Source organism: Adiantum capillus-veneris, chromosome 27 (genome assembly GCF_014529385.1).
Source record: "Adiantum capillus-veneris isolate H3 chromosome 27, ASM1452938v2, whole genome shotgun sequence".
Taxonomy (NCBI): domain Eukaryota; kingdom Viridiplantae; phylum Streptophyta; class Polypodiopsida; order Polypodiales; family Pteridaceae; genus Adiantum; species Adiantum capillus-veneris.
In genome coordinates this window covers 78042738-78114826 of record NC_140957.1, presented here as the reverse complement: position 1 = coordinate 78114826, position 72089 = coordinate 78042738, and the positions used below count along the sequence as shown (strand labels likewise).

Genomic DNA, 72089 nt, shown 5'->3' with positions numbered 1-72089 from the left:
TTCACTGTACATAGGCGTGTGTGAGTTAGGGGGCTTTTCCCATATCTTCTTAAAAACCCTCAGCTAGCTAGTCACTGGGTTAGTTGAGCCAAAAAAAATAAAAAAATAAAATTATATTATGGCCTCTTTGTGTGTAAATATTTCATTGTATATATGGCCTAAATATAGGGATTTTTTATAATTATTTTGGTATTTTATTTAAATATTTCTACTTAGGTGTGTGTTTCATTAAACCTATGTACACCTTCTTTCATCCTCTTACACCATAATTATATTTTTTGCCAATATGTACATACTCTAACCTCATATTTTTCCTTTATACAAATCACTCCCACATTTTCACCCTCACCCTAGTGCAAACAAAAAATTGATTTCTACTCATTGGTTACGTTTATTATATTATTTACTTGCATACCTTTTCCTCTTTCACCCAAAATAATTCAAGGAGGGACCATATCATATGATTCCAATATCTTTCCATATCCATAACCCTCCATATTATTATTATTATTTTTACTCATTATTCTAACAACATGTGCTCATTGAGCTAAAGTCCATGAATAGTCCATACACTAGTCCCACCATGTATATATTTCTTTATTCACCAATAATCCTCCTCCATGCATGGGTCAAGGACAACTTGGATGCTTTGTATTATAATATGACAAAGGAGGGGCTCACTCTTGGATGCATTGTACAAATTCAACAAAGGAGGGGGCCACTAAAAGACTTTTGTAGGCATAAAAACAGGCTTTTTGGTGAGAATTTTGGCACCTATTTTCACTCCGAATTTGGAGCGGTGGTCAAAAGAGAAAATGTAGCCCACGCTCTGAATAATCACCTCAAATTTTTTCATGGATTTTGGAGCTACCAGGGTAAGCTATGATTTTTTAGTGGACCCCAATCTGCCCACTTTTCTCACAAGTAGCCCTTAGTCTTCTCTCACCCTTCCACACACCTACTCACTCTTACACATCCCTCCCTCTCCTTCCCTCACTCAAACCTGCAATTTCCATGGCTTCTCCCACCCTCTTCACCATTACCCTTCTCTCTCATCCCTATAGTTCTTTTATGAACCTCTACATACATACACCCTCTCCATGTCTCTCTCTATTGCTTCTATGTTACAATTTCATTTACCTCTCCTAAAAATATCTAAAATTCAGCATCTTAACCATGATAACTTCTGAAAATTGAGGATTTTTCATCAACAAATCCTCTTTTCATCGTGGTGGTCAACCGTGGTGGCGGCGTAAAGAAGGGAAGAAGAAGAAGACCAACGGTCATTTTTTCCACAATCTACACAAGGGTGAGTTCAAGCTTCTTCAAAGCTTCACCATCTCAATGATTCTCTTTTAATTCACCCCTCTTCCTTCATCAAATCAACTCATCCTACCCATTGTAAATGTATCACTAACAATTCTAGTGATTATTACCACTAACAACTAACTTCTCTTGTAAAAATGCACCCACACTATCAACATATGGAGTAGGCAACCGCACAAGTAAACCAAATTCACTCACTCCCATGGAAGTTTCTCTCCTTTCACCACATCAATAATTCTCTTACTTGAGCCCACATCCATGTGACTCAAGAGAAAAGAGAGACCCCATTCTCATTTGAAATTCATAAAAATTCATAATCCTTGATCTTTCCTAATAAAATTGATTAGGCTTAATCCTAATCAAGTCTTCTAAAACCTATAAATAGAACCCATTACTCCTTGTAAAAGACATCACTATACCATTGCACACTAGATTGAGCGTAGCACACGCTAGTTCTATCTTGGTTGTAAAGAGAGAGTAAGCTTTCTATACACCATCACTTTGGTGCATAGAAAAGCTTGAGCTAGTTTGAGTGAGTGCGAGTAGAAGATATTCTTCCTACCATTGTTGTATCTACCCCAACATCAATGAATTGGTAGTTTTGGGTGCAATTCGTGTCCAAAGGCTCATGCTTCTCCTCCAATTTGGCTTGGCAAACTCATTCAACTTCATAAGGTGACTTGTTTCATTGAAGGTTGTTGTTTTGTTGCTTGTGATTCATTGGCTATTGTTTGGCTACCATTGTAAGAGGGTGGATGGTGAGAGGGCTCCCATAACCCTAAGACAATGTGCTAGTGATGCTATAACCAAATCTTGTCACTTGATTCCGCAAGCTCTAAGTTCCTTTTTGTGCAAAATATAAAGTTGAAGCTAAGTTGTACACCATCTCTCTCTCTCTCTCTCTCTCTCTCTCTCTCTCTCTCTCTCTCTCTCTCTCTCTCTCTCTCTCGTGTTTTAGTGTGTGAGAGTGTTCCATTGGTGTTAGGGTTAGTGTAAATTCCTTGCTTGTTTGTGGGTTGCTCTAACGATTCTCCTCTTTTTCGTCCTAGTTCGCTCTTAAACTAGGTGGTGCCCCTTATGTAGTTGGGATTTGGCTGTGGGTTTGTTGTTTTGGTTTGTGTTGTGTTTTGCCCCAGCCCCATTGAGAAGCACGGGAGCCTTGAAGGGTGTCTAGAGGTTGCTCTTCTTGTTGCCCGCCCCGGACCGCCTCAACAGCAAGAGAAGGCCGAGGCATCCACGAAGCCTTAGGATGACAAAACAGAAAAAGATCAGCCACAGCGACAAGGGCAATAGCAAACAACCACCATGACGCCGCCCAAGGACACACAAGAAGCTACAAAAACATCAAGTTAGGTGGCACAAAACGAATACTGGCAATCAAACGATGAGGACATCCTACAAGTGAATGAATATGCTAAGCAAGTGCAAGATATGAGTGAACAACTTTGCTTAGTAGCACTAAGTCGTAGCACAAGAGCCAAGGAATTAGAGATGGTGATTGACACACTCCAAGGGGAGCTAGATGACCGACTCAACGTCATCATCAATCTACAAATGCAAGTGCAGGAGTTAAAAGCAGAAGCTAAACAACATCAGCTCGCCAGGGATAAGCAGCAGAAAGAGATGGAGGAGCTTATGAGTTGCTTACAAAATTGTGAGGTGCATGCAAAGCTAAAGATGAGCAACTGACAGAAGTTACAAATGAACTTCTAACGACCCTCTTAGTTCAAAAAATTTAGGTACAGTTAGAAGCGGCAAATGCTTCCCTACAATACTCCGAACAAAGAATAAATGATCAGGCAATATTCTTGCGGCAAATACAAGAGAATCCAGCCATGGCCTTGATCAAAGGAGTAGATGAGGTCTACAAGGCTCTAGAGAATAAGAATAAAGACCTCGAGCTGGAGATAAAATTGGAGCAGTCTCAGTGCAGAGACCTAGCTTTAATGCGGGTCCAAAGAGAAGACGATCTGCTAAAGGAAATAGCTGAACTGAAAAGAGTCAACCAGCTATTGAGAGAGGGACAACTGGAAACACAAGAAGAGGCAGGCACTTCATAACAAACTCAGATAGAAATCCCCTCAGCTTCATTCACTGAGATGGAGACACAGCCAACTGAAGAGCTAAGTGGTGAGGAGGAGTTTCAAGTACACAATACAGAAGTAGACACAATGCCAATGGTCCAGCTCTCAAAGGTTGAGGAAGAGGCACTGAAGGAAAAAATTACACAAGAGGTGGATGAGAAGTGGAAGGCAGCAATGGATTGGGAGCTGAGAGTACGTCATTCCATCAATGTCACAAAGCTCACTCCCAATCAAATCAATGCGCAATGGCACCAACAATCCCTGCCCTATCCTCTGATTAAAGTGGAGTTGGTACAAGTAAAAGAAAGGCTTTACACTGACATGAAAGTTGAGGGCGCAGATCAAGACCACCCGAAGTGGAGGTTGAGCTGGTTGAACAAGAATCCAAGGTACTTGATTCTGTTCACAAGTGCACTTGCGGCCCTGCAAAAGGATCCAACTTTCTGTCCTGTACCAAGAGTAAGGACTTGGATAGCACATGAGGCACTACTAAAGAAGCGGCCAACTTGGCTAAATTACCCCAGATTGCCTGCTCTAGAAAAGGGACCAACGACGGAAGAGTACATGGTGAAAACCCTAAAGGGCGCCATGTCATTCTTTAAAAGTCTACCAGATTTGTCTTGTGCAATGTTATACAAAATCTGTCGAATGCTGCTCACTTGCATCGAAGTCTTCCATGATCCAAAGCAAGCAGGCACCCCGTAAATGTCATTCCTCGAGGGCAACAAAGGGTTGTGCTATGATCTCGGTGGGCAATCTTCCGAAGAAGTCCTCTATGACTTCTATGCTAGATGCATGTTTTACCGTCTCACAATATGCTGGCGTTTGAGGAAGCGTTCTACACAGGGTTCTTTACTTGGTGAATGAAAATATATTTGGGCTAGTGATCAGCAACCTGACATCAAGGTTTGTAGGCTACTCAGTAGTGGAGCTGAAAAACAAAGTCACCATGCAGTTCTTGCAAGTGCCAGATAAAGAAAGGAAAACTAGATACCAAAAGGCACTCAATGCGCTTAAAGACCGCCTCGCCATCCGTCAACCGAAAGACTACTTCAGCCCATAAAGCTGTGTCAAGGAACGACACGGGCAAGGAGGGAGGGAATGTTAGTAGCAAGCTAACACGGACACCATGGATAACATTTTTTGGAGCTCTCATTGTAAAAACACTTATTATTTTGATAAACCGAGAATATTGTAACGCCTATTTTTTGGATAAACCTTGTAATTGATGAGCCGGGGCTACAAGCTTCCAGATTGTATGAAGCTATCATTGCCTATCTTTAGTTAGTGCTCCCAGATCATTAGTTTTGACCACCAAAAACCTTGGCTAAGTTATAAAAGCCATTTTTTGTAAGTTATTGTGAAATTTTGGATAATGAAGTGAGCTAACGGCGCTCACTTCTCTCCTTCTCGCGCTTCCTACTCCCTCCCAGTTGTCACATTGCAATTGCGTTTGTTGCATTGCAACCACGGGTAAGAGCTCTACTCATTGACATAAACACATCACAATATTTTGTAGCCTTTGGCGTCGTCGTAATTTCATCATAAGTAGGATTTTACACTTCAAAAAAAAACTAAGCATAGGCGGGATATTGGGGTAGCATTGCTAAGCATTTAGGGGCATTCTGGGTCGAAAATGACTAGGTCAATGCTAACCCTCACAGCTCACGGACAACCTATCACCTACGACGGACGTTCTAACCTACGGCGGACATTGTATTATTTATTTGGTAGAGTCAGGTACCGGTCTTGTCGGTCCAATAGGAAAAGGGTATGAGTGATCGCCGATGAGAGGCGCACTCTAACTGGAACATTCAAGGGATTAGTTGGCTAAGCATGGGCGCCCAAGTGTGAATGGGGCGAGCTCATATAAAAGTCAACTAAACCTAAAATTCACTCATTCTCTCATTTGTGCAATAGAAGAGTGCTCTTGCTCCATCTCCATCTCCATCTTCTTCTTCTTCACCTCCTTGTGTGTGTGTGTGTATGTGTGTGTGTGTGTGTGAGAGAGAGAGAGAGAGTGTGTGTGGGCGATCGAGCATTACGAAGGCACGACGGCGGTGAAGCAATTGAGCGCGGCGAAGCGGAGGCTCCTTCTTCTTCATGGAGAGGAATCCTCCACGAAGCAAGCGTAGAGCGGTGAGTGACACACCATCGCCTTCTTTGAGCTTACTAGTTTAGGCTTGTTGTGTGCTTGGAGCCATTTGTGGCTCGCACACGGTGTATCGGCAAGTTCCTTGCATTGACATGTGCGACATACACGCACATTTTTGGCGCCGCTGCCGGGGAATGCCATACATGAAGCTCGAGTAACACTCTATGCTTCTCCGTGGTGCAATTTCTATTGTAGGAAAGGTAAGGAAGGAGTGTGTGTGTGTTGAGAAGAGGGATTTGGTGTTATACTGTGTGTTTTTTTTGTTAATGGAGTTTTCAAAGGTTCTGTGTTTATTTTCTGTGTATTAAGGAAGTTAGTTTTCTTTGTTAATGGAGATTTCAAAGGTTCTGTGTTTATTCTCTTTGTATTAAGGTAGTTAGTTTTCTGTGTACAGTAAGTAGGAAGTAGATTAGTGAGAGTTAATAGAGTGTGTTAGTGTGTAAGAGTAGGTGTATTAGTTAGAAGTAGGTAGATAGAGTGTGTGTGCTCTCGCGCAGGCCGCGGCGGCCTTATCCTTTTTTTTAAAAAAATTAATTAAAAAAAAATTTAAATAAAAAATTTTAAAGGTAGGACCGGGATCAGAAATAATTACCAGACCCAAGCCCAAGCTCACGCTCAGGCCTAGGCCTCAGTCGCCTTTTAAAAAAATGAATTTTAGCTTCACACGTAGCTAAAATCGATTTTTTGAGGACCAACGGAACGTTAGATGCCCGAAAATTGTGTTGTAAAGCACACAGCGACCCTCTAAGTGATACGCTTGTTTCGAGCTATCACACTTTTATCAAAAAAATCAAACATTAAATAACATTCAAAAAACATCAAAAACAAGAAAAAATCAAGTAGAAGACGGGGTGCAAAACACCCACAAAACAAAGCAAGTAACCTTTGAGGGTACTTGCCGACACTTGTAGGGCACCCAAAGCACATGTATCTACGCTCTGGTCGTGTGCTAGAGTCCGAACAACTATCTAGTGCTTCGATTTACGGGGGTACTCACTATCCTTCCACGCTAGGGTCTACGCCCTCGGCGGGGACCCAAGGTAGTGCAACCCAAGACCCAAATATAGCGGCTAGCGACTCTTCCTATGACTACGATATTATGGAAGAGCATCTTACATAAAGCCCCGGGGGAACAAATGAAACCGTACCTAGCTGGGCCCAACAACCTGGAACTAGTGTTTTTAGCCGTTTGATGGAAACTTTTAGTAGAGCTACGCGCTCTGAACCTACGGCTAGTGAAGTAAACGAAGGGGGTGGGGAAGTAGAATCACCATTCACATCTCCTGTAGACCCCACACTCCCTCAGAGTGTCCATGTGGACATTCCACCTACCTCATTTAATGAGGGCCCTACCGAGCTACCACTTTCCAAAGTCGCCTCTAAGGTAGCGGTGACTAAAAGTCAAAACACGGGAAGCAAGATTGCATCCACCTCACGGAAACCCTCTAGTACACCAAGTTTGGACGGGGTATTTCTCAATGAAATTGGGAATATGTCCTACACACGGAGACTTTGACCGGCCTATACATGGGCTACACATACCATGTGGGTTGGTTCGAAGTTGTACAATCCACATCTAGTGCCACTAGTCTAGAGGAACAACAACACATGATCTGCAATGTCATCCATAGGATTATCCAGTCCGAGAGGCAAAATTGAGGAATAAACATACCTTCGACGGGTCCTATGCAATTTTTAGACATGGGCAAAGGGAAACAACCCACTCTATCACAAATGGAGACTCCCCCAGTGAGTCCCATCGATCCCCCATATGTTGTTTCTCCAGGGGTCTCAATGCAATCTGAGCCCACAAGTGATAGCTTTAATTTTCCAAGTCTAGCTCATCTTTCCCTTGATGACACCACGGCTACCATGCCTATCCCAATGATGGGCATGCCGAGAAACACGCCATGGACCTCATTTGTTAGTAAAGCACCACTACATGGTAGCTCAATGCCTGCAACAGTACCTACAAGTGTGTGCCAATCGTATGCACCTATGGGTCATCACACTCATGTAGTCCCTACCCCTCCCATTGTTTCAACTACCTATGCTCCACAACCACAATACACAAGTTCTTATTTCCATGGGACTATACCGGCTAGCATTAGCATGTCACATCCGACGTCTGCTATGCCTAGGGCCACTCATATGAACTATGGACCACCACATGGCACAACATCTTACCCAACGTGGAACCCAAGGGTCTTCCTATATGCCAAGCCCAATGCCAATACCTACCCCACATGTAGTCTCTGGAGCGCCTTCACCCACGTTGCCTGCTCACTTAGGTGACTTGGCAACATTTTCTCAAGCTATTGGTCGATCTATTGCTGAGAATATGCGTAACACGCCTGATAGAGATCCTAGAAGTAAGGCAGTACAAATAGCCAAGCTCACACAAAAATTTAGTGGAGACGGGGATGTGAGAAAGCATATCGAAGTGTTTGAACAAATATGCGATTCTCCAGGAGAACACAATGACCTACATAAGAGCAATGTTTTAATCCTAACCTTAAGTGGAAAGGCTGGGGATTGGTATAGAACCCTAAGGGTGGAAGAAAAAAAGATTTACCCTACTCTTAGGAGACTGTTCTTAAAGGAATACATACGAGAGGGAGTGCTTTGGGTGTAGCCTCTCAGCTCCAGAAAGTCCAACGAGAGGAAGGAGAGTCGGTGAGAGACTTTATAAGTCGCTTGAAGCATTTGAATTCTCGTTGTAATCCAAATGAGCGCTTCAACAATAACCAATTGCTTGATAGATTCATTAGGGGATTACGGCATGAGGATATCTACAATGGCCTAGCCATTAGAGGTATCACCACTTGGGAAGCAGTCACCACCAATGCCATCCAATTGGAGGATAATTTAATGATTCAAGGAGAAAGAGTGTCTATTGAGCCTAAATCTATTAGCTCGCAAGCATCAAGGCATCATCCAATGACCCTAAAGCCTATTGCTAAGGAGCCAAAGATATCTGAGATGACTTTAGCAGATCTCACTAAGGCTATTCAAGAGAGTCTTAGAAAAAATTGTGCTCTGCAAAACAATCAAATGTATCCAAGAAGGGAGCAGCAATGGTGCTCAGTATGCTATGGACCGCATAGTACCAGTGAATGCCCTACTTTTAGAGTAAAATTCAATGGGAACTGCAATGCATGTGGGAGGTATGGTCATCAAGCTAAGGATTGCATAGTATTTAAGCATGCGATGGCCAATAGACCAACCTTAGCATGGACAGACACACCTCGAGTGCCTGCCTTGATGCCGGCCCCACCTCTTGAACAAACAGCACAACACATGGTCCCTAGGGCCCAAAATGTTGTTCAAAAAACACCCTTACCACCTCCAGTGCTAGGACCGCAACCACCACATCCGAGAATCACTTCTGTGAATCAAGTGGGTTGTGAGTCATCTATTTCTTGTTTGGAAGGCTATGAGGAAGATATAGATCCTAATATCGCCTATGGGATGGATGTGCTTGAAGAAAGTCCACAATACTACATGGAGGACTAGTGGGGACAAGTCAAACCTGTATATCAAGTAGATGTTCTTGCGGCAAGAGGCCAAAATATCAATTACACCGCTAAGAGACCACCTCTTCAATGCTATGAGTGTGGAGGTCCACATCGTGTAGCCGAGTGTCCTATTAGGCTACAAAAGAACGCCACACTAATGCAAACCAATCACGCGAGCACCTCTACAATGCCAATACTCATGTGTAATCGATGTGGCATAGATCATTTGATTGCCCAATGTCCAAATAATCCAAATGCACCGAAGATCACGCCATTAAACTTGAGTGAAGTTACCGAGGAGCCACCACCAAGTACACCCGTGGTACCAGTAAACGTACTCACATGATCGATGCTCCAAAAACAAAATTATATTCTTGAGGAAAGAGACATGGCATCAATTTCCCAATCTCAGAAAAAGAAGAAAACACGAAGAAAGAGATCGCAAAAAATAGCGAAGTCAGACCCCAGTTCAAAGACCAACATAGGGACTGGTGACGACCCCGTATATATGAACGACGCTGAAGAAGATTCTGATTCAGGTGAAACCATGGAGACCAAAACGACCACTAACATGGAAACCAACAAGGAAGATCTTCATGAGCCACAATGGCCAGGATCCAAAAAGAAGATAGGAACTTACCCAAACCCTACAGAGGAGATTGAGCGAGTCAAGCAATTAAGGAGTTTGGTAGAAGATACCCAAAGGGATTAGAACCAGCACCTAGGAAGATCCAGATTACAGAGACCGTGTTCCCTACGCAACAACAACCTCACCAAGTCCATAGACCCTTGGACATACCTAGTGTCATCCAAGAAGAAAGTGACTTAAAGTCATGGGAAAGTGGGCGTACTCACTTCTTGATGGAAAGAATGTTTACAGAGGGACTACCTGATCCTATCGAAGAAATGGAGATCCCATCTTCCCCATGTCAAGGGACTCAAGGCCAAAAGGTGCCGTTAAACATTGCCAAATTGATGGATTTCATGTCTTCAGAAGTTAGAACCACCATCATGTCCAAACTATATAAAGACCCCGAGCTAGTCTCAGCTCTTCGAGCCTTCCTCAATGGAGAACTGAAGTTTGGGCTACCACAATTTGCACAGATGGATGGAGCTGGGGATATGCCAATAGAGGAGGAATACATAGATCCACAACCCAACCTAGATGAGAACCTTGTTATAGAAATACTTGTTAACAAGTTGGGACAATACTTTGAGGGTGATGAATCCAATGCGACCATACCAATCACTACTAAGGGATTAACTGTGAAGGGAATCCTTGATGGTGGCGCTGGGGTTAGCATTGTGACTAAAAATTGCTGGGAAACTATGGGAAGACCTAACCTTGCGACCACAACCATAGTAGTGAAGATGGCCAATGGGTCTATTGTTAAACCTATTGGGATGCTAGAAGATCTCAAGATCAAGGTCTTTGGACATAAAATAAGGATTACCTTTATTGTTATGGATTTCTCCAAACACACTATGGCATCGGAGATGATCTTAGGACTTCCTTTCATGAGGGAAGCAAAAATGGTGCATGACTGGTCTAAAAACCATGTCTACTTGCAGTTCCAAGATTCTGTCATTCGAGTGGATATTGTGACGGGTCGAGCACATACTCTAGGAAACAGGTTTATAATTGATCATAGATCTTACACCACAGTTCACTCGGCCCCATTGTAGTATTGTTACACGTGTAAAGCGGACACTGATGTTGGGGAAGATTCTCCTTATATGGATGTACTACCTGGGATGACTGAGTCGGACAATGTGGATTGGGTCCACCTAGCAGCAACCATAGACACTTGGGGAAATAGGGGGACAAACTGGGTAACACCTAACGGGGATGAAATGCCCGTACCCTTAAATATGCTTCAAGCCATGCATATAGCTTCTGACAAGACTCATCCTCATATAACAAAGAAAACATACAAGTGGGTCCCTAAAGCTTCTTTAGCGACCATAGCTGGTGCTAAAAAACAAAAGCCTTGTAAGAAACGTCCCACTCGCTCCAAGAAAAGTAAGAAAATGTTGCGATGGATTCCTGAAAAACTATTGGAAGCCCAAGGCTACTATCGAGGAAATGATCAAATATGGGTACCAAAACGTAGATTGTGTTCTTACCTGTCACCTAACCTATGTGAGTCAAACCCTCTGACGACAAAGCCGATGAAAGATCATGGAAAAGGAAAAATCACAGAACACTATACACCAAATTCGGAGCTATTATGGGTTCCCAAGCGAGAAAGGCTTGTTTTGCTCAACTCAACCATAGAAAAAACGAATAAAACTTCTAGCTCCTCATGTAATGCATCCATAAAGGTAAAAGATTCTACACAGCCTCCACATCCAATAGTGGACCTCAATAAAGCTATAAAGGAATCCACACCTCCCAGTGTTCAAGAATCACCTGATGAACCACTTCAAGTTCGATCCTGGCAGAGTACCTTACCACCCTTGCAACTCGATGAGGCACCTAAGGTAATAGAAAACTACTGGCAAAAATCCTTACCTATTACCAACTGGGATGATTGGTTTCAAAGGATGAAGAGCTCATTTCAAACGGTATGATCTACCCAAGGAAGGGGGGAGTGTTTGCTGACAGTCATCATTCACTTGCTTCCCTCTCAACCTTCCTCCCTGACCTCTCAATCTCCTAATCTTAGGGAATGTATATATATAGCCTTACAGTCACAAAAATAAATAAAAATAAAGAGCAAGAGCAATTAGCAAACGAGTATGCACAATAAAAGTCAAAACATTGACTCAGACCTACACATTCGCATTCGGACACTGAAACAGAAACCTATGCCATAAAACACCTTTGATCCTCATCACTCGAGTGATGGAGGGTAGGTAGAATTAGTACGATAGGAGCGTTTCTGTTTTAGAGTTGAGTGATTAGCAAAGTTCCTTTTTCCCACTGATGTGCCTCCTAGAGGTACTCTGTGTGTTTCTTAGTGTGTACAGGAACGTGTTGCTGTTGTTAGGATTTGGACCTTCATGGGATCTTTCTCTCGTTCACACTTCAAATCAAGTGCGACCATCGACACAAACAGGTGTTTCTTGTCCATTAGCATTGCCCCTTATCTTTTTTGCATCTATGATTGTCTGCTTTGATTGTGATTGGTAGCATAATATCCAGCACATTTGCTTAATATCAAACATTAAATTCAATGTAATTTTTTGTCATAATCACTTGTCTAGGTTTAAAAATCAAGCAGTCCGACTAAGCTAGTTTGACCAAGTTAGGTGTTAGAGATCTTCTCTTAATACCATGGGGAATGCCTTCCTAATAATCAATGGTTACTTAGGTTCTTAATCTGATTTAGGCAGCATTGTCTGAAATGTACTACGGCTTTCTAGTGGGCTTGACCCTATTGACCTTTAGCTTAAGTATTATAAAGGGAGTTTACTAGTGTGATGAGCCTGCGGAGGTCTATCAGTGTTATATGACCCCCCAAAGTTACAAAATTAAAATGTTGAAAATGAACAAACAAAAAATCAAAGTGCCACAATGTAAAATCTTAAGCTGGAAGAGAAATCTCAGCTTGATTGGGTACTTCACTCACATGTATTGCCTATGGTACTAGAGCCCTAGAGGTTCCTAGTGTGGGCGCTTTTCCTTGAAAAGCAAAAAACCCAAGGCATACAAAATAAGCACACACATCAAAATTGAATCACTGTGAAAAGACTTTGGGGGGTCAAAGGAAAGGTAATCAGTCAGGCGATGATTTCATGAGAAATTCCTTTTATCGTAGCTTAACTACAAGGTCTTCTAGGTATAGCCTCCAGTCAGCCCTCGAACATGAAATACTTGGCTCTCGCGATTAAACAACTTAATTGACCAGAGAAAAATAAGAAGCTCACCCATGGTATTAATAGTCGATGTCTAGTGCCTTTCGACCATTAAATTAGCGATCCCAAACTTGTTTAATTTTTTACCTTTACATCTGTTTATGCATTTGATTATATTGCAATTTAATGTTTATTGCTGACAAATTGTTTAAAATTTTGTTACCAATCAATTTGTCTGCCTAAAACTGCATATGCTTTTTAATCGCTTATGAGAATGCAATTACTGTGCCAATGTTGTTTGATTTTGCAATGACTGAAGAAGGCTAAGGACATTCATCTCAAATGCTCTTCCACCTCGACGAACGAGCTTCAACTCAATAGCTTACGAGGACGGAATCTACATCAGGAAGGGGGGCATGTTAACCCTCATGGCTCACGGACACCCTATCACCTACAACGGACGCTCTAACCTACGGCGGACATTGTATTATTTATTTGGTAGAGTCAGGTATCGGGCTTGTCGGTCCAATAGGAAAAGGGTAAGAGTGATCGCCGATGAGAGACGCACTCTAAGTGGAACATTCAAGGGATTAGTTGGCTAAGCATGGGCGCCCAAGTGTGAATGGGGTGAGCTCATATAAAAGTCAACTAAACCTAAAATTCACTCATTCTCTCATTTGTGCAATAGAAGAGTGCTCTTGCTCCATCTCCATCTCCATCTTCTTCTTCTTCACCTCCTTGTGTGTTGTGTGATGTGTTGTGTGTGTGTGTGTGTGTGTGTGTGTGTGTGTGTGTGAGAGAGAGAGAGAGAGAGAGAGAGAGAGAGAGAGAGAGAGAGTGGGCGATCGAGCATTACGAAGGCACGACGGCGGTGAAGCGATTCAGCGCGGCGAAGCGGCGGCTCCTTCTTCTTCGCGGCGAGGAATCCTCCACGAAGCAAGCGTAGAGCGGTGAGTGACACACCATCGCCTTCTTTGAGCTTACTAGTTTAGGCTTGTTGTGTGCTTGGAGCCATTTGTGGCTCGCACACGGTGTATCGGCAAGTTCCTTGCATTGACACGTGCGACATACGCGCACAGTAAAAAATCCACTGCTGTTAATAATCGTAATTTTGGCACTTCACCTAATGTGGGGTTTGAGACCATAGGAATGTGTGCTTAGGTTTTATAAACTTGTCCTAGAAGTTTCGTTACATTTTGATATCATTTGATGCTGTAATGGATGTGATTTTTTTGCCGACGAGCGATTGGCTTTTGGTGATTTCAGTCACTTGAGTGTAGTTTGAGTTAGATGCAAGTTGTTTGTTGTTTTCCAAGAGATTGACAACCTCTTGTAGCCTCTATGCACTAGTCAAGTCAGCTTCATCCCATGGATTGACAATTTAATCGTAATTCTCGCTAAAACTGCAATAAGATAGGATAGTCAGGCTAGACACACGTCCCACACCAAGCTTGTGAGAAGTGAGACCCTACACGGACACTCTTGGCTATGGAATGCAAATCCAACCAAGATCCATGCTTCAATGCTTAAGCTTGTCATCTTCTCCATCTTGATTACTATGCTATTATGTACGCTAGCAAGAAGAGTGATGATAAGTGAGGAACTATTTCTTTCTCCTATGGAATGTTTCTTCTTCCTCTTCCCTACCCTCATTCCCTGCTAGCTCTCTCCACCTTCAAAGGTGTTTGAGGCCTTGGGACTGAGGCTTGGGATAGTTAATGCTTTCTACAAAGTTTATGTTATGCTTGTGATGCATGAAGCTTTCCATCTTCATTGCATCACCTAGGTCACAAGGAACACAAAGATTGTATTGTGCCAAATCTCTCTTGATGGGAGAAACTATAATACAAATGCCTATTGGAGGGGGACCGGCTCCATATGAATCCGGTCCTCAACTATTGTCATGTTCTTTAAACTCTCTCTCTTGCAAAAGTATTGTTGATTCCAACTTAACTAAGTACCATATTTATGTTGCTACCATCAATTAAGTTCACCCGCTATGCTCACAAAGTAATCTCACAAAAGTGCTTCACCTAATTTCCTCATTCCGCTACTCTCACAGTTCATAGGCCATTTCCATTACACTCCAAGCTTACAATGGTACCCCTCCCCATTGTGCATGCCCTCCACAAAACCCCAGTCCTCTTCTAAAAGCCTTCCTAATTCCTCATAATGCACATCTTTACATACAAGCATTGTGGTAGTCTCCACAAATCCAAACTCTTTAAAAATGTACACGAAACAATGAATAGGAAAAACACCAACTCAAGCCCACAAGCCTAGAGGCTTTAGAGTATTTCCAAGAATTTTGGACGTCCATTATCATCTTTTTCTTGAAAGATGCTACTGACCACAAATCTGGCAATGGCCACTCTATACTTAATAATGAAGATACTTTGATGGATTCAAGCTTTCCAAACTCTTGTGTAGAAGTAGGCACAATATAGGAGTGAGAATAGAAGAAAATCCTTATTTGAACCAGTTTTGTTGGGCAAAGATGTGCGAAATTTGTTGCTCCAATATCCACATGTATAGCATTGATTGCATCGGAGAGACTATGTAGTCACTACTCCTCCACCAATGTGAATGGAAATATGACTATAAATGTATGGCAAATCTTAAGTATGAATCCATAAAGACATTACACTGTGATTTCACACCTAGCTTTGTATTCTCAAAACATGTACTTACAATGTGTTGGAAATTGAGGTGGTTGTTGCAATTGCATTCTTCACATTAAGAAAACATGTTGCACAATGGCTATGGTCCCCTTGCCTTTGTGGTTCTTAAAGCCAAGGAGATTTCCTTTCCAATGATGATCCAAATTTGCACGATTTCGCACACGATGAGGGCCAATAATAGATGGCTACATGTATACCCAAGCACCTTAGGTGAACTCTTGTGGCACCCACTCATCATCTATACCTCTTGCGTTGTGGAATGCAAGCGTCGTGACCTCATCCTTTGGCCACCTTTGCGGAGTAGAGTTGGCCATGGTTGAACAAAGAAAATTAGGAGGAGGAGCAGAACCTTGCTTGTTGCTACATGTGGGTGCGAGAAAGTGAATGACTTCTCTTGGTGTGCCAATGCCATGTGGTAGTGACAGAGGGGGGGGGAAGAGTGTTGTGGCAATCGAGATAGGAGAAGGTGGATAACCCTTGCTTGGTGTGGCAATGGGAGGTGGTAGGGGAGGAGAGAGGAGTTTCCTTGCTACAACAATGGAGATGGTGTAGAGAGAGAGTATTGGAGTAGAGGGTGAGTGTGATGGTTGAAACCAAGGAGGGTTTGGAAAAGGGGTTCTATAGAGAGAAAATCAATTTTTTACCGGGGACTAGTTTTGGGAGGGCTTTGGATAGTAAAAAATGATGTTTCAATAGTTTTTAGAAAAAATTGAATTTTAGGGTTATTTGGTGCATGTTCTGACTTTTTGAGGTCAAAAAATGCTTTTTTGACCATAAAATAGGTTTAGGGGGGTTTTCAAAAGATATTTGAGTTTTGGAAATTTGAAAATTTTCAAAGTTTTGGATTTTTTCAAAACCGGATAAAAAAGGAGTGAAGTTGGAGGTTCCATATGGCCCACCACCCCTCCCCCCCTTACACCCCCCACCTTCTCACTAGATAAGAGGCCATTAGGAAGTATAAGACTACTTTGTCCCCCTACTTTTTTGAGGGCATAGAGTGTGTCCACCACCCTCTTCTCATTGGCTGGCCTCTAGTTATAGTTAACCTTAATCCCAAAAGGAGGGTTCATATATTTTTCTAATGAGGAGAGAGAGAGAGAGAGAGAAGAGAGAGAGAGAGAGAGAGAGGAGAGAATAGAAGGTAGAAGATGAAAGGGGGGAGAAGACAAATGAGAAACCAAATGACATAGTCAAACCATCAACCAAAATGTCCAAGACCGAACAAAAAAGCTGATACCAAAAGCTGAAACAAACATTGAAAGAGGTTTGATGACTGAGATGAAAAGTGAAGAGGATTTAAACACGAGAAATTTTGATGCACCCTCTCACTACAAGAAGTATATCATTTAGGACCGGTGTATTGTGATTGAGAAGCCAATGTGAGAACCTAAAGAACCGGGAACATCATATGATGAGCCTGATAACGGAAAGAGAATTGATTTTGTTGAATCTGGGAAAAAACCGAGAACGGCTTACATAAGAGCCATGGATCTTACCGAAGAGGAAGTGCACCTTTTGATAGCTACTCTCAAGCAATATAGAGATGTGTTTTCTTAGTCAAACAAGGATCTTAAGGGAGTAGACTTGAACATATGTCAACATACGATACCCCTTAAGAGCGATGCTAAACCACACAGATAATGTCCCTATACATATAACAAAACATTTGCGAAGAAAATCAAAGAGGAGATAGATAAGATTAAAGAAGCAGAGTTTATCTATGAGATATAGCATACAGAGTGGGTGTCACCTATTGTGGTAGTGCCCAAAAAGAATGATAAATTATGGGTGTACATAAATCTCAAGCAGGTGAATGCTTCTACTATTCGAGACAACTATCCATTACCTATCACAGAAGCTTACAACTTTCTTGATGGATTTTTAAGTTACAACTTGCTTGCCATAAAGCCAAAGGATCAACGAAGAACAAACTTTGCCACATAATGGGACATATTTTCTTATGGGATGATGACATTTGATTTAACCAATGCACTTGTTACATTCTAGAGGTTGATGAGTCATGCATTCAAGGAGTATCTAAGACAAGTCTTAGAGATTTATATGGATGACTTGGGTGTGCATTCTTCATGGAGAGATGAACATGTCAAACACTTAAAGAATATCTTTGAGAATTGCAAAACTTATTGCATTTGCTTAAATCCTAAAAAATGTGTCTCCATGGTAAGACAAGGTAAGATTTTGGGACATATTGTGTCCAAAATGGCATTTCTACAGATCTTGAGAAGATACAAGTGATTGTTTCTCTTCCAAGACCCACAAAAGTTAGAGAGGTACATGCCTTTATGGTTCATTGTGGCGATTATTGAAGTTTATTTACATGTATGCGTTGTTGCAAAACCTCTCTATGCTCTCATTACAAATTTTGAGTGGACTGAAGAATGTTAGAAAGTGTTTCAACAATTGAAGCATAGACTGATTTCGGCTCCAATTTTGAGAACTCCTGATTGGAATAAAATATTCCACGTTTATGTAGATGTATCGGCGTATGATGCATCTCAGCACAACCTGGAGAGAACAATATGGATTTTCCAATTTGTTACTCCAATCGACAGCTTAATAGTACAGAGAAAAATTATACAACCACCAAAGAGAAGTCTTGGGAATGATCTATGCTGTCAAAATTTTTAGGCATTACCTTCTCGCAAACAAGCTCATATTTTTGTGTCTCATCATGCACTATTGTACTTAGTAAACAAACCATGCAATACAAGCCGCATAGTTCAATGGCTCATTATATTAATAGAGTTCTGTTTCATGTTAGTAGTCAAGAAAGAGACTACTCATTAAAGGGAAGAACATTTTTCGTGATTGATACATGGGGAGCACCTCTTGGGGTTGATGATGATCTTTCGAATGCGTATCTCTTAAACATGAAATGGTACCGAGGCGGAGCGAATGTGTGATACCATTGCTCACCATAGGTTTTCTGTAGATTGAAAGGAAATTATCAATCATAGATCAATCACGCTCACTTGTGCTTATGTAAGATGTCTATTGATAGTAAATGTCTATATAGGCAAGCTCACAAACATACGACGCCAATGTCTTAATTAACATAGACGGGAAAGACTGCCCTCAACAATTTCACATCATGACAGATACAGACCTCAATCAAGAAATCATCTTAGGAGTTTCATGGATGCGCACTTACAAAGTAGTTCCAGATTGGTAGGATGACACACCAAAGTAAAATCTCAAGGGCACATTATATGTTACAACCTTCGCACAAATAGATCACATTTACAAACAATCACAACAATCTAAAACCATCCTTGGGAGAAAGGTTAAACAAGTCTTGTTAAAGAAGGAAATCATGGAAACAAAGCGGCAACGGATATGGATACCCAAAGCCATGCTTTCCAATCACTTTTCAAACTTTACCGAACACAGCTTCCAAGTAGCCACCACTCCTCAACATAATGCACGAAGGTGGAGAAAATCCAAAATGAAACTCAATGCTTCATCAAGCTCATCAAAGTATAAATGGATTCCCAAACACCAAACGGCAGAAATCCACAACTACCAAAGAATCAACATGGCAATGGAGACCAAAACCATCAAACAACAAACCAACTCCGAAATCTCCAAATTTAAATTCAAATTTTGAAAAATCAACTTGTTGCTGAAAAACCTGTTGACAGGGAGAAGGTGGAAGCCTTTATCAAGAAAATTATGGATCTCCAAGATCAATTAGCTATTGTTGGTGTGGCTATTTCTCTCAAAGATTTATCTCGGCATTGCATTCACAAACTTCCATCCTATTACGTCACTCAACACTCAGGTTCATCCAACCCTCTTATGTTTGAAGAATTGAGTGCAGTGTTGCTTGAAGAGGAGCTACGACTCAAGACTAGAGATGGCAGGGTCATGGTGATTTCATAGTTAGCACAAAAGGAAAGGGGACTACATGAAATACCTCTAAAAAGAACCCCAAGAACAAGAAATATTTAGGTAGCTATTTTCATTGTGATAAGAAAGTTCATGTTGTTAAAGACTGCAAAAAAAATGGCACCATGAAAGCTTCTTGGAAGGAAAGAGAATCCGCCAACAATGTTGAGGTAGGACTTGAACTATAGGCCGTCATAGAATAGGTATGCTCATTAGCACAAACTTGTTTGTTGATGGTTCTTGGATTGTAGATGGTGGTGCATCTCAACATATGACTAGTAAGAAAGACTAGTATAGTTACTAGAAGCCTTTATAGGAATCCATGAGTGTAATTGTTGTTGAGTCAAAGGGTCTAGGATAGTTTCCTTTTTAGCAACTACAAGTGAAACTAAGAAACTCTCTGATGTGTTGTACGTGCCTCAAATCAGAAATAATTTTCTCTTGATTGCTACAATCATTGATCATGGTCTTGAAGTTCATTTCAAGGAAAGTGGTGAGCAGCAATCTTGGATTTTGAAGGCAATACAATGGGAAAGGGCGTAAGACACAATGATCTTTATGAAATTTTTGCACTTATGGCAACTACAAAAAAAGGGTACATCTCAATTATGGCATGAGAGATTTGGTCACCTGTTGTGATAAAAGAGATACATAGATCCGGGATGGTGGCACACATGCCTCAAATCTCAGATATCAATGAAGCATGTGAAGCTTGCATAGTGGGCAAAAAAAAAGAAAGGCATTTCCACAAGAGAGTAGTAATCGAGTTCAGTCTCCTCTAGAGTTGGTACATGTAGATCTCTATGGTAAAATTGATACTTCTGCTTTGGGTGGATCTTTCTATTTTCTGTTGTTAGTCGACGACTTTAGTAGAAAGATGTGGGTGTATTTCAGTCATGAGAAGTTTGAAGATTTTGGAAAATTTAAAGTGTGGCACAAGCTTGTAGAAAAATAAAACAAGAAATAAAGTCAAAAAGCTTCGTACAAATAGAGAAGAAAATTCATCTCAAATGAATTCAACAACTACTACAATGCACATGGCATCAAATGCCACCTTACTACAATTTTGGTCCAATTTACAGTTTCAAAATGTCCCCTAAACCCTGTTACTTGGCAGGCACAATCCTTACTAAGTCAAAAACACTTCTAGACTAGCAAATCTAAAATCTACACACTAGAAAAAAATCACAACTTTCTACATTAGAAAATTGCAGGTCACCAAATCTAATTTCAGCTACACCTAATAAGTGCTCCTGAGACTAGGAACCTGATGCAATTGTAGCAATCTAAAAACAACACTCAAATAGTGAGATATGTCACATGGAAGGTCATGGGAGTTGACACTTAGATCTCCTAAAACGCTTGCAATGTGCATATCAACATGTAGAGCTCCTCAAGGCTAATGTTTTTATACTCTCAACTTGTCGATACGATAACCATGCGGTGTGGTGCAAAAGGATGAAATATTGATAGCAAAAGGGTGTTCACGGTGTACATAGAAAACCTTATCACTTGAACTTACTTAAGAATAAATCTCTTCAAAACCCTTACAAAATTGTCTTTTATACCTTGGCTAAGGGTCTCAAATATACAAGGTTTATTTCTACTCCAAATAATGAGTGAAATGGTTTAGCAAAATGTGTATCTATTGATACAATAGGAAGCTCATAGCCCCAAATCTCACACTAACAAAAAAGTGAGACAAATTCGAATGATTTTTGACGGAAAAAATACATTCAACTTTGTGGTACAAAGGTTCAAAATCCTCTGAAGCATCTCTTCTCCAAACCATGCATCTATTGTTGCAATCTTCCAACATACTAAAAAAAAGGAAGCAAGCCACACACTGGTGAATGGTCAGCAAGTCAAGAAAATGATGGAGCACCAACTCAAAAGAAGAAATTATAGAAAACCTAGAAGAGAGTAGCCATTTCAAAACATTATAGCACATTAAGGAAAGAAGCCAATTACAAAGGGTAGTGAGCATTACCAAGAGGCGAACAACCAACTCACCACTTGAGACGTGAGAAGGCCACTTCTATGTGGAAAAAGAAGGAACCACAAGAAACCCCACACAACAAAGTAGTCACCAGGGTAACCATTGAGGAGGTAACAAATGAAAAGGCCCCTAAGATAATAGCCAAAAGAACCACGAGAAAAAGGAAACAGGTGTTGGAGGGCTACACATCTTCCTTGTAGGATCATGCACCATTGAGAAAGCATTAAACCAAGGAACACTTGAGTCAAAACCAGCATAGGAGGATTGTCCCAATGCAACATCTAGATTAAGAGATTAGTTAGAGATTTTTAAAGGTTTAAAAAGTGAGCCGGCCTCAACATTGGATACTAGCATAATGGCATTCAAAAAGATTTCTAGACAAACTTAATAAATTAAGTGTTAGAACTAAATAGCTAGTCCAAGCTTTGCCAAGTCTGGAAATTAAATAAAGCAAGGGGGCATCAATGTCCATTTTTGAAATAAATTGCATAGGAATCAAGGATGATGTAGAATGAAAAATCAAGAAGCATTGGAAGATCATTGAGAATGTGACAATGCATGGATGAGAAAATGACAATTCTATGTTTGAGGAGGCAACTAGGTGAAATTGGGTCTGACCATGATAGCATCGCTTTAAGGATGGTCAAACAAACTATCTCACAACATGACCACAACCCAAGGGGATGGTAGACACAATACCCATCAAGTTGGAGTGAAATTATGGCATCATTTATGTTTTTTTAGATGTTGGGAGCACTCACAACATGTTTTTATAGAGACCATGGTTAAGAGGAGCAAGGGCTTTATAGGACTCGCAAACCAATGAGCTACCTGTCTGATTCGGGATAACATCAACTTCTCTAACTATTATTACTATGTACCAAAAGCCTATCATAGAATTGTCCTCGTTTTTGAACGCTCTCTTTGCAATATTTCTTGCTTTTGTTCAGCAACCTAAAGGTAGCCATACAAAAGAGCCGTAACAAGGACTTGTCATTATCATTGTTTTGTTGGCAGATCCAAGTGATTTAAACACATTCTTCACATCATTTGTTTGTGTTTGCCTACCTCCACAAAGAAACTTCATAGCAAAAAGTATGCAATTCCCAATGGTGTTCAAAATTTCAATCTCCCATGTTTGCACTCATTAAACTGTTGCACTCCCACTCATTGATTTACTTCAATTGCAGCATGAAAATATTCCTCCCATACTTTGCATCTCCAACTTACTCTTCACAACTCTCATCCCTCCTTCACTTCAATAGTGCTACAAGCGGGTGTACAGAGTGCCCTACAAAAAAATAAACTAAACCTATAGCTCAGTCATGCTCTTTCCGATTGTCACCTATATAAATAACAAATATCAATTTCCATTGCATACCTCTGTCCGTTAGAAAGAAAGTGTCCTCAATTGCGAATATAAGAATCTGCAAACCATACTTGTAAAAAACAATGGTTAGTATTATGTGTCAAACCATATCTTATATTGAAAGAAAAATGCATAAAATTAAACAAACACGTTTTCTTATGCATGCCATCATCCATATACTCCATATTCTATTGTCCCATACCACTAGAATAAGTGGTATATGTCATACCCTAATGAATCAGGATATCATTGGTCACACTCATCATTCAATAATCAATATTTAAAATTTCCAAGTCCAATTTCATAAACATTGTTGCGACAAGAAATTATCATATAGCAAATCCAATTCCAAATCACTTTCGTTATATACCGGGGTTAACAAAATTATATTAGGCATAGTGGTGGCCAGCCACTGCAGCATGATTTTTGGATTGGTGTTGCCTCAATCGGCAAATATACACCAATGAGATGTGCTGCCTAAATAAAAAAATATGTACTAATGCTGCTTTAGACCGGCGAATCTACATTTAATTTTACACCACCTAAATCGGTAAATCTGCATTTGTGTTGCCTAAATCGATGGATTTGCGCTTAATATTGTTTTAAAATTGTGAATCGCTGAAGCCGCATTTGTACTGCCTAGACCGGTGGATCTGTACGTACAACTTATGTTGCCTAAATCGGTGAATCCACACGACAATGAGCAAATATACACTACCTAAATCGGTGAATCTGTGTGTACGTGACCAATAGACTAGACCAGGCATAAAATAACAAAGCATAGATTACCTATTTTTTTACTAGATTGAAGTAGGTTGGAATGATGAAGTATGTACAAATGTTGACAATCGTCCCAAATCAAGTGATCTCATGTAAGTAGCTATAACATAATATCACATGATCTCAATAGAAATTCCATTTAGTACATGCTTAATTAAGCCACAATGTGAGAGATAGTTGGATTCATAGCTCATAACGTAATGTAGGTAATGAAAATATGAAAAGAGGAGTGAGGTATTTGATGTACATACCTGAAGGATATACTGCATCTAAAGATACATGTATTAGTGTGTGTGTGTGTGTGTGTGTGTGTGCGTGTTTGGAGAGAGATACAAGTAGGAGAGAGTTGCAACTATCAAACTCGCACCAAAGTATGGTTAAGTCCAAAATGTGTTAGTTTTGTGTTCATAATCAGCCATGACATAAAACAAGGTACCATCCTCTTTAAGGAAAATCGTTTTATGTCAATTAAAATACTTTAAAAATAATAGTAGTGTCACTTAACATCTAGAGTGATATAACTGTATAAAAGACTCAAAACTATTACACTTGCTAGGAGACTTTTATGGTGGTTTATAGCAAAATCAGTTGAAAGTCAAAGGGTTATAAAAACCTGCAAATATATCTTTTGACTTGCAAATCAGTAGAATGAAAATAGTAATGCTCATATATGAATCTTGGTTAATACAAAATGAAGCTGATAATGAGAGGTGTTAAGGCTAGATTTTTCAACACACCAAGTAGCCATATTTTTAGAGTAATTTTCCTTAATAGTAAGTGCTTGCATTCTTATGAGGTATTGTATAGTCACGGTCTTCATATAGACATAATAAATTAGAAGGGTCAATTTGAAGTGCTTTAGCAATAATTGTTTTATGTTTAGTAGGTGCCAAGAGAAAAGTGCTAAGCATGAAGTACGCCAATATAATTTATAGAGAGAAAGTGCCACATCTGACGTTAGAAAATAGATGACATGTTTATTATTCATTCACCAAAATACTACAAAATATTAGCACTAAAGCAATTAGTAATTCAGTCACAAAGTCTTATTATATATCGTTCAATCTGGGCAACTAGATTAAACAACCACTAGAGAAAAAATCAACACCTGGTGGGAAAGTGAGAGAGGATGTATCTACAATTTCTTTGAGAACAAGAATTGATCATAAAAACAACATATTCATGCAATGATGTGTATGATTTTGATCTCGTAATGTTCTTGTAGTGTGCATTGCCAAATTCAATTGAAAGAACCCTAAATCCAAGGAGAAACAAGAAATAAAGCAGTAGGAAGCCGTGAAGTTCAAGAGATGGATGGACTCTAGCAAGGTGGATAAGTAAGCTCTCTTTAGTTGATACGGTTTCTTAGAGCCATTTCAAGAGAGGATTTGTTCTATAAAATGGGCTCAAGTGAAAAAGTCAAGGTGTTGTGAGCGGGTTTATCCTCACAAAATTATGGTGAAGCAAGTCGCCGAGGTTTTAAATTGGAAGAAAACTCATGGTATGGGAAGAAAACTGACTGATGTTACCCATTTGTACATATTCTAGGGCTCTTGATGATGAAGGCTCCCCAAAGTTGACCATTCAAAGCTTGAGTGGCGACGAACTCGACCTTCTACGCTTCTACAAAATTAAATTACCGGTTTATAATGCCATCTCTGACCAAGATATCCGACCTCTTTTGCTTATTTGTGGTCGATTTCATTGTATGTTCTACTTTGAAGCCATGTAATCTGCCTTTTGCAAATCTGGCACCATGAAAAATGCTCCAATGAAGCCCCTCTATGGTCTTCGTGATTATCTACTAGAGATGGTTGAAATCAATAGGACCTAGCTCCTCCTTTGAACTCAAGTGGATATGCAAGCCTTCAAACAAGGCAGAGTAGTGGCGGTGTGATAGGGTATGGAGTAGTGTGTGTGTGTGTGTGTGTGTGTGTGTGTGTGAGAGAGAGAGAGAGAGAGAGATGTCATTACCTGCTGGGAACACCCTTTAGAATAGACCATAGAGAATGAGAACCATTTGGGACTATGCTATTTGCGAGTATCTGCAAATCAACACAGCAAAAAAGGTAATGCAAGCGCAGTTGTGGCCATTGCATCAGAGTCCTCAAGCACTCTAGCAAGATAGTTCTCGTCATCGACACAAAGCAAGCAACAAGGGAGATGTGTTGTTTGAAGGGTGGTCTAGTTTGAAGAAGGTTGGCTCAGTATGTGCATGTGGATGTGTGTGTCGTCATGAGCAACGAGCGAGAGAGATCGAATGCTGCATAGTTTGCCGAAGCTTGAGATGGGGATGGAACTTGTGGTGTGAGAGCTCGTGCTTGGCTTGGAAGTCAGGGTGCCTTCGTGTAATGCCACAACCAAAGTGTCTTACTGTCTATGTTCTATGCCAAATATGGTTTGTAAAATTATAGCTGCAAGTTTCTGAGGGATTGATAGAAATAAGTGTGTGAAGAACCAAAATGTAAAAGAAAACAATATAGAAATAATTGGAGACACAGCATGTGCATGGCTTGCAAAAAATGGCAGATTTGTTGGGAAGGGTTGGCGGTCAAAAGACAAAAGGCAGTGTCTGTTGCATGCAATGAAGGCCAAGACAATCGGAAAATGCTGAGGGTTGGTCTTTTGAGAGTGTCCATGGTGGCTGGGGCTGTTGCGATGAGAGAGAACGAGACAGTTGTAGCGTTCTTTTGTGAATTGGAGACGACATGCACTATATGCCTCCTTCGAATATGTGGGCATCACTGGTGGAGAGAGCGGGTTGTTAGAAAGCAATACCGAGCAACTGAGACACACACAAAAACACACACACACACACACACACACACACACACACACACACACACACACACACACACACACACACACATACACACACACAGATGTTGAACCGTCGTTGTAGAAAGCAATATCGAGCAATTGAGACACACACAAAAACACACACACACACACACACACACACACACACACACACACACAGATGTTGAACCGTCGTTGTAGAGAGATATGTATGGTGTGATTGTGCTTCTATGGCTCCAAGCTTGCATGGCGACTATGGTTGGTGAGAAAGAGTTGATGGAGTGTGTACAAATGATTAGAGAAAAAAACAAACAAACACTACAACAAAAGAAGGTGTTATCGACGCAGATATCGACGCGGTCCGTCACTATCTGTGTCGCTGTGAAACCAGTCGCTATTTGCGACGCTGATAGCGACGCGTATAGCGACGTGCATAGCGACACATATAGAGACGACCATAGCAAAAAAAATTGTCTTGGGCAGAGGGCAGGTAGCCTGGCCTATGCCCAGTTAAAAGATGGACACAGCCATAGCCAGACTTCCTGCCCTCTGCCCCAAGAAAGCGAGCAGCACCAAAATATCAACCATGCTCCCGCGCGCAGAAATTTCGGCAGAGTTCCCTTTGTTTTTACATAAACTTTAAAAAGAAAACCATATCATGTATACGCCTCCTACATGCTATCCATGTAGGATCTCACATGAGATTTAAGGCCAATGAAAGACAACCGTACCAACTGAAAAGCATAGCCATAACTTAAAAGCATAACCATAATGAACCATAACCATAACTTAAAAGCATAACCATAACGAACCATAACCATAACTTAAAAGCATAACCATAACTTAAAACCATGACTTAAAACCATAACCGGCTATAATCACTTTGATCAAAACCATAATGCAGATAACCATAACCATAAACAAAATTAACAATAACCATAAGCATAACCAGAAAGAGAAACAATAACTGTCTATACAATGACAATGACAATAATCATAACCATAAGGGAAACAATAACTGTCTGAACACTAACTGTTTGTACAAAAAAGAGACATAGAAGCGTGTCTGTGTCTCACAAAGCATATAGATGAAATCTGGTCCACTAATGACTAGGTGTCGCAACTTGCACATAGGACAACTCACAAAATTAGTATTGATATTACTTCACATATACTAACTTAATTAAATCAACTCAAAAATATAAACGTCTCACATCAAGCGATCAGCGAGACTGTAAGGCCTCCCAGTCTACAGGCTCTCCTGAAGCTTCAAGATCATTCAGTACTTCATAGATACCCCTGCGATATCCATCTTACTCCTCCTCGCGTGATGGAGCTCGATGCATCGCAAGATTCTGCGTTTATACAAAAATCAAAGTAATAAGAATACATGATTCATCGCGTTTTAAAAAACGCCATAGTTAAGATTGGATTAGAAACTCACAAACTCATAGCAAAGGTGTCGAAGCCTCCGCTGCGAAGATGAGATGTCTCCCTAGTCATCTGTCGTACCTGCACGGCCTCACGCTGCTATCTGAACCGCGTGGCTGTTGTCCACTCATCATCCTCCCTGATCTGCAGCCACGTCTTGTGTGGGATGCCCGAAGGCTTCGACGAGCCAGTCCTGAAAGCCTTCCGAGCTGCATCTCGTCGATGTTTGATGGTGTCCCATGCAACACCCTTGAGATCCACCGCGCCGAAACAATGGAAGAACCCGGAGCAAGCTGGTACTCTCTCAGGATGGTCTCCACTGTGTAAGTGACTTTTTCCTTGTCTTGCTGACAGAATGCTGGTCGAAAACTGCAGCTCTATGAGCTGGCAAATCCGCTGTCGCATCTCAGTCCCGACTCTATCCATGTCAACAGAACCATCTACCCGCACAGTATAGATCTTGGAGGCACTAGGATCGTGTGCCCCCTAAGGTGTTCGAGGTGTGCCAAGAGGTGTGTCGAGAGGTGTGCCTGGGTAAGACGGGGGTCGTGAGCGAGGAGGGGTCGAAGCATCTGTGGACCCTCCTCCACAGCAACCACCACCTCCACCTGACAATCGCCGAGATCGGCGAGTGCTCCTGTGTTGCGGAGATGAGGACGTACCGCCTCTGCCCCACCCCTAGGTGTCGAAGCGGCCGTGATGGGAGAAGAAGGCGTCGTACCCATAGGCGTCCTGAACCCCGTAGGCGTCCCCCCCCCCTAGGCGTCGGTCCCTCGGGTGTGAAGCCCAGAGGCGTAGTACCCGTGCCTCTGGCTACCCAGTACTGAGAAGCCTCTGCCGTATGAGCAGGTGTCATCCGTGTAATGAAGCCCATGAATGCATCTGCACTCATGGAAGCGGGATCTGGAATCTTGTCTGCCATACTAAAGTCCTGCACAAAGAAAGTTGAATAAAGCGTCAGAACACAGTTGTTTAAATTAACTTTAAGCTTAATTTTAAATCAAAGTCTTCACACAAACACTTACATGCCTAGGCCTCGACGAGTGAGGCATCATCGATAAGATCTTGCACCGTATCATCGTCTATCTCTAATTGCAAACATAACTCTGTCCCAACTCGTTCTGGCAGATTGTCTTCATCCATTGCATCTTCATCTACAAGTGTCAATTCTGGCTCGTCTGCGTCATCCCTCGTATATCTGTCAGCTTCCTCTGCCATACCTTCGTCCATCTCATCTAATGTCACAGTAGTATGGACGTCGTCTGACTGACTTTCCTCCAGGAGATCTTGCCCTTCAAATACTTGTTTATTTCTTGGAGCAACCTGAACCACAAACCGCCATTGTCGCTCTCGAGGGTCCGGTACAAAGACCACTTGCTCGCAATGTTCGGGGAGAGCAAATGTGTCGCTCGCATCTGTCCAAGTCTTTGTAGAATCTATTTGCACAAGTTTGTTTCCATCTCTGCGTACCGTTGCATTGCGACCATAAGTAATCACCTTGACCACTTCACATCCAACAAAAACATCTCAAACTCCTGAAGTTTACTTTCAGGATATCTGACACCAGACCACAGTAATCCAGGTTGCTCGTGCTCTCATTCGTGTCTCTAGCACTGGCCCTGCTCTTTTGCATGAAACTAACCATTACCCCACTGTCAAACGTGTTTCTTTTGCTGTCAATTTGTTGTGTTCTGAAATTCTTTCCATGCGACCACAGTGCCATGTATGTATGATACTTCCAGTGACATCCAATAGCCAGCTCTTCCTCTTCTAGAGATATGGGTTCTCCGATCTGTCAAGCTGCTCTCACTGTCTTGTCCAACCATGCCATTGTAGGGAATTCAGGTGGAGGAGGAGAGATAGTCTGGCAAGGGTAAGCCTCTAGTCGTTCGACTTTGCCTGAAATCCTGTCGCTCTAGATTGCGTCTCTCTTTCTCTTCTTCGTACCTTTCAAGCCATTTTTGCATCGGCGCTAAATTTAGTATACAGAACTTCATGATCTTTTCTCGCATGGCCAGGTTCATTTTCTTCGGCACCCCTTGCCCTTGCGGCTCCTCTCCCACCAGTCTTGCATCCTCCTCATCGCTCCACCAGTCGAGGCATTTCTGGGTCGAAAACGGATAGAAATTCGGTCGTCAATACAAGAGACTCTTGCACCAGCCATCCTTCTGCCATGCTCCCCTCTGGACGCGCTTTTTGGCGAACAAAACCCTTAATTATTTTCATGAACCGCTCTAGAAAGAACATCCAACGGCTGTGGACTGTACCTGCCACTGCAACCTCATCTACTACATGGACAAGCAAGTGCATTTGGATAGCTAAGCAGCTCGTGGGTAGATACTTCTCAATCATGCAAACTGCCTCAATGGAGTTAGCCCTTGCGACTGCAATAGATTCCTCCCGTATCTCCTTGGAAGAGATCCACCGCACGAGCTCTGAAATCTTGTATATGCAGGTCCGCACTTCGTCGTTAAACACCCCTTGATCGCAATTGGAAGAATGAATTGCAAGAACTTATGCCAGTCGTGCGATTTCAACCCTGACAGTTGATCATCACGGTGAATGCTGTCTTGAGACATCGCATATATCATGTTGGCGTCCTGAACTCTGAAATCACCCTTTCACTTGTCGCTCTTCGTTTTTTAGCAATACCCATGGCGCTCTTGGATGTTTTGTTTGACCAGCTGCATTGGTGAAAGGCCACAGCTATGGCATCTTTCCAACCGACTGCAAATCATCTCGTGAAGCTCGATTGTCTTTCATTCCCATGATTGTCTTCCAGAGGAGCTCTCCCACATTCTTGAATATATGCATTGGATCCAGCAAATGGTTAATTAGTAGATCACCCCAGTACGGCAACGTATGGAGAATGGAAAAACGTTTCATTCCTGGAACAGGTTGCCCCTCATGTTGCTCCCATCGGTGACGCCACTCTTGTACATGCATAGGACGACATTCGACGCGACCAAGCTGGCCTTCGCGCAAGTGATGGCCATTGGAAGATAATGGTGGTGGCCTTGATAAATTGTCTTTCGAAGAGAGGTAGAATAGCGCACATCCAAAGACTTCCCGCAAATTGGACATGCATTGTATCTCGAAGTTGTTAGTCCTGCATATATATCAAAGCATGAATCAAGCCAAGGCAAAGGGCTTGCGAATAGCGAGAATTTTGTAAATCAATAACATTACCAGAAGCTTCTATTCTCCGTATCCTGGCCAATCATGCATAGTCCACAAGATAAGAAGTCCATGGATCCTTGCATGTTGTTGTCCTACTGGTTCAACCGCATCTGCTATGTCGATCCCATGCCATAACTCATGGAGCTCGTCAACTAGTGGAGCTAGATAAACATCCATGTTTTTTGCCTTGAACTTACCAGGTACAATCAAGCTTAAAATCAAATGACCCTTCTTGATAGCAAGCCACGGCGGGAGGTTGTAATTGATAAGGCACACAGGCCAAGTGCTCCATGACGAGCTTCTCAAGCCAAATGGATTGACTCCATCCATTGCCATGCCCAAACGCAAATTGCGTGGTTCACTCTTAAAATGTGGCTAGGTATCTTCAATGTGCCTCCAAGCCTTCGAATCAGCGGGCACCCTAAATGTTGCGTCAGTGGATCTATTCGTAGAATGCCACCGCATCAACTTTGCAATGGAACCACAACGAAACATGCTTTTTATCCTAGGAATAATAGGAAAATGCCGCAACACTTTAGCTAGCACTGTCTCGCCAACTGCATCTTGTTTGTAGCGCATTGCTCCGCACTTAGGACACGACAGACAGTTTGCGAATTCATTGCGAAAAAGAATGCAATCATTTGGACATGCATGAATCTTGTTGTAGTCCAAGCCAACTGAAGTCAGAAGTTGCTTTGCTCTGGCCTGGAGGGGGGCATTTCATTGCCAGCCGGGAGAAGTTGCTCCCGCAATAACCTGTTTAAGCCACATTAAATTAAAAAGCTCTCCGAGCACATCACTGTTGCAATTGGAAAATCTCTTTTGTAAATTACGTACCTAAACAAAGCAGTGACGCTTGCATCTGACCACCCGTACACTGACTGAAGATTCAAAAACGCCAGACAAGTACGAAGCACAGATATTTTGGCGCCTTCATAGATTGGTTGACGTGCCAACTTCCTCAACATGTTTTCAGGAGATAGGCGCACGGCTTCTGGTGCTGCTTCGTTCGCGTTCTCCTCGCTTGTCTGGAAGAAGGCATCCAGCATCTCCTCCATGCCGTCGTCTTCTGTCTGTAAGCCCTTTTCTGCTTCCATCCGTGGCTCTATATTGGTCGGACCTTCACGCATAATCTTTTTTCTCTCTCTCTCTCAGATGTAGGTGCTATGTCGCGGAAATCAATGCCCGTTCCGTAGGAGTCGTATCCCAGATTCTGTACGGTTTCTCTAGCAAACTCTTCGTACTTGTGCACATGCTCATTACATATCCTACGCTTGCGCAGGATTTGATACTTGCAGAGTGTGCACGAGCATGCAATATTTTCCTCCATGTTAGTTGATGACGTTGCCATCTACAATGATTATGAATGTTGTTTTAATATATATATATATATATATACTCCTCACAATGTAAACTACCTCGCATTCTCTAGTCTTGCCCAATCTCCGTACACCTCGGTCCAGAGGTGTACGGAGATCAGGACCATCGGGTCAAAATCTCGTCTTTATTGGTCAAATCCTATATGGGTAGACACATACGTGCACTCCCAGGTGTACATGGAAATGCATGTAGCAGACAAAACCCCTTTGTCCCTTTTAGTTCCATAGTTTCTTCTCTGTCTACGAACCCACCAGCCTCCATTCCGAGGTAGCCTGTCAGAGAAAGCTTTCCAATGTCGCACTTGATGAATCATATATTAAAGCATGAACTTTTTTGTCATTTTGTAATGTTCCGTCTATTTGCAATTTTTTGCACAGGTTTTTCCAAGGATATTATGCCCATCCTGGTTTTTTTTTCACCACATGCACAAGCCATGGAAGTTCTCAGCCCAATGAAAGTTTTCTACCTGATTGTAAACCGGACGGGGCCTCCATGTCCAAGCCAGAAGATAATGTGGAGATGTATGAGCAACTTGAGAAAGAACCCTAAGCCTTGCACGGTTCTTGCTCAAAAAAGCGATCTCGATCTCTCTTTCTCTCTCGATCTCACTCTCGCTATCTCTCTTTCTCTCTCTCTCGCTCTCGCTATCTCTCTTTCTCTCTCTATTTCCTTATTTTCCTATCTCTCTCTCTCTGTCTCGCTCTTCACTTCCCTACCTCTCTCTCTCTCTCTCTCTCTCTCTCTCTCTCTCTATATATATATATATATATATATATTATATATATTATATATATATAACTCCCTTTCTCTATCTCTCTATTTCCTCTCTTCTCTCTCTCTCTCACTCTCTCTCTCTCTCTACTTACCTCTCTCTCTCTCTCTCTCTCTCTCTCTCTCTCTACATCATGTGTAGGAAAGAGAGAGAGAGAGAGAGGAGTTGGGGGGGGGGGGGCATAATACCTGCGCAGCAAGTGGAGGCCAAGATTTGAGCAGAGCGCAGGCAAAAATGGCCCCTGTTGCTCGCAGGTTTCGCTTTTTCCCCCAAATTTTTTGGCGTCGCTATACGTGTGGGAAATAAAGCCTTTCCACGTGTATATCGACGCACAATGCGACATGTATATCGACGCGTATATCGACGCCCGCTAATTTCGTCGATATACGCGCGTCGATATCTCCATGTTGTGTTGTAGTGAAAGTGACTCATGGGTTGTTGGTAATAGGGGGTGGATATTATTTCTATGTCGGATGGTGGCATGAGCGAGAGATAGGGAGTCAGGGAACCATATTAAAGAGTTGAGACTTTAGAGCAAATTGGGGATCACCAATGTCTTGAAGATTTGGCCATATGGATAGATCTCAAACTATTTCTAAAGGCCAAAACTTCCACAAGGAAGTACTTGAAAATCTCTTTCGATCCATGCTCTCAAAACTTTGGCTAAGATTTGGCCATGTCGTCAAATCTAGCTCAGTTTGAAAGTGGGAATCCAAGAAGTCCCAAGTTCACTAATATGGTGTTACTAGATGTGTAAGTGTGGCCGCAAGTTGACGAGAGGAGAGAGACTAGGTCAATAGACGACGTTAATCTGATCATGCACAATGAGAGAGAGAGAGAGAGAGAGAGAGAGAGAGAGAGAGAGAGTTCACTCGTTGTTTCAACTACGAGTAATGGGTCCGCGCATGTATCCGAGGAAAAAATAACTTCTCTCTCTGTGGCGTGTTACCACACACCAATCAATCTCCTTTCGGGACTAATCTTTCTGGAATTATCTTTGCTTTTTCTTCGAAACTACTACAGATATCGAATGTTTCTATTTTTCTACGGGCTTCATCGGGCATCGAAAATTTAGACTTTGGAATCTCTTGGGGTTGTATCCCACGCACATTGGTTCAATTAACCCGATTCTTTCTCTATACTTGAATCTTCAGCTCAATTCATAGGAAAAATCCCCGAGTCTCTTGGGATTGTTTACCTTCTCCTTCTACTTCTCGTTCTTCGTAAAACTCCGGCTACTTCTACTTCTTCTCCTTATTCCCTCGTGCCAAATTCCATGGTGGTTTATATATCCATCGATTCTAAACTTATCATCAACCAAGCTTAGAATTCTTAAACAGCTCTCACTAAGTCATACTGGCTCACCTCCAAGCTACAAAAGGAGTGGGATAAGGCCTCATAGTGGTTGCGCTCTATTTTATTCATTTGCTTACGAGATTCCTCCTACTTGCCTCTCAAAGCCTACCTTAGGATTCCTACCTCTTAAAAGGAAGAGTCGAGGATATTTCGAACCCGGAACCATAAGGACTGCAAGATTACGAATTACTACCTTAGGATTCCTACCTTTTAAAAGGGAGAGTCGAGGATTCGAACCCGGAACCAGAAGGACTGCAAGATTACAAATGCTTACGTAACCAATCGAGCATCCCTGCAAGGCTGACGATGATGAAAATTCGTTCAATAATGAAAAGATGAACATCCACTACCTGCTCGCACGGAGCAGGGCAGATGACTGCCACAGAGCAGGGCTTCCCCCTGCTCCTCCTTGCTACACCTGGATTTTGTGCGTGCTCTCACAAGCTCCATGTGCTCGCTCGTCGGCAACTCTACGCTGCTCGCATCTCTATCGCTCGAGCGGCCTTAATGTTGCTCGCTCCTGGATGTACTCACGCCCGTCAGTATCGTAGAGGATTCTGGCTTATTTTATTTTTCATAATGGGTGCCACATACTGGTTCATCTCCCAATTTATCAATTGGAATCTCACTATATTCCATCTCAAGCTCTGTGGGTTGCCGAGTCCAAGGGCCAAAAGAAACACTTGTCAGCGAGAATTGAACCCGACACACCGCAATCAGGAAGCATCCTTTGTGTTGAACCATCCCACCAGCACCAGGTGCTTGTGACATTGCTTGCCCCTTTGTTATAAAACAAGCAAGCCCCCAGTCCTCTGCCCGCCCCCGTGTCCTCCCTAGCCCAGTCGTCGTTGTCCAGCACACATAGCTCTTCAATCTCGCATCACATTCTCCTACTCTGTCTGCTTGCTACAAGCCACGTTCTTCGCTGTCCTGCCTGCGAGTCGCAACCTCCTTCCCTGCTAAAGTGAAGAAAATGAAAGCATCTCCCAAGATTCCAATCTTTAACGAGCTATTTGAAATCGTGGCAACATATGATATACGTAACGGAGTCCTGCTTGAATTTTTTGGAGAGGAGCTCATGTGATGTCACGGCCCACGACACGACTCTACCCTTGCCCCCGTCCTTTATAAAGCCTGTCGAAGCGTGCCTGTGCTGTAAAAGCTCTCCTCTCATCACTACACACGGCCAGCCTGCTATCTAAGAATTTCTTCACCTGCTGCATTTTACATGGCTCCACCTGCTGTTAAGTCGGTTCCTTTGGGGTCGCAGGGCCTCCACGTTTCCGCTCAGGGCTGGGATGTATGGGCATGTCGTCCTTCTTTTATGGTCTCCCCAAGCCTGACGCCGACATGATCGCGCTCATTCACCACGCCGTCCACTCCGGCATCACCTTCCTCGACACCTCTGATGTCTATGGCCCCTTCACCAACGAGCTCCTCCTGGGCAAGGTATTCATTCTGTATTGTTTTCTCATGATTTAAGGTGGCATGTTGTATTCTGATTGAGCCAGTGTTTGTATGCATTTGTTGATGCGCGCTCACTAGCTTGTCAATAGTTACCCACTTCCAATGTAGTTGAAACCTACAAACATTTGTCTGTGTGCGCATGTAATCGATCATTTGGTTCTTAATGTATGTATACAGGCTCTCAAGGGCATAAGACATAAAGTCCAGCTTGCCACAAAGTTTGGCGCCACGATTGATACAGATACTGGCACATTTGGCATCAATGGAGATCCTGCATACATGCGTGCAGCTTGCGAAGCTAGCCTTAGGAGGCTTAATGTGGATTACATTGACTTGTACTACCAACATCGTATTGACACCAACGTTCCGATTGAAGTTACGGTGAGGTTACCTCCATAGAAGCTAAGCTGCCATGTTTTAATCATGGAACATATAACTTCAAACAGATGCGAACATTGAAATCACACCAGCATGTAAAATGCAGCAATACACGTATTTTTCAGGCACTTGTTGTTCGGCATGAGTTTTTATGTGCTCTGCTCCACAGGTGGGGGAAATGAAGAAGCTAGTGGAGGAAGGAAAGGTGAAGTATCTGGGCTATCCGAGGCTTCAGCATCAACCATACGGCGGGCTCATGCAATTCACCCCATTAGTGCCGTCCAACTGGAGTGGTCTTTGTGGTCGCGTGATGTGGAGAAAGACATCATACCCACCTGCAGGTGATCCTTGTTTCTTTTCATCTACTCTTCACGCTTGTATGTGTGTGATGCATGCTGTGTTGACCGTGGTTGACAGAAAGAATAAAACTGTCACTTTCACACTGGCTTCCTTTTCTCACATTAATTGCAGGGAACTCGGGATTGGAATAGTTGTGTATAGCCCGCTTGGTCGAGGGTTCTTTTCAGCTGGTGCAAAAATCCTAGAAAACGCAACAGAAACAGATTTCCGCAAGGTATGTTGTGCTGTTCGATAAGCTTGCAGAATCATTTATATGCTGAATAGTCTGTGTGCAATCTATACGTTAAAACTCACTTCCTTTTATTCATTGGCCTGTTTGCATGGTACTTGAAAGTGTAGATTGCGCAGCCAAGGATGCAGGGAGTAAATCTTGAAAAAAATCAGATCTTGTTTGAAGCATTACAAGAGTTGGCTGCAAGAAAAGGGTGCACGCCAGGACAGGTCGCACTTGCTTGGGTTCAGCACCAAGGGGATGACGTCGTACCCATTCCCGGCACAACTCGCGTCAAGAATTTCGAGGAAAATGTGGGTGCCCTTGATGTGAAGTTGAGCAAAGCAGAGGTGGAGGAGATTGTGGCTTTGTTTCACGAGGGCGCTATTGCCGGAGAGCGTTATGAGGATGCACATCTGTTGATGTCTCACCAGAATTCCGATACTCCTCCCTTGTCTGCATGGACAGCTCCTTGATTTTGCGTTTTCATCTCTCTTGCTGCAAGTTGATGCGACTATGGAAGCATCCAAGTTCCAGTTACTAGAAGCTTGTGAAGGCAAGCTACCGGACATGCCATCACAACAATTCCTCACTACTCTGCCTCTCTACCCATCCAAACGACTATGCACTCCCAATGATGATAAGGAATCACCTCATAGACTTCTTGTCCGTATTATCACCATCCAAATTAGCATCTATGTATCCCTATAGCTCCAATACTACATATACATTGCATAAAACATGCACATAATGAAGTTTACCTCTAATTTTGGGATCAAGAGGTAACCTACCAAGACCAAAAATCAAAACTGCATAAACCTTCAAATACAAACTAGAGTTTTCTACATGAAGGCTTTCCAACATTGCAGAATACAGAGTAGAGTTTTGTTTTTTCTTCATAGTGCAACTCAACAGCATCATTCCAATTGTGGTATGTTGATCGTAACAATCATGGAAGTTTCCATATCTCTACAATTGTACCGTATGACCATACGACACAACATACGCAACAGTATGACATGGCATAGCTACCCGGAATGGGAAATCGGAATGGCAACATGCATGAAATATCATCCCCTTTTATGGATACTCATGTCTGAAACACGAAACAGGGATTCGGAATGGGAGATTGGAACAGGGAACGTAGACCTAAAAATGGCCATTCCTTGTGACTATGTGGTCAACATGGTTCTTGGGAGTTATTTGAAAGACACATCCTACAAATCTAAATCATACGACGTGAATGGTAGTACACAATAAAGAAACCATACCAAACTTTATTACACGATAGTATGATGACAACCCTTGTTGCAATGCTCCCACTATCTTGTTCCTTTACGTGGTGGGTTTCCTTTTTTTTTGTTTTAAGTGCTGACAAGTCAGATTTTTTTATTCCACCAACGCCGTGCATTAGGCTGGGCACCTAGGGCCATCCTTTTCCTTAAGATACTGCCAAGGGCACTTAGTGGGGATCGAACCCGTTGGTGATGCAAGTCCAACCCTCTTCCAACTAAGCTAGCCCCATTGGATAAACATGGTGGCTTTCTTAAACACATAATCTACATACGCACCAGCCTTGCTAATTTAATTTCCAGGCATTGAAATAGTTTTATAACCACAGCTTCCTACTATACTTTGACAACATGTCCACAAATCACAAACAACCCACAAACATAGCTTAAATTTAGTTTGAAAAAAGTGCAAAACCTTATGCGAGAAGGCAGTCTTTGGATCCATGTGATGCAAAAAGCAACAATTAATTATAATGATTGCAGATGTACCTTATTGTTTCCATCTTTGAAATGGGAACACATGTCTCCTCACTAACTGTTTGGAGCACACAATTGAGCCAAATGCATGTCTTCTTGCCCAATGTTTTATGTGATCTTCGTCTTTGTTATGAAACCAAATTAAGAGCTGGGTCTTTCTATGGCTAAAAGTATTAGTAGTATTCTTGGTAATAATGTGTCCCACAATTTTGAAAACTAGTATTAGTATCAATTTCTCTTCCTGCTAGACAACATTAGCACTTTTGAACAAAAACTTCCTATGTTAACAAGGAGCGTCTCCTTATTAAAAAGGCTGAGGAAGGCTATCATATCAATTTAAAGGCAATAAATTAATCCACAACATTTCCTTTGTATTTTTAGTATACCTAAAACTAAGGGAAAAAAGGGGAGCAAATGCTCACTTGCTTTCTCTAAAATGGTCTCAAATACCACTAAAGAATTGATGCATAGTGGGTCTGAACCTAACTCTAAGCTTGACATGTTGAAAATATAGGATTGATGTGTTATGGCATATCGACAATGGAAAATTGAATCTTTTTAAAGGTTTGCATGCCTCATGTATATCAACTTCAGAGCCGATTTATGTGTAGAGATGTTCATGTAAAAAGTCCAAGTGTGTGACCCGTCCTCCAAACGGAAGCTATCCGAGCCACATACACACACACAGTTTATAAAATAGAGGTATTCGTTAGCCTTATCCAGGTAGAAAATATATATATATAGCAATGATGCAAATCTTTAAGGATTATCTTTAAAAGTTCATGAGAATTGTTTTGGGTGTTTTCACCATATTCTCAATTTCTTCTTTCACTTTTATCGCATAATTGGGGTTCATTCAGTTTCATTACATCCTGATGGGTCTTGCATTAGTCTTTATTGGGGTCCTGTGTTCACCATATACTTTGGCTCATGAGTGGTTTCCAATGCTCTTACCGTTGTTCCCTTGAGTTCAAGACTCGTGCTATAGATCTTTGAGTTCTCTTAGAGTTGTTCCTACGATGCTTTAAGAAAGAAATTTTCCTTCCATCTTGTACTTCTTGGGTAAGAGCCATGATGAAGAGAAGAAAAATTGCTACCATTATACTTTCTTAATAATCTCTAACCCTATTATGGTACATTCTCGGTACATTAAAGTTTTGAAATGACACCATGCCATGCTTATCAATCAAAAACCATTCTCCCGCACTTAATGTTTTTCTGATTGCTTCTTCTTCTTGATGCTTGCTATAGTACAAACCACATTCCTACAATTAAAGTTAAAGAGTGCACTATGATCTGACAAGATACAAAATCAGAGAGCTCAATGTATGGTCGTTTTTGTGAAGGGTTGTGTTAGCGGGTCACCGCGACGGACGTCTGCAGCATAGTTTTCTGGCACTAACATAATGTCAATTCTCAGGGAGACTCCATGAGATCGTCAATCTCACGAAGTGAACCTTAACAAGCAAACACAACAATTCTACAAGCAAACCAACACTCAATGATCAGGGGAATCTACATATGTCCTTTCTCACAGCTCTAGGTCATCACGCCATTTCGGCACTCGAACGGACTCGAAATGCAACGAAACATTAGGAGGAGGTCTACGACACGTAGGGGCACTATCCTAGCAAGTCTGGTTGCAATCTGACAAGGTACCAAAATCGCGATCCATCATGAAAAAGGTCATGAAAACTGCAATAGAACATGCCAAAAATATCGTCCTATGGTCTAAGAACGCTCTCCTATGGTCAAAAGGATTAAAAACAGCAATTTAAGCACTCAAATCTACAATTATAGCTCACAAACGCGTAGTCGTGAAGCACAGCAAAACTGACAATGCTTACACTTGAATTAAAGAGCAAAGAGAGAGGAACACAATGCAAGTTTCTGAATCGAAAACGGATTACCGAATCATTAGCTGCGATGATTACAAGTTTGGAGCAGCTCGTAGCTGGAGCGTACGTTTTTTGAGCTCCCTCTCCCTTCCTCTTCTAAAGATAAGCCTCCCTTCACATTAAGTTTATTGACCTTTATACCTAGGGCATTCTAAATGGCCAGTGGCCGGCTCACATGGACCTTTACAAATATCATTATAGCATTACAACTCAGGGGATTGATTCACTACTTTGGAATCAGGATTTACACAGAGTATTACTACACTAGCACAGGAAAATAATAAACTACAAATGTGGTGTCCGGCTACGTGTCTGACCAATTGAACGCCCGTTTGATCTATCCTCAAACATTCCCCCCTTCCTCATTCGTGTCGTCCCTTGACACGACCTTGTGTAGTCTTGTCATAGGGTTGTCTTCAGCTTTGTCTTCAAGGGTGGACTTCAACTTGGGAAGTGCTTTGTCGTTGATGACGCCCCCCCCTTCCTTGAGTGATTCATATATGTCATGTTATTGATACGTGATTTGATCTTTGATCTTTGATTTTCGAGGCAACTTTTATTCTTGATGTGCATTCACCTCTTTGTTGCCAGTCTTAGCCGCAGTAAGGATGGATGCTGATTTGTCTGAGCTTGTAGAATTGATCCTCTTTGTTGTGTGGACTTTACGATCGATTTGCGTTCAAGGTCCGTTGCAATTTGAGTTCTCCATAATAGGTAGCCGGTGTTGCACTGTGTGAGCTACTTTTGATTGTTGTTGATGACTCTCTCACGGAATTTGTCATTGCTTGTCGTTGTAGGCCATTCTTTGACTTGCCATTGTTGATGGAGCTTTTTTTTCACCCTTGAAGATAAAAGATGCTCTTGATAAGCATATGGAGACCTGCAATTTTTGCTCCAAGTCGTTGATTGATGTGGGTATCCATTTCCTTATTGTTGATGTAGAAGGAATATATACAAGAAGTTGATGATGAGGTCTAGATTAGGGTCTTAAAACCTAGATGACCGAAGGAAAAAAACCCGGTGGCAAAAAAGTGCCTTTGCTATACGCTCTTATTGGAGTTGAGCATTTGGACTTGAAGTACCTGTCATGCAAGGTGAGTGCTTGGGAGAAACAAAGGAAGAGTGCCTAATGCAAGTGCATATTATGGGACACTCTATATGCTTATGAGACATTTTCAAACAAAAGCATGCAGTGTAAGAGATGGATTTGATGGGTGCTTCAAGGAAAAAATGTAGCACATGTGACATCAAAGGACGTCTCAATAGCTTCCATGTTTCCAAGAAGGGTATTCGATGTAGAAGCTTCTCCACTCATTTCTGACTGTGTTGAGTGCGTGAGTGTCTTTTGGACTTCCTCCTTCACTTACCACTATACTACAATGACTTCGACTCTTATGCTCACCTATACCAGCATGAGCGACACAACATAATTATGCTCAACTCTTCCATATTGAGGAGTACCTAGAATAGCTAAGACGCTTAGACCACAGAGAATATTACATGAAGGTTTGGGACTAATGCCTAGCTCATTTAGTGGCTTAACTGCCCGACTCTGACTTTTATGCCATGTATTTTTAATGGCGACTTGGACTTACCTGTTCAAGGCCAGAAACCCAATTCCATACGTTTTGGAAATTTAGGCCTCTTCCCTTGTTTTGGTCTTTGGATGCCACCATTTTTTTCAGTAGGTTGGCATACTTTGGCTCCTCTTGACTTGCTTGTTGTATGTTCCCACTGCTTTGTGACTCGTTTGATGCTACCCACCCTGTCACCTTTTGTTGTTGAGGCTGAACTTGTGCTTCATGTATCCAAACTGGGTCTTTGACTTTGATGTGCTCTTTGGATACCAACACCTGGGTGACATTCTTTGGCTTCTTTTGGATGCTTTTTTGTGATGGAAACTTTGGGTGATAGACTTTTTGCTTTGGTTTCCATTGCATTGTTGGTGATATGGCCTTGACGTAGAGGCTTCGCGGAAAATTTGATGGAAGCTCGTTGAAGGTAAAGTTGTCTGGCGAGGTTGATATACTTCAGTTTTTACCTTTGCTTTACCTTTTTCCGTGATGGTTGGTTTCTCCTTTTCTGCATTGGATTGAGGTGCTTTTGGGGCTTTTGATGGTGTTGTTGTTGCGGCTTTTGATTGTTGTCGAAAGAAGATGTTCCTCCAGTTTTCTGTCAAGACTAGACTCTCTTTGATATGATGGGAGTCGATTATGTGGAAAGTATCTTTATACTCCCCGATACTCAACTTGAGTACGGCTTCTATCATGCCAAAGCTAGGAATCGGCATTTTTGAGCTTGTGTACACGATCTCCTCTAGCTCAGTGATTGGCGGCTTTCCCATCATGATCCATGTTCCATAAGTCATTAGATTCTTTGTCGCTTCTGAATCTATCACAGATGAACATGTGATTTTGAGTCCTGTTTCTCCGCATATGCTGAATTTGATCATCGTAGGAGATAGTCCATCTTCTTCTTTGTCCCTGTTCTTGTTTTGATCTTCCATTTGCTGAACTTTTGATGTTGAACTTGGAAATTTTTTCCTTCATCTGCTTTCATTTGCACTTTTTCTCGAGTCGGCTTCTTTGAAACAGCTTTTGTCGATTCTTCAGGTATGTCAATGATGACATATTCTCGTTGTTGCTCTGCTTCCTTCATGTGCACTTTGGCATCATGCTCCATGATGTAGCTATCTGTCTCAACTTTTCTGCTTTCACACTCACAAACTTCATTAGCTTCCTTCAACACCTTTATCGTAAACAAGGGAGTTACATCATACCCATCTTCATCGCAAAATTTAGTAAGGGTCACCTCATTCGCACAGACATCAAGAGTTGCCAATATTTAATCCCATCCAAAGGGATCAAATAACTCCTCTGGAAAAGGTTCTGGTACATATGCCTCATCTTCTACTGAACGGTCTAGGATGCAATCTTTGTTTCTAAGACTTCCACTCTCAAGAGCTCCATACATCCAAATATGCGCTTTGCTTTCCAAATCAGTTATGGAGTTTAAGTCTTCCCCCGCGGTTCTCACTACATCTCTATAACTATGATCTTTGACACTGATTTTCGTAGTAATTTCCTTGTGTCTTAAGTAGATATAGTCATAGCCCCAGTCTTGTACCATTTTGAGCTGATGCATGAATGGTCTGCCCAATATGATATCAAAGTTGCTGCTCTTGTCAAAATCCATTATGGCAAAGTTATGCTCATACTCAATGCCACACGAGGATACAATGATTTGTTCTAATATTCCACTCGGTTTCTCCATGTATCCATCCGCTAATTGCAATTTCATTTGCGTTTTCCTACGAGCAGGCTTTCCCCATTTTTTCCATATCTCTTTGGTTGCAATGGCAATTCCTGCCCCACTATCTAATATAGCAACCATATTTACTCCTTTGTACTCAATTGGTAAGGTGGTGTTTCCTTCGTCTCCTTCACAGTAGTCACCCACCTTATTTACCGGTACTGGCTTTGTCTGTCGCTTCTTCGGTGAGGTGTCATCCATGTTTTTGTTCGCAAGTTGGTCATGAGAAGGGATTTTCAACCCCATGTTTTCCAGGTGTTTGCTCATTTGGCCCCATAGATGCGGTCTAATTTTCAGTAGCTCTGAGAGATAAAGTGTGTATTTTATAGGAGAAGACATCAATTCATGTAAGCTCTTGGTATCAATCATTTTTGGTGTGTCTTTCCACTGAGAAGGTACCATTTTAACCTTGGATTTTATCTCGTGTTCTCCTATGAAAGATGGCAAAGTCTTTAGAGAGCGTGGTTTACTCTCTTCAGATGCAACAGACCCATCATCCCCGTATAGAGATCGTATATCTCCTGGGAAAAATTCATGATCCATGTTTATCTCAGGGATATGTGCTGACTGTAAAGTAGTACTACCATCTTTTCGGTTTCTAATCGATTGCCACAAGGATTGTGGCCACGGTTCTTCTACCTCCGGAATAGGCATCACTGCTTGTGACTCCACCCCATCTGTGGTATTGGGTACTTCCCTTGTATCTAAAGGTGCCTCAAATTTCGGCTCTTCCTAGTCTTTGTTTACAATACCATGACTTTCCAATTCCTAGATTTTTTCATGGATTAGCACCTCCACTTTGGGAGCATCTGGAACATGTGGTTCCATAAGATCTTGGGCCTTCTCCCTCCTCCTCTCTCCTCCCTCCCTCTCCTCTCCCTCCCCGCCCCTACCTTCCTCCTCCTCCTCCCCAATCTCTCTCTCTCCCCCATCCCCCCTTCTCTCCTCGTATCTTCCTCCATCTCCCTCCCCCTCTATCTTTTTATCCTTTGCTTCCTCACGCAACAGCTGCGATGGTGCTTACGGACATCACAAATCGTTTGCTTCCACCACCACTACTCTGCACACCAAAAGCATACATATTTGCTTGCCCACGGTGTTTGCAACAAAGGCCGCATGTGAGGGTGATCAAAGGTCATCACAGGAATGTCGCGCTATCGGTGAGACGAATGCTGACATTTGGGTGGATGGCCATTTTTACCCTTACGATCCTATAAGCCACTTCCATCCATCCTTTAATAGCCTTTTGACATTTCTTCAATATCTTGGGAGGGGAAAAGCAGGGTTGTTAAGCTATTGCAAGCGTGTATCGGTGCAGGTGCTTCTTTGCATATGTGGATGCAGCTCTTAAGCTCAAGACGGCGGCATTACAAGATAGTATTGCTCTTTGGAGAGGGAGGTTGAAACTCTTCAACAAAAAATGCAGGAAAAAGATACCTACGTTATGAAGCTTGCCAACACCATTATGTATTTGAAAGAAACTCCCCTTGGTGCAAGGGAGCGCAAATGCACGTATTCATCCATTAAAACCCTTGCACATTCGGGTGGAGCACGCAAATAACGAGTGACAACCAGAAGGTGATTTGATCTTTACTTGCATAATATATTCTTACTTCACACTATTTTCAAACATTTATCTTGTTGGTTGCTAGAAACTTCATCTAGGAGGCATGCGGTGGAACAAGCCAAGATGATCGAGTCAACCTGCTCACTAGTTGTCTCAATACCCATGATGTGATTTCTATCTTACAATCACTGGAGGAAAGCACATTAAGTATGTAGTCACCAAGGACCTTATGAACAAATTGAGAAATGTGTTGGTGAAGATGATGTGCAACAAGCTTGTGATGAGGCGGTTCCTAATGCCATCTCTGACCAAGACATCCAACCTCTTTTGCTTATTTTTGGTCGATTTCATTGTATGTTGTAATTTGAAGCCATGTAATCTGCCTTTTGCAAATCTGGCACCATGAAAAAAGCTCCAATGAAGCCTCTCTATGGTCTTCGTGATTATCTACCAGAGATGGTTGAAATCAATAGGACCTAGCTCCTCCTTTGAACTCAAGTGGATATGAAATCCTTCAAACAAGGTAGAGTAGTGGCGGTGTGATAGGGTATCAATGTTGGGAGTAGTGTGTGTGTGTGTGTGTGTGTGAGTGTGTGAGTGTGTGTGTGTGTGTGTGTGTGTGAGAGAGAGAGAGAGAGAGAGAGAGAGACAGAGAGAGAGAGAGAGAGAGAGAGAGATGGCATAACCTGATGGGAACACCCTCCAAAACATGCCATATTGGAACTTTTGTGAGTATCTGCAAATCAACACAACAGCCAATGCAATGCAAACGCATTTGTGGCCATTGCATTAGAGTCCTCAAACACTCTAGCAAGATAGTTCTCGTCATCGACACAAAGCAAGTGTCATAATAATCAATATCTAATTATCCTAAATGATTTTTTCATGTTAAACTGATCATTTAATGTGGGGAAGTGCCAGGGGAGAAAAAGCTAGAATATTGGTTAAGTTAGCAGATCGGCCATAGTAGGGATCCAAAGGAGGAAAAATAGGAATCCAAAGGGACAGACATCTGCAAAAGAGCTATGTGCAACAATGGGCTCCAAAGACCTTAGGGTTCAGCCCATTAAGACTTCCAAAATGCTAAGGTTCCAAAATTCGTTCAAAGGTCAAAAGCCTAGGGAAATTGGATGCTTTGTGTGTGTCCCAAAAGTCTTCAACCATCCCTATATAGGAGGAGGCGAGCCCTAGAAGTAGGAGATGAGAGAGAAACTCACACACACACAAGCTCCGTGTACAAAGGGAATGAGGGACACATGTCAGCTCCCTAGCCCAGAAGGCGTACTCAATTCCTATTGGATGGCCTTGGAGGTAGACCAATGAGAATTAGGCTATAGTAAATCTAGTTTAATTAATTTAAAAACAGTTAATAAAAGAACCATTAATAATTAATCTCTCTAGAAGACATTGGACAGTCTCCCAAGGGGTCCAATGAGAATTTAGCAGCCCAATGGCTTGCCTGATTCCTATTGTCCAAGAGGAAAAGGGGTCCAATGAGAGTTTAGTTGAATTAAATAATTACCTGAAGCTCTCACAAAAGGGGAAAGGGGGACACATGTCATAAGACTATCATTTATGCTGCTTAATTTCCATTGGCTAGGCTGGGGAGGTCTAATTGTGATGCAAATCCAACCAAGAGCCAAGATTCAATGCATGCTCATCTCCTCTACCATGCTAATTACTAAGCTAGGATATGCTAATATGAGTGATTATGTGAGGAGATGTACATCGCGTAAGAATACTCCATCTTCCTCTCAATCTACTGTCATACCCCGCTAGCTCTTGCCATCTTCGAAGGTCTGTGAGGTCTTGGGTCTGAGACCGTGAGGGAATTGATGTTGTGTTTAAGAAGTGTTGTGCTTAGTGCCTGAAGTTTCCATCATCATAGCACTAGCTAGTATTGAAGGAACACAAAGAATTGTATTGTAAAATGTCTCTCTTGATGGGAGAAACCATAATACAAAGCCTTTTGGAGGGGGGACCGGCTCCATGCAAATCCGGTCCTCAACTGTTGTCAATTGCTTAATTTCTCTCTCTTTTGAAGTATTGTTCATGCTATCTAACTAGGTGTTATACTTTTTGTTGCTCTTTCCACCCAAGCACTCTTGTTATTCTCATTAGGAATCTATTCTAATGAAATGCTCACTATGTTCATGCTATTCCACTACACACAAGTTACTACACCATTAAATGTTACATTGGTATCAGAGCACAAGGTTTCTCTTTTCTTGCTCAAGAAGGGAGGTCCTCAAGCTAGCTATGAATGGTTGGTATTATTTATTGCATGTGAGTAAGTAGAATATGGATTTTTCAACCTTGCAATGCGCCTGCCTTTGTGCAGTTAACGGGGCATCACCGTCAAGAGCTATGGTCTTAATAGTGGAGTCCTACGGGGCTTGCCTACGGCTTAACCACTATTGAGCTATTAGAAGCTTGACAGGAGCCGGTGTTGTTTTGGTGTTGAACGAACCTCTCTTTTATTCCTTGCAATTAATGGTATTCGAGCCACGGGTACAGGAGCTTGAGTGCTTTTTCTAAGGGGTAAAGAGGAGTAGAAACTAGGGCTTGAAGTGCCAAAGTACACCTAAAAAGTTTACACCTAAAAGTTGTTAGAATGGCTGACAATAGTAAAGAGAGTGAAATTAATGTTCATAACTTTGATTTTGCTAATGAGCAGGCTACTAATGATGCCCCAATGCTTGTTAGCTATTTTGTTTCTAGGCTTCAACAAGCCATGGGCAATCCATCCCTCCAAAGTGAAGTGCAACGGCAGCTTTGTGCTCATGGGATTCTGCAAGCTCCCAGCATGACAAGAGAGCATCTAGGAATCCTCCTTGCGAGACTTCCAAAAGAGGTCTCTCTCTGATTCGGGAAGAAGAAGAGGATATATATGAAGGGCTCAGAAATTTTCTCCTTGATGACGCATCTCCTTCTCAAAGGAGAATTCAAGAGCCTCCACCGAAAGGAACGAGAAAGAAGTGAGTCTCCTGCCACCTTGACAGAGATGGCTCCACAAATACAACGGACTAAACGCTCTCCGTCACCTCCAAAACGGAGAAGACCATCGCATACTTCTCCACACCATACTTCAAAGAGGGATGACAAAAAGCAAGAGAAGAAAAAGGCGAGAAAGAGGACATCCTCTTCTCCATATTCTTCATCCTCTTCCTCTTATGAAAGTGATGGTGAAGACAACAAAGATCAAGGCAAGAAAAAGGCGAGAAAGAGGTCACCCTCTTCTCCATCTTCCTCAAATTATTCATCTTCTGAAGGAAGTGATGCTTCAACCTTTGAACCATCAAAAAGAAGAGGCCATAGGGAATCCTATGCCACATGGAAGAGGTCATCCAAGCTCAAGAAGTTCAAAGAGGGAGGGGAGAAGAGCATCTCTTTCCTTACCTACGATGGCACTTTTGGTGCTACAGACAAAGTCTTGGTCTTTATCCAACAGTTCAATGGAGATGAGGGCTTCACGGAGTCCTCTAAGCTACACCATGTAGATACACACTTTCAAAAGTCGGCCAGGCAATGGTGGTCTAGCCTATGGGCCAACGGTGAAGCTCCACGAACATGGAAAGATTTAAGAGCTTCCATTATGAAGCAATTTTTGGCCACCGATGCCAAAGACAAAGTACTCACCGAATGGCGAAGCTTGAAGCTCTCTCCCTATGAATCCATTCACAAATATATAGACAAGTTTTGGGACCTACAACTCAAAGCCACTGTCTTCAAAAAGTTGGATTTTGGAGGGCAAAAGCAACAAGTTTGTGCGGGCTTAATTGAAGAAATGGTGGAGTATGTCAACTCCCAAAGGCCATGCACCATATTGGCGGTTATACACCATACTATGGTGGCCTCTCGAATCAATTTCCAAACAGGGGCTAAAAGAAATTCTAAGCCCACGGAAACAACGGTTCCAATGATCCTAAGGGGAAGGACAATGTCTAAAAGTCTCCTAAGGGCAATTCCAACAAAGCTAAAGAGAAGGGAGTTTACAAAGGAAAAAACAAACTCTCTCCTGAAGATCTTGAGCGTTATCGCAAGGATAACCGTTGTTTCAAGTGCGGCAAGCAAGGGCATGCGTACCGTGCTTGTCCCCAAAAGAACAACCGCCATGAGCCTTCTAGAGCTACCTTGGTCGAAATCCAAGAGGAGGAAACTCAGCACAAAGGATCTCCTCAATGCCATGCTTGGGGAAAGGCATGATGCTTTTCTTCTCTTTGACCCTGGTTCTACTCACAATTTAATATCCACAGAATTGGCCACCAAGCTAGGCATACAAGCTTATGAGATGGGAGATGTCCTACCCGCAGATGGTGCTTTCAAGGGCAAGAAGCTTCATTCACTCCCTTAGTTGGGAATTGAGGCTCCATGTCCAAAGCTATGTGGACAAAGAGGACGTCTTTATCTCTCCTCTCAAGTATGAGGATGTAATCCTAGGGGCACCATGGTTTGATTGCATGGCTACCAATGTTAAATTCCCTGAAAGGAGAATCTCCTTTAGGTTCAGGGAAAAAGATATGTACATAGATGCTAAGGAAACGGGTAACACCATACCCATTGTACATACGCAAGCTTTCAATAAGTCAATAAAGAGCTCTATTTCGTGTACATGATTTTTGTTAAAGACTCTCAAAATGAACCTAATGTTTTAACAAAAGATAATATACACAACAAAAGGAATTAGAGTTATCCTATTTTCTCAAGGGGTTTTAAGATGTCTTTATTGACGACATCCCTTGTGAGCTACCTCCTAAACAAGGCAATGATGACCATGCAATGGAACTTCTTCCAGGAAATTCACTGCCTAGCAAACCTCCTTATAGAGTTTCTCAAGCTCAACAAGAGGAATTACGCGGCAAGTGCATGATTTAGTTGAGAAGAGCATGGTTAGGCCTAGCTCATCTCCATATTGTTCTCCTGTGCTACTAGTGCAAAAGAAAGATGGCATATATCATATGTGTGTTGACTATAGAGCACTAAATAGGATCACTATCAAAAATAGGTTTCCCGTTCCATGGGTAGAAGACCTATTTGATAATGTACAAGGGTCAACCTACTTCATTAGGATTGACCTAAAAAGTGGCTATCATCAAATTAGGATAGTTGATCAAGACATTGTAAAGACTGCATTTTGCACCACGTTTGGTCTTTACGAATATATTGTCATGCCTTTTAGCTTGACCAATGCACCAGCCACATTCAATCGCTTGATGGAGAAGCCATTCAGGCCTCACCAAACCTTTATTGGAGTGTTATTTGATGATATTATCATCTACTCTAATTCATTAGACGAACACAAGAAACAAATATTTCAAGTTCTAAGAGAGAATAAACTTTATGTTAATCAAAAGAAAAGTGAATTTTTCTTACAAGAGATTCAGTATTTAGGTCACATTATCTCTCAAGATGGCATCCAAATGGATCCATCAAAGTTAGAGGTAATAAAAGGATGGCCTAAACCAAGGAATCTTCATGAGCTAAGAAGCTTTATAGGTATGTGTGCATAGTATAGATGCTTCATAGAAAAGTTCTCACTAATAGCAGGAACATTACATGACCTAACAAAGAAAAACGTTAGGTACACATTGTCTGCCAAGGAGAACAATGCTTTTGAAAAACTTATCTCTCAACCTACGCTTACACTACCGGATCTCTCAAAGCCATTTGAGGTCCAATGTGATGCTTGTGATGATTGCCTTGGAGATGTTTTGCTCCAAGAAGGGCACGCCATAGGCTATGAAAGTCGAAAGCTCGACCCTGTTGAGCAAGCTCTAGGAATATATGAAAAGGAACTCCTCGCAGTTCTACATGTCTTAGAGTCATGGAAGCACTATTTATTGGGGACTCCTTTCATTCTGCAAACGGATCACCAAAGTCTTAAGTACTTCATGGCGCAGACCAAGCTCTTCGACAAACAAATGACGTGGGCAAATTTCCTTTTGCAATTTCATTTTCATATTGGTCACGTTGCTGGCAAGCATAATCAAGTGGCTGATGCACTCTCAAGACGGTCGAGAGTGAATGCGGTTTCCATAGCAACTCACAATGATCTATCTTCTATGATAGATGAGTATGCTATTGATCTCGATTTTAGAGATGTGATTTCAGCCCTTGCACTAGGGGAAGAAAGAGGAACCTTTACTTTACAAGATGGTTATCTTCTCTATGGCAATAGACTATGTGTTACTAGCTCACTCCGTGACAAAGTAATGTATGAATCTCATGCTCCTCCGTACGCAGGGCATAGAGTGATTCAATCTACCCTAAAGGGGATTGAAACATATTTCTATTGGCTTACCATGAAAGCAAACATACAAGAGTATGTTTCTAAATGTGTGGTATGCCAAAAGACGAAGTTTGATAGAGGGAAGCAACCTGGATTGCTTCAACCTTTGCCAATCCCTAATTCACCATGGGAGAGCATATCCATGGATTTTATCTTTGGATTGCCTAACTCTATCCATGGGAATACGGGAATATGGACGATAGTAGACAGGTTCAGTAAACAAGCTCATTTTATACCTGTCAAAAAGACTATCAAAGCCCATCAAATGACAACCCTCTTCATTTCACAAATCTTCAAGTACCATGGCTTGCCAATGTCCATAGTGTTGGATAGAGATCCTAAAATGACCAGTAATTTCTGGAAGGGTCTCTGTGAGAATTTAGGAAGAAGGCTAAATTTCTCTTCGGCCTATCACCCGCAAACGGATGGCCAAAGTGAAATAGCTAACCTAATAATTCTCGATCTACTAAAAGCCTATGTAACGGAAGTAGATCAAAGACCCCAATGGGAGAAGTACTTACCTTTAGTGGAGTATGCCTACAATAACACTGTACATACTTCCACGGGAAAAGCATCTTTTGAGGTAATCAAGGGAAGATCAAAAAGTCCCTTGCTACTTAAGGTACATGGGAAGATCTTTGCTGCGGATGAGTATAGCCGAGACCTACAAGAATCTTTCCAAAAGATTAAGGATGCTATCTCTATCTCACAGCAAAGGCAAAAGGTTGCTACTGACAAGCACATAAGAGCCCAAGCCTTTAAAGAAAATGATTGGGTCTTACTCAAATTTCCCAAGGCTCGATTAAGGCACACGACGGGCAAGAATCCTACGGGACACCAAAAGTACTATGCTAACTTAGCAAAAAGGTAGTATGCTCCCTTCCAGATTCTTAGGCCAATCAACAAGATGGCCTATCAACTCAAGTTTCCCAGCCATTGGCTCATACACGTGCTTTTCATGTGAGCCTATTAAAGCCTTACAAAGGAGAGCCACCTCAAGAACCTACTATTGAAGACCCACCGGAGATCGAGGACCAAGAAGAGGTGCTACAGCCCGAGTCTATTCTCCGACAAGAAGACAAGGTACTAAGAGGCGGTAAGACTATCTGATGATATCTTATTAAGTTTAAGAATTATCCTTTTGAAGATGCTAGATGGATGCAAGGCATACAATTAAAGGATAACCTAAACCTTGTCAATGCTTACAATGCTTCCCAAGAGTAATCAAATGTACAAATGTTTAAAATGAACAAAGTTTTTGTCTTATAAGACTCTCTTTTTCTTTATTGTGCACAAAAATGAAGTAGTACGCATGCTTAGATCAAGTTTACGGAGACGACGTTGTGAGCGGGATGAAAACACACACAGCGCCTCTATAACAACCTGACACACACTCTTGGAATGATACACACACACACACACACTATGGGGCACCACTCGGCTTACACAACACACCTGACCGAGACAGGGAACACACCTCTGGAGTGAGAGGAGAGAGACTATCCACTTGCCCACTCCACACAGACACACACACACCCAAAAAACTCAGCTCAAAAGAGGATAATTTTTGATGTTTAGATACAATTGAGCTTGGGCCAACACCAATGGGGCAAATAGCTCACACAATATGGGTAAAAGATACCAGATACAATCACAAATTGGAGCAGAAGCTTCGCTCATAGGAGAAACTTACACACCAAAATAGCAGAAAAAGAGTGAAGAATTTGGTAAAATGGACAGCGCCATTGCGTCCGGAACGGCCCAAAACCCCAATACAATGTCAATGTCAAAGTGCTCAAATCCGACATCGGATGAGCAGTTTACGACCAAAACAGGCTCCAAAAACCCCAAAAACACACCTGCGGCTGTTCATCCTCTCTTCTCCACGTTTTTTCTGGTCTTCTCTCTATTTTTTCAGTTCCCACACTTAGCTTTTTTAGTTGGGCACCCTTGGACTTTTAGATGACCTCAAACGGACCCCGGACAGGCCAAAAACTGACCTCGCAGTGCATAGTTGTCACCTTTTTGCATCATCCGCACACCTGGCACTCAGTTTTTCCCAATAATGCATCCCGCAATCACGTGAAGTGGCCCCAAAAAGTGGTCCTCATGATGACCTTTCTGCATAAGTATCACAAGAAAACACCCACGTCGTGTCCGTACTTCTCCGCGTGCAAGTATTGACCCCGTTCGACAACCTGACGCCACTCGATGCCATCTGACGCACCTGCTTACTCATGTCGTCGGCCCGCGGATAGCTTCCTTGAGAAGTTTTACGCGCTACCAACTCTTCTTATTGTAGAAAAAACACACTGGTACTGGTAATAGTGAAAATCGATGCACTATGTACATGTTGTCCTACATGTACACATGTGGGCCCCACGTAACCACCTGGCTCTGGAAAATGGGCAATCCTTTATTCGATGCACCATGCATGTGTATGTACATATGCGCAATCCCTTGCTCCAAAAAACTCCTGACATAATTTGCCCATCCCCTAGCCTGCTAGATGATTCATGATCAGCAGCAGCAAAAAGCGATATGAGACTCGCCTCATCACAGGTCTCCTCATCCCTCACAGACATCACTTGCTCCACAGACAGCTCATCCTGCTCCACCATCATCAATCTAGCATGATACAATTTAAGATGCAATCCATTTACGCTTGACTTATGTAGAACCCCATCCAGGTTAGCGAACTGATATGTACCATTCGAGAAACACTCCACTACCTTGAAAGGGCCTTCCCACTTAATTTGAAACTTCTTTTGGAAGGTGTTGTCCAGCTTACTGTTGTAGCGCAAAACCAAGTCATGCTTCTTGATACCCTTACTCTTGACCTTTTCATTTATCTTTGCCAAAGCCTTATCCTGCATCTGCCCATAATGCTCCAATGCGCTCATCCTATCCAACTGAACCTCTTGTAACTGCAAGAGCCTCTCTTTGAATGCATCACTAGGCGGCCCAAGCAACTTCTCTAACATCTTGACCGCAGGCAACTCTACCTCCACAGGCAATAGTGCTTCCTTTCCAAAAACAAATGAATTGGAGTAAATCCTGTACGTGTCTTCACCGAAGTATGGTACGCCCATAATGCACTAAGCAATTCCAAATCCCAATTCTTTCCTTGGTGCTCTGTCACTTTAGAAAGAATTTGTACCAACTCACCATTGAATCTTTCATTTAAGCCATTACACTGCGGGTAATAAGGAGTGGTATGCTGGTGCCTAATCTTCATCTTTGTGCATAAGAAGTCTAGCAGTTTAGCTCTAAATCCTGGCCCCTTAGCTGAAAGTAGCTCTAATGGCACCCCAAACTTGCAACATATTTCATCACAGACAAATTTTGCCACATCCTTTGCAGTGATCTGTTTTACTGCTATAGCCTCTGCCCATCTAGAGAGATAGTCCACTGCCGTCAAAATATAGCTTTTGCCCCTGCTTGTGATAGGTAACGGGCCTATTGTATCAATCCCCCACTTTTCAAACACATCAAACGCCATAATGGTTGTTTTTCGTAGCTCTGGCTTCAACACTCTCTTCCCAAATGCTTGACACCTATTGCAAGACCTACACCAATGGTGAACATCCTTGTGCAAACTAGGCCATACATACCCCTCTTGCAAAATCTTATGCAAGGTGATCTTTAGAGCAAAATGGCCACCACATGCGCCTTCATGATTCTCTTCCAACACTCTATAAAGCTCCTCTCGCCAAGGTACACGTCGCAACACGAGATCATCCCCTTTCATGTATAAGACATCACCAATCAATTTGTACCTGTATGCTCTACGCACAAAACCATACTTCTTAGACTTCTGAATCTCCTTTGGAATAATTCCTGTTAGCAAAAACTCCTCTTCTTGAGCCAAACTTTCCCGGCCATGATAAAGAGGTAAAGTGGTCCTCAACACAAATAGCTCCCAATCATGCCTTGAGCTGCTTCATGTGCCTCTCCATTTAGAGCACGTTCAATGTGTCTGATGCTCCATGCTTCGAACTTTTTAACAGGCCTTTAATTCTGAAGCACATTTCCTTCAATGAGGTGTTCTTGCTCTTCCACACACCCAGCACTTGCTTCACCACTAACAAGGCATCACCTTTTATGCTCAACCTTCGAACCCCATGCTTCAAACAAATGTGTAATCCGGCTTCCAGAGTAGCATATTCAGCCTCATTGTTACTATGATCATCCAATTTGAACCCTCTCTTGCATACTAGCTTCCCCTCTGGATCATAAAGTGCTATACCCCCTGAAGCTGCATCATGGCTCTTTCTGTATGAACCATCAAAGAACAACACATGTGCATTGCTGATCTGTGGCACTTCTTCAACTACCTTCCTCACCACCTCTTCCTTAACAATAAGGGGATTCTCCTTGTAGGTCAACAAATCAACTAGGGTAGCCCTTGTACTATCTTCCACTAGAAAAGAGAACTCAAACTCTTGCAGCTCAATTACCCATTTCTTCACCACATTTGACATGTTAGTGCCATTAATTAACTGTGGCAAAAATGCATAACTCGTCAAGAAAACAAAAGGTCGTGGTAGCAAGTAAGACGAAATCGTCGACAAGCAAATATTACACTGGCCATCACTAGCTCTTACTTCCAAGAATTTTCTCTCTGCTACCAGCTTCACACGGCTTGCACAATACACTAGTCATATAATGGCTGTTCTTCCCCCTTTGCAAAGCATGGATCCAATGGCATCATCCCCTACTTGATGGATTTACATAAAACACTTGCTCCCAATCAGGAGCCTGCATGGCTGACAACCCCCCTAACACCTCTTTCACCTCTTGAAACACTTCTTCACACTTGTCATCCCATTGCAATGGATCATGCTTTGCCACTTGCTGTAATGGATAAAGAAGCTGCGAAGACAATGGAATAAACCGTGCCATGTACTTCACTTTGTGTATGAAGGTTGCCAATTGCTTTGTACTCATAGGTGATGGAAGAAGAATAATAGACTTAACCTTGTCTGGATCAGCCTCAATGCCATTTTCTGACACCATGTGGCCCAATAACTTCACCCTTGGCTGTGCTAGATGACATTTCTTTGGATTTAGTTGTCCTCCACATTCATCATATCGAGCCAATACCATCTGCATCTTCTCATGGTGTTCAACCGTACTGCTATAAACACAGAAGTCATCCATAAAAGCTTTAACACAACTACCAATGAATGGTTCCAACACCCAATTTGCTCTCTCTTGATAGAAGGAAGGTCCATTTGACAACCCAAATGGCAATACTGTGTAGCAATAGCAGCCCCATGGCGTAATAAAAGTGGTCTTTGTGCGGTCTTTAAGAGCAATCGTCAATTGAAAATAGCCTGAAAAACCATCACACACACTGTACCTCTCATAACCTGCCACTGAATCCAAGATCTGATCGATGAATGGAAGAGGATATGGGTTCTTCTTAGTGGCTGCGTTTAAGGGTTTAAAATCTACACAAATTCTCCACTTCCCATCCTTCTTTGGACTGACTACAACTGGACTCACCCATTCTGTGGTCTCCACAGGGACTATGAACCCTGCCTTCAATAACTTGTCCACCTCTTCTCGCAAGGCTTTCATTTTCTCTTGACCCATCCTTCTTAGCCTTTTCCGCACTGGTTTAGCACCTTCTTTCATCTCTATATGCATCTCTTCACCCTTGAACCCTCTGATCTCTTCATATGAAGTAATGAACAAATCAGGAAAACTAACCAGCATGTGCAAATATATCTCCTTCTCCATAGCTGAGAGGTCTCCGCTGATCATTTGTGTCATCAATTCTTGCTTCTTTGACAACTCAACTTTGGTTTGCATCAGCCCTTCAATCACTTCATAAGGCCCTTCACTTTCATCCTTGACTTCATTTGCAAATGCGATTAAACCAGACTCCTGGATTTCTTTATCCATCAAAAGAAATGCAACATCAGCATCCTCATCACTGCTGGTAGTGCTATCACTGTCCTCATCTGTCACCGTGGAAGAGTCTTCATCACTAGACTCATCCTCATCTTCATAAAGCTCCTCTAATCGTCTCCTTGTGTCCATATTGTATAGCTTCTTGGTACCTGTCTTTCCATAGAGGCTAATCGTACCATGTCGCCAATCTTGAACAGCTCCCACTGCACGTAACCCTGGTCTGCGCAGTATAATAGGATATGCTCCCAACCCTGCTGGCATCACATGAAAATCAACCACTGCCTTTGCATCATATGCCTCCACTTCTAAGCTCTTTACAACACCCAAGAATTTTACTTTTTGATGGTTTGCCAATCTGATCCGAAAACCTGACACCCCAGCCACTGTGAGACCCATCTTCTCAACGCATGAGTGTGTTATGACGCATATTTGGGCTACGCCATCCACATAACCTTGTCCCAAATTTTTCCTTTTATGCCACACATCTACTATTGGACAAATGTCTGGTAGCTCATCCATTGCCAACACCTTTACTGAACCTCTCTCTGGCTCTTTCTCCACTGGGTTAACCATCCTCTTCCACTGTTGCTTTAGCTTAGGCACCATCTCTATAAGCTGCCCAAAAGTAACATCTGCCTTCCTGTTCGACAGATCCTCCTTCAAGTCATAGCTTAATTGCCCATCCCCTAGTGGAAAATTTGAAACATGAAACTTTCGACGAGCTCTCCTTTTCCTCTTGGCCTTGACATCCTCGCCTTCATGGCTCTTTCCTTTCTTCTTACTAGGACCTGGGGCACTTCTTCCTTCCTTATCCTCTGTGGTCCTCTTCCGAATAGGCATCACTAATGTATTCTCTAGCTTTGATGCTTTCTCCAAGGTGACTACACTTAGCACTTTTGTCTTTCCCTTTTCCTCTTGGGTTAATCCACTAGTTCCTTCATCTCCCTTAATTTCGATGCCATAATCATTTGACCTAGTTAACACCTGTCTTGGCAATGGATACATGTCTCCCCCCATCCTTGGTGTCTTATCACATTGCGGGCTGATGTGACCCAACTCTCCACAATTGTAACATGTGGGTGTGTGCCTCCAAAACCTACCATTGCTTTGTCCAACACCATTCCCAGGCCTTTCTTCACCTCCTGGATGATTTGAAAACCTCCCTTGACCTCGATTATTTCCCCCTTGACCTAGCATGTTTAGGCTGAGATTCTTCATCAAATCTACCTCTTGCCTCATGTCTTGCCTTAGCCCATCATCTTGCACCGATGTAGTGACCACTGCTGGCATAACCTGAGTAGTAACAGGAACCACTGGTTCATGATGAACCCCTAACATGCGACCTTGTAAAGACTCTATAGGCTGAAATTCAGACCTCATGGGCAAAGAATCCACCCTTAACTGGCCCATTTTCCTCAACTTCCACTCTTTGTTCCTTGCTACCTCTAGTGCATCTTCATATGTCCTAGGCTTATTTAGCTCCACTCTCCAACGTATATTCTCCCAAAGACTAGCCAAGAACCTATCCTTCTTCATCATGTCAGGCGGGGGTACCTGTGGTGCTAAGGCCTTGCACATCCGCTCCCATGCCAATGAGAACTTACGTATGTACGCATCTACTGGCTCACCTTCCTTTTGCACCAAACCTTGTACTTCTTGCCACACTTTGTCAGGATCTTCTATCTTCACAAACTCCACTTCCAACCCATGCCTTAGATTGTCCCAACTCAATCTTACAGGTGGATCCGCTGCACGCAACTCCTCTTCAAATTTTTTCGACCAGACTCGTGCATCACTCTTGAAACAAATTTGGAGAAGACGTAACATCTGCGCAGGGTCATGAATTTGGTTGCTAATGCAGGAAACCTCCATCTTTTCCAAAAAATCTTCCACATCTTCATCACTTCTTCCATGAAAGTCCGGATAAGAGAAAGCCATGGCTACCCAAGTTACAATGCTTTGAGAACCCCTTTGAACACACGTGCAAGAACCCAAAACTTTTACTGACTCAATTCCCAGAAACTTCAATGGAGCTCAACTTTAGATAAGGACAAACACATGCACATCAAATGAGTTTTCATAGTTGATCATCGGAATTACAACAGGCAAAGGACATTCCAAGATCTCTCGTAATCTCCTTGGCCCGAACATAAAGACTATGCGCTGCTAAAAAAAAATCTTCCTGGACACATGAACATTTATCTGGATTCTTTGAGTTAAATGAAATGGAGTGAGTTGAGGGCCATTTTGATCATCCATTAAAGCCAACCATGCAGCTCCCAAGAAGGCACACCTGACTTATCCTCTGATTTTGCCAAAATTTCAGCAGCATCACAGCATAAATGGCTCAAAAGACCAAAAAACTAGCCATCACACCTCGAAAAAATTTTGGCAGAGTTTCCCCAGAAGTAGAGCAGTAGGAACCCAAAATATAGACTGTATATGTATGCATAAACTGTCAACAATAGAACCCGAGCATCAAATAGGACTCACTAGTACATAGCCTATGGCAAGGTCACGAAAAGGGTGCTCTAGCTACCTGTATCACCGAAAGGATCTCCACATTTGAGAATCCCCCAGCTCAATAAAACCTCACGCTATCGACCCTCACACGAAGGCTAATGCAAATCGCGTTTAGTCTCAGAAATGGTTGGGACTGCCAAATAAAACCATATATGGCTCCAGAAAGGCGTACCATGTCAGTTTCCATAAGTAACGTACAATCCAACAGAAAATGCGCTCAAACAGGCGCCAAGTGATGCATACCCACAACAATTGCAAGTGACACCAATGCTAGTATATCACTGTACTCCAGCTACCTGTACCTGTGTGAAGCACCTGTACTTGTACCTGTCCCTGTAACTTGTAACCTGTAACCTGTAATCTGCAACCTGCAACCTGTAATCCCGAATCTCGAAGCTTGAAGCTCCAAGCAGAAGGTACTCGAAGAAGATCCTCCGTGGGGGCGCCAAAAGAATGTGAGCGGGATGAAAACACACACAACGCCTCTATAACGACCCGACACACACTCTTGGAATGATACACACACACACACACACACTATGGGGCACCACTCGGCTTTAACAACACACCTGGCCGAGACAGGGAACACACCTCTGGAGTGAGAGGAGAGAGACTATCCACTTGCCCACTCCACACACACACACACACACACACACACACACACACACACCCAAAAAAATCAGCTCAAAAGAGGATAATTTCTGATGTTTAGATACAATTGAGCTTGGGCCAACACCAATGGGGCAAATAGCTCACACAATATGGGTAAAAGATACCAGATACAATCACAAATTGAAGAAGAAGCTTCGCTCATAGGAGAAACTTACACAACCAAAATAGCAGAAAAAGAGTGAGGAATTTGGTAAAATGGACAGCGCCATCGCGTCCGGAACGGCCCAAAACCCCACTCTACAATGTCAAAGTGCTCAAATCCGACATCGGATGAGTAGTTTACGACCAAAAAAGGCTCCAAAAACCCAAAAACACACCTGCGGCTGTTCCTCCTCTCTTCTCCACATTTTTTCTGGTCTTCTCTCTATTTTTTCAGTTCCCACACTTAGCTTTTTTAGTTGGGCACCCTTGGCCTTTTAGATGACCTCAAACGGACTCCGAACAGGCCAAAAACTGACCTCGCAGTGCATAGTTGTCACCTTTTTGCATCATCCGCACACCTGGCACTCAGTTTTTCCCAATAATGCATCCCGCAACCACGTGAAGTGGCCCCAAAAAGTGGTCCTCATGATGACCTTTCTGCATAAGTATCACAAGAAAACACCCACATCGTGTCCGTACTTCTCCGCGTGCAAGTATTGACCCCGTTCGACCTCCTGAAGCCACTCGATGCCATCTGACGCACCTGCTTACCTCATGTCGTCGGCCCGTGGATAGCTTCCTCGAGAAGTTTTACATGCTACCAACTCCTCCTTATTGTAGAAAAAACACACTGGTACTGGTAATAGTGAAAATCGATGCACTATGTACATGTTGTCCTACCTGTACACATGTGGGCCCCACGTAACCACCTGGCTCTGGAAAATGGGCAATCCTTTATTCGATGCACCATGCATGTGTATGTACATATGCGCAATCCCTTGCTCCAAAAAACTCCTGACAACGTCTCCCAAACACCAAGTAGAGCTTGTCACTCTACTATGGAATATTGATAGGACTAATGTGCAAACATGCTTGCGGCAGCTTAGGCTCTCAAGCGCCATATGGACTAGTCATCCATTCTGGAACGATGTCGTTGGGTAACATAGGGATCCTCTACCCTCTAGGAAAAAGGACTAATGAGAAATGCTTTATCTTCTCTACCCCATAGTAGAGGATGATTATGATTTCAAGAGAGAGTTAATGTCATAATAATTAATATTTAATTCTCCTAAATGATTTTCTCATGTTAAAATGATCATTTAATATGGGGAAGTGCGAGGGGAGAAAAAGCTAGAATATTGGTTAAGTTAGCAGACCGGCCATAGTAGGGATCCAAGGGGGGGCCATCTGCAAAAGAGCTATGTGCAACAATGGGCTCCAAAGACCTTAGGGTTCAGTCCATTAAGACTTCCAAAATGCTAAGGTTCCAAAATTCAAAGGTTGTGTCCAAAGGTCAAAAGCCTAGGGAAATTGGATGCTTTGTGTGTGTCCCAAAAGTCTTCAACCATCCCTACATAGGAGGGGGCGAGCCCTAGAAGTAGGAGATGAGAGAGAAACTCACACGCACACACACAAGCACAACAGCTTTATGTTCGAATCCCATGGCACACATGTGTTGTTTTTAGGAGAGAAGGATGTACCTTCTTCACCATTGATTTGTACAACTGAGCTTATGCAGCTCATTTTTTATAAATAGATCAAGTTTTTTTGTGTTACTCATTGCCTCATTTTCTCTAACATTGAATGTGTTGAACATTCCTCAACGCCGCATGCTTCTCTCTCATCTCTTCCACCAATGGCTACTTCCAAACAAGCAAACATTGCTAGTGAGTTACAAAAAATATTAAAGGAATTTCAAGATGTTTTTCCTAATGATTTGCCACCAGGATTACCGCCAAAACGATTGGTGCAACATAGCATCGATGTGGTTGCAGGCTGTAAACTTGTCAGTAAACCGCCCTACCGTCTGAGTTATTCTGAAGCTGCTGCGGTGGAACATCAGCTTTTGACTACCTTATCAGAGGGTTTATACAACCCAATTCTTCACCATGGGTTAGTCCTATCCTATTAGTGAAGAAAAAAGACGGCAGTATGCGCATGTGCGTAGACTACCGTGGTTTAAATGCGGTTACGATTAAGAACAAGTACCCATTTCCACGAGTGGATGAGTTGTTCGACAAACTCGCTCATGCTCTCATTTTTACGAAAATAAGCTTGCGGTCAGGTTATCACCAAGTCCATATTCGGTTGGCTGATATACCCAAAACAGCATTCCGAACAAGGTTTGGACACTACAAGTTCTTGGTGATGCCCTTTGGGTTAACCAATGCGCCCACAACATTCATGACACTTATGGATAGTGTCTTGAAGCCATACTAGCTTGGGCAAGTTTGTCATCATTTTCCTCGATGACATTCTAGTCTACAGTGCTTCTGAAGAATAACACTTACAACATCTGAGGAGGTGTTGGAGTTGTTACGAACAAACAAATTATACGGCAAGGAATCTAAGTGTGATTTTTAGAAAGAAGAAATTCACTATCTAGGTATGTTATTTCAGCTAATGGGCTATATATGGATCAATCCAAAGTAGATACAATTTGGCAATGGCCTTCTCCTAAAAATCTGGAAGAGTTACAAGTTTTTTTGAGATTTGCAGGTTTTTTACCGAAGGTTTGTTAGAAACTATGCTAATATTGTTGTTCCCATGACGGATCAACTGAAAGGCAAAGTCAAATCTTTTCACTGGGGACCCGCTCAACAACACATTTTCAACACGCTCAAGGATGCATTAGCTACAGCTCCCATACTAGCCATTGTAGATCCTTTGAAACCATTCATTTTGGAAACGGATGCCAGTGACCGTGCTATTGGAGCAGTCCTATTACAAGACGGACGGCCAATTGCATTTGAAAGCAAGAAGCTTGATGCAGCTTAGCAGAACTACTCTGCTTATGAGCGCAAACTCTATGCAATAGTGTCTGCCTTAAAAACATGGCGGCATTATGTGTATGGTGCTCAGTTTGAGATTGTGTTTGACCATGAAAGCATTAAATGGTTTACAACACAAACGGATTTGAAGGGTCAAAAAGATAGGTGGGACAAGATTCTTCAAGAATATGACGCCAAGCTCAGGTATCGTAAAGGTCGATATAATGTGGTGGCTGACGCTCTAAGTCGTATGCCGGAGATCAATTCTCTCTTGTTCACGGAACTTCGTAGTAAATTTTTGGATTCTCTCAAAGGAAAATATGAGCATGATGAAGCATATTCCAAAGTATGGATCCATGTTTAAATGAGGGATCCTTTTCACTCCAATGATGGTAGTGTAGCGTTAACCTCCACCCCTAGTTCTCCTCTATTGAGTGATGAACTACAGCGATGGAAGCATTTCACCATCGACAATGGGTACCTACTCCACAAGGGAGAGTTTGTGTACCGACGGACATAGACATTCGGCACCAAATTCTTTATGAATGTGATGATAGTCCAAGTGCAGGGCACCCGGGTATTAGAAAAACTTATGCTCTCGTACGACGACAGTTTTACTGGCCATGTATACATGGTTTTGTTCAAGCTTATGTCTTGCATTGCCAAAAATGTCAAGTTAACAAAGCAGAGCGCTTGAAAGTAGGAGGACTCTTACATCCTTTGGAGATTCCCAATGGAAAATGGGAAAGTATCTCTATGGACTTTATTGTGGGTTTACCAACCAATGTACGAGGTCATGACTTGGTATGGGTGGTCGTAGACAGGTTGACTAAACTATGTAATTTTATTTCAATCAAATCAACGGTTAAGACACCAGAATTAGCCAAGTTATTTGTGGACAACCTATACAAGCTGTATGGTTTGCCAAGTAACACTGTCAATGATCGTGATCCCAAGTTTAACAGTCACTTTTGGAGGGCTGCATTTAAACGATTGAGTACACAACTGAACCTTAGTACAACCGATCATCCAGAAATAGATGGTTAGACTGAACAAGTTAAACAAGTGCTAGAGGATATGCTAAGAGCATACGTCAGCAAAAAACAGTCAGACTGAGAAGATACTTACCTATACTCGAGTTTGCCTACAACATGGATTTAGTCCTTTCATGCTCATATATGGGTTTCAACCTAGGTCACCTGTTATGGTGGGGTTGGCAACCGCAAATCTCCAAGAGGTTAAGGATTTTTTCCAAGACCACATGGATATGTTGAAACTCACTCGTCAGAATGTCCGACAAGTGCAGGATCGGTATAAGAAGTTATTTGTTGATGATAAAAGTCGGCAAATTACCTTCGAGGAAGGTGGAGGAAGTATTTTTACGTGTGCCAGAATCTTTTCAAAATCTGAAAACAAGCCCATACCTAAATTAATCTCCCCAATTTGTGGCCTTTTCAACAATACTCAGACGAGTAAGATATTCAGAAAATCTGAAAACTAGGCCAATACCTAAATTATCTCCCCGATATTGTGGTCTTTCAAAATACTCAAGCGAGTAGGTGATCATGCCTACAAATTATTGCTACCTACACATTCTCGTATTCATCCGGTGTTTCATGTAAGCTGGTTACGTAAGCGGTTACATGGGGACGACAATGTCATTGATCAACAGATTTTGGTAGATTTCATTGAACCTCCTACCTTACCACATGAACCTGAACGTGTTCTCGATTATCATGAGTTACGTACGCGTCATCATGTACGTCAACAAGCCTTAATCAAGTGGAAAGATCGACCTGAGGAAGGTGCCACTTGGGAAAACATTAATGTTCTTAAGAAGAAGTTTCCCACTTTTGTTTTTGAGGACAAAAACTCTTCTAAGGGGGGAGTAATGCCAGGACACAGCAAGGCTGGACTAGACAAGGGCAAGGCGGGCTAGGCAGTGTGGAAAGGGAGTCCAACTAGGGCAAAGGGCCAGGGTCCATGCTATATAGTGGGTGGTTGGGAAGTGGACTCCTAGGTTCTAGTTCCTCTTGTATAACAACATGCACTTTGCCACGAAGGGGGCTCAAGGAGGTGGTTGAGAAATCCATCATTGTGGCTAGCCCTAGTGACACTCTAGTGCCACTACCACTGATAGATGAGGCTATCCTAGAGGTAAAAATCAGTCACTTCTCCTCAGTGGTAGTGGATGGGGGAGGAGTATGTGTGTATGCATGGCTTGGAGAAAGCATTTGGTTTGCGCACGGATGAATGCTTTAGCGTGCTATGCACCAGCGCCCAATTTCCCTTAGAAAGTGCGCCAGATGCCCTTGAAAGCAAGCTCTTGCCACTTGGGGACTCTGTTTCAGATACTATTGCAGTTATGTGTGCGGAGGTCATGGAAGCCGAGCAGTTTCACATGGATGAGGAAGAATTACACTCCATGCAAGCCAAGGTTGAGGCTGCTAGGATGCCTACTCCACTGCATAACCCCTCCTCTAAGGATCCAAAGCTTGTAGGTATGGTGCAAGGGAGCATCGGCTTGGGTGGAAAGGATGGGTGGCAGGTTGACGGTCTTTGGACCTACGTCTTCCCTTGCGCATTACCTAGGACAACTCCCCCCTTGCAATGTTTCCATTGTACATAATGATTTCACTCCCCAAGGTCATTTTATGGCGTGGTCGTTGAAAGCTCTAAGCAAGGTTTTGTGTTTGTGCACCATTGCTCAAACTGCACATCTTGTGTTTCTAGTCCGTAGATCCCTTGTATGCACAACATTTGGCACTGGCTTCCGTTGCAAATTGCTTGCCTAAATAGGGATACACACTTTCTTTGGCTCAATTAACCCTAAGGAGAGAGCGTAGTCCCTCCTGGTTGGCTGGGGAGTTATCTTACGCACAAGATAGATGCCAGGAAATGGCCAAGAAAATTATGAGCTCTTCAGATGTATGATGTAAAATCAACTTTTTGGAAGGAATAAAATATACTTTGAGTTGCCTCTCTATCTTGTACGTTCTTTTCAATGTGATCTCTCAATCTTGTAAATTAGTGAAATTGGTGATGTGTTTAATAAGTTGTGTCTTTTTTACTCAAAGCAATAAATCAACATAAGTGGGATGCACATGATCACTCCCTTTAACTTACCTTAATTATGGGGACAATACAAAAAACATATGAGTGAAAATAAGTGAAATTTATACTATCATGTTGCATAAAGATTTGATTTCAATAAATCTTAACATTGTTTGGTATCCTGGGGGACAGACAAAACCATATAATGCAGAAAAAAAGGTGGCCATAAGGGTGCGCAAATGGCCCATTCAACAATTTCCGATGACTTTCTTGTGCACCCTTGTGGCCACCTTTTTTTTTGCATATTTTGGCCATTGCTACACTCCAGGACCCTGAAAATGGTGAGATGAACCTAAAATTTAACTTTTCATGCACATTAGTACTTCCCTCAACTCAAGTAAATAGTTCCCTACACCAAAAGGCAAAATCACATTGGACAGTATGAAAATCTATAGTATCATGTTGCATAAACATTTGATTAAACAAATATTAACATTTTGGGTATCCTAGGGGGCAAACAAGGCTAGAAAATGCAAACAAAAGGGTGGCCATAAGGGCGCGCAAGTGAGCAAACCAAAATTACTGGATGGGCATTTGCGCGTCCTTGTGGCCACTCTTTTTTTTGCATTTTCTGGCCTTGTCTGCCCCCTAGGATACCAAAAATGTTAATATTTGATCTAAATTTAACTCCCTATGTCCAGAATCACCAAACTTAAAACACATGGATAATCCCAAATGCCAAATGAATTTGGAGACAGTAGACGCAACTCTTAATCCTTTTCAGATCCACAAAAATATTTTTCCACATTGTGTAAGGGAAGCCCTTATCCAAAGGTCTTACGGAGTGTTCCTTACCTTTTCCCCTTGCCTTTGTTGTGCAGGAAGCGCAAAGCGAAGTTGGCATTGTGTCCTAAATGTGTTGGTATGCCCCAATGCGGGACAACACATCTTCGTCTGTGGCCTTCCTTGCAAGGTTGACCTTGTGCAGAACGGGAAATAGGTTTTCCGCAATGCCACTTTCTTTTAAATCATCCTTTAGGAGTTGAAAAATAGACTGGTAGGCTTTGGTGTGGATCCCAACCTCATCACAAGCTTGTTGCACGTCATCTTCACTAACATATTTCTCAATTTGTTTATAAGGTCCTTGGTGACTGCATACTTAATGTGATTCCCATCAGGTGATTGTAAGATAGATATCACATCATGGGTATTGAGACAAGTAGTGAGTAGGTTGATTCAATCATCTTGGCTTGTTCCACCGCATGCCTCCTGGAGGAAGTTTCTAGCAACGAATAAGATAAATGTTAGAAAATAGTGTGAAGTAAGAATGTATCATGCAAGTAAAGATCAAATAACCTTGTGCTTGTCACTCGTTCTTTTTGTGCTTCACCCGAATGTGCAAGGGTTTCAATGGATGAATACGTGCGTTTGCGTTCCTTTGCACCAAGGGGTGTTTCCTTCAAATATGTAATGGTGTTGGCAAGCTTCATATTGTGGGTATCCTTTTCTTGCATTTGTTGTTGAAGAGTTTCAACCTCCCTCTCCGAAGAGCAATACTATGTTGTAATGCCGCCATCTTGAGCTTAAGAGCTTGACATTCGTCCATCCACATATGCAAAGAAGCACCTGCACCGATACAAAAACCGCTTGCAATAGCCTAACAAGCCTACTTCTCCCCTCCCAAGATATTGAAATGTCAAAAGGCTATTAAAGGATGGATGGAAGCGGCTTGTAGGATCGTAAGGGTACAAATGGCCGTCCACCAAAATATCAACATTTGTCTCACCGACGGCATGACATTTTTTTGATGACCTTTGATCACCCGCACATACGGCCGTCGGTGCAAACGCCGTGGGCAAGTGAAATGTATGCTTTTGGTGTGCAGAGTTACGTGGTGGTGGAAGCAAATAATTTGTGATGTCCGTAAGCACCATGGCAGCCATTGTGTGAGGAAGCAAAGGATAAAAAGATAGAGGGGGAGGGAGATGGAGGAAGATGGGAGGGAGAAGGGGAGGGGGGGGGGGGGGGGGGGGGGGAGGAGAGATTGGGGAGGAGGAGGAAGGTAGGGGTAGGGAGAGAGAGGAGAGAGAGGGGAGTAGGGAGGAGGAGGAGGAGGAGGAGAGAACGAAGGTAGGGGTAGGGAGAGAGAGGAGAGAGAGGAGGAGGAGGAGAGAACGAAGTGTTTTTTATTTTTTGGCAAAAAAGATTTTGAAAAAATGGACTTTCTAACTTGAAGGTAAAAAAAAGAGTCAAAAAATGATTTTTGGATATGTATATATGTTGGGAGGGAGTTTTAAGTCAAAAATAAGTAAAAATGAGATTTTCGAAAAAAATGCAAATTTTGGCTCTTAGTGACCACGTTTTTGCTGATGTGGCCACACCCCTATACTTCCTTCACTTCAAAAAGCTAGAGAGAGAAAGTAACCTCTTACGTCCATATCCTACATTTGTCTTAAAAAAAGGCTAGAAAAGCCTACTCAAAACTACCTTCTTCTATGTCCTTGTCCCCTTAACCCTACAAAACATTAGCCTTTATCCCTATAAGTTAGGATTCCTTAGAAGGCCCATGCAAAGTCTATATTTCTCCTAATGCTCTCGCTCTCTCTCTTGCTCTCTGTCTCGTGCCCTAGTTTCGTCTCTACCTCGTGCCTCCCTCAGTCTCCCTATGGGCGAGGGGTTTCCCTATGGGGGGTTGTTAGCCTTTGCCATGCCCTGCACAAACTCGAGAAACCCCTAGCCTCTACAAAACCACGCTCCTCACTCCCACTCTCTCAGCAAACCAGCGCAAACAATAGCACTTGCAAACTAGGCTATCACAACAGCCTCTGCATAATCATGCCCCTCGCTCCCACTCTCTCAGCTACCTTGCTTCCATAGTCACTCGACTAGGGTACTGCCATGACGGCGCTGTTGTCTGCGAGTGGTCTGCCTAGAGTTGGATGCTCCACTTGACTTTGACCTCCACTTTGACAAGGACAGAGTCCCTCAAGTTTTCATCGAGCTTCAAGGGTTTTCACACCCCTCTCACAGCTCTCAAGGTTTGACCTCCACTTCCACAAGGACAACCGCAGGTTTTTGTCGAGCTTCAAGGGTTTTCACACCACTCTCATAAAACTCAAGGTTTACGCGAGCCATGTCTTCCTTCAACACGCCGACCCCCAAAACACGCAAGAGTTTTCTTCCTATGGCAGTTGCACCCAAGAAGGATCCCACCACTCGCCAAGATGCATGGATCACGACCCTAGAGGCTCAGATCCAAGCACTTGTTTGGGAGAACACTGCACTCAAACAACGCTTGAGTAACCTTGAGGATGCGGCAAAGGAGAACAAAACTCTACTCGCAAAAAAACACAAAGTCGAAGCTTCTCTCAATGAGGCTACAAGAATCCCTTGCCCTCAAGATTAGAATTGGAGGACTCTCCCCACCATGGTGCACCAAACACGACACCCTCAAAGAAGCCATCACCATGCTGAATGTCACTCTTCAACCAATCAACATCGAGCCCGACACTGTCTCTTGGATCAACGGCACACATAGGCGTGTACCACCTGGAAATTACATCCTCACTTTCAAAAACAAAGAATAACGGACAAGGCTGCTACGCCAATCCTACTGCCTCAAGGGGACAAAGCTTTGGATCGCCAAGCAATTGACATGAAACCAACTCAAGCATAAATCAAGCTGAGCTCAAGAAGATGCATGAAGCTCGTAAAAGAGGTAAATGTGCAGTCTATCGTGGTGGTAAAGCCATCATTCAGGAGTTTCAAACTCCCAAGCAAACTCCCCCCTTTACCTGACCACCCTTAGGTTTTGATCTTCTATATTTTCCCCCTGATGGACCCTCAGTCCCTAACTGCTGTGTATTTAACACCTCCACCTTAAAAGAATGGATGTAATGTTTTGTTTTGGTCCCATGGGTCATATCTGACCTCCATGAACGATACTCTCTCTCTCTCTCTCTCTCTCTCTCTCTCTCTCTCTCTCTCTCTCTCTCTCTCTCTCTCTCTCTCTCTCTCTCTTCTCTCTCTCTCTCTCTCTCTCTCTCTTCTCTCTCTCTACCTTTTTATCTTTTCTCTATCCGCTCTCTCTTTACTTATATAAATTTTTCTTCCCTCTCTCTCTATCTCTCTTTCAATGTGTTTATCCAAAATATTTTTAATCTTTCATTTTTAATTAATTAGTTTTTAAATTAACGTATATCTCTCTCTTTTTCTCGTTGCTTATATAACGTTTTCTTCTTTCTTTCTCTATCTCTCTTCAATGTGTTTATCCAGAATCTTTTTAAGCTTTTATTTTGATTAATTACTTTATAAATTAACTTATATTTTTTATTAATTATTTGGCTTTTATTTTTATTTTATAAACAATTGAACAAATCTTTTTTTTTAATATACAATAACTAATCTACAACTAAAAAATATATAATTTATTTTTTCACACATAAACCAGCATGCAATCAAGAAAACTAAAATAGCTTTTAATTAATGAACTAAACTATTTTATTTAAAATTGATTCAATTAACCTTTTAATATTGATCTAATTAAAATACTTACGTACAAAAAATAAATAAAAATACTTTAAAAGGCATTAAAATATTGTGTGTATGAATATGCATTGTTACTGTGTCTGCAATGTGGACTCACATGCACTTTCCACAATCTTGAGCTCTTTGTCCTGCGTGAGAAATGCACACCAAATCTGAAACCCCCCAAAAAAAGCATCAATAGTTTACTCATACATACATACAAATCAATGAATTAGAACAAGCCCAAAATATACTCACATACTAACACAATAATGCCACAAAATGTGTGTTGTGTGTGTGTGTGTGTAATATATATATATATATATATATATATATATATATAGAGAGAGAGAGAGAGAGAGAGAGAGAGAGAGAAGATAGGGACGAGTGCAGATCTGGGAAGAAGAAGAAGAGCAAGGCACGAGAAAAAATCGAGCAGAAAAGGGCAAGATTTGCTCGACGCTTAATTTTTGGGAAGGCATCGATATTTATGCTAGAATAACCATAAGTATCTGCGTTGAAACACCCATCGGTATCTCCACTGGTATAGTGTCAAAAATTCCTTTCTTTTTCAAAAAAAACTCCTCTTTTGGATTCACTCTTCGTCAAACATACCGACGCTATGATGTGACTTTTCGATAATCAAAGCATCCGTTTTTAGGCGACCTCTTGTAGTGGTCACCTGTAC

General features: G+C 42.2%; 2 pseudogenes across 1 annotated transcript; both read left to right on the top strand.

The window, feature by feature from the left end:
* The first annotated feature begins 35768 nt into the window (after window positions 1–35768).
* LOC147422247 (putative aldo-keto reductase 2) lies at window positions 35769–36814 on the top strand (annotated as a pseudogene). Its single transcript, XR_015186749.1, has 3 exons — window positions 35769–35989; window positions 36185–36388; window positions 36555–36814. The product of XR_015186749.1 is annotated as a putative aldo-keto reductase 2 (transcript).
* Window positions 36628–37432, top strand: LOC147422246 (putative aldo-keto reductase 4 pseudogene; annotated as a pseudogene).
* The last annotated feature ends 34657 nt before the right edge of the window (window positions 37433–72089 follow it).